This window comes from Antechinus flavipes, chromosome 2 (assembly GCF_016432865.1).
Source record: "Antechinus flavipes isolate AdamAnt ecotype Samford, QLD, Australia chromosome 2, AdamAnt_v2, whole genome shotgun sequence".
NCBI classification, from domain to species: domain Eukaryota; kingdom Metazoa; phylum Chordata; class Mammalia; order Dasyuromorphia; family Dasyuridae; genus Antechinus; species Antechinus flavipes.
In genome coordinates, this window is record NC_067399.1 from 450557517 (window position 1) to 450618058 (window position 60542).

Below are 60542 nucleotides of genomic sequence, written 5' to 3' on the forward strand. Positions count from 1 at the left end.
TCATTCTTTCTGTGTGTGATGTTCAGGCTACCAAGACAGGCCTGGTTTTCCCAGGAGTATGTCATTGCTACCACTCCTACTTATCTGATCACATTCAAACATGATGAATAGGCAAGATCTTTGACCATAATCATATTTCCACTGCCCAGAGTTCCTCCCTCCATCTCCGCACTATCATTAATCAGTTGTTCCATGTGTAAAAGCAAAATGCCCTTTGGCCCTCACCATTGATGATGGGTACATAAGCCTCTTGGAGTAAACTAGTTAAAAATGCTTTCAGCTTTTTCACCTGCAAGAAACAGATATAACAAAATAAAACAGATAAAATAAAATTCCAGAGCAACAAGGGATCTTAGGAATCATTTTTTTATACTCACTCATTTTATATGTAGGGAACCTGGGACTTCCCCCCATTTTTCATTGACTATTCTCCCAAGAAAAGGATAGAGGTATAGTCTGGCTCCCATTCTAGATACCCAATCCCAAAAGTTACCAGAACAGAGACTCTGATTGGATTGATCCCTGGAAGGCAGAAGGTGAAGGCTTTCTGAATACGACAGGATCTGAGATCTTTTGAAGAACTGATGACCAGGGTAAGGACTGACTAGGGTGGGGTACCCTCACAGGAAGTCCCACTCTCACCAATTAGGGCTTACCCTTGTTTGTCTGAGTTTCCATGAGGTTCATAAAAACAACTATTATAGGTTCACACAAAAAGAATCCTTTGGAGGTCATTTTATTCAAATTTCTTGTTTTATAAGTCCAAAAGAATAGCTGTGATCTGCCCGTAGATGGTATGTGCCAGAGCCAGCATTCAAATCCAAATTTGCTCACTGGATGCCAATGTTTTGTCCATTGTACCAAGAGTAGTCATTACTTTGGGTACTGTCATGGCTAAGTATGCTAATGTAAAAGGAATGTCTCACACTCCTCAACCCCAATTAACATAACTAACAAGATAATTGTTTTCTTTGTAATCCTAAATATTTTTTTTAATCCATGTATTTTGTTGATATAAAACTATTGTTGTGAGAAGAGAACCAAAGGCTTCATGAGGCTGCCAAAGGAGCCATGAAATAAAACATGTTAAGGATCCCTGATTCACACCCTGTTTGAAACAGTATGAGATAATGCCCTTTGGCTGAGCATTTTGTTAGTTCTATTCATTGGGGTTGAAGAATGGGAAATAGCTTTCTTATTCTAGCAAGCACAAATTTGGATCTTCCACTCCTGGAAGAGCCAACTCTGCCATCTATGCTGGGGGCAGCATCTCCTATGAACTATTAGACATATAAATATTTCTGAAAAAGCCAGCAAGAAGTAAGAGAATCACAAGTACTTCTGGTTATTACTGTCTCAGTTTGCTAAGCTTCTCATAAGATGAAGGGGAAGGACCTCTTTGTTTAATATCATTTAATAAAATCCCACTATCTTAGGGAAGAAATTGATATTTGTATGGTGACTTGAAACTATTAAGGCTGAAAGAAAGAGAAGGAAAGGAAGTGATTGGGAGAGCCTATTCCTTCTTCCCTGGTAAAATAAGCACTTAATCACTGATTTGGGATGGGATCATCTAGTCTTGGACAGTAGGTCCTAATATGAAGTTCTATTTGCATGCCAGAATGTTCTCCCTTCTCTGCTCTGACTACTGATGTCCCTAGATTCCTTTAAGTCCCAACTAAAATATTATCTTTTATTGCAAGCTTTCCTCAATCCTTCTGATTTCTAGTGACTTTCTTTTGCTAATTATTTCCTATTGTTCCTGTATATGTAGCTTGTTTTGTATATATTTATTTGCATATTGTCTCCCTCATTGGAATGTAAGGTCCTTGTAGGAACAGGGACTGTTTTTTTGCCTCTTTTTGTATTCTCAGCTCTTAGCACAATGCATAGCACATAGAAGGTGCTTAATAAATGCTTATTAATTGATTGGTTAAAAGTTAGAAGTCCCTAAAAATAGTTCTGGATGGATAAAGCCACCAGCAGGTCAGTTGTTAAGACAAGAATAGGCTATGGATTTCTGCCTTTGCCCACAAGGAGAGAGCGTCATCCATGATGACAAAAACTGGTCACTAATGTCATTAGTTCATGAAGCCCAGGTACTCAGTGCTTAGAAATTGCAGCTCCTTCATCTCCCCGCCCACCACTACTTCCTTCCACCAAAGAGAGAAAGAAAAATAACCTCAAGGATGTTGAACACAGAGAAAAATGGAAACTAATGTTGTCATGCAACTGATTTACAACCCAACCAACAGTTCCCCTCCTCATGACATCAAGGAGCCAATAGAGTTCAGCAGCATCTGGTCAGACCTGATCCTGGTGGTCTAATCCGACCACTTGTCTTTTTTGGCACAGTGGGTTATTGTTCTATCAAGCATGCTGGTATAAACCAATGCAAAATGAAATGAGCCAAATTAGGAAAACAGTGACAACAACAAAGTAAATGGAAAGAAAAAATTAAAACCACATGCTATATAATAATAAGGAACAAATTTGACCCTGAAAAGAGATACAAGACTATAATTCTTTTCTTTTTAAAAGTGAGCAACTAGGGGCAGCTAGGTGGCACAGTGGATATAGAGCACCAGCCCTGAAGTCAGGAGGATGTGAGTTCAAATGTGATCTCAGACCCATAACACTTACTAGTTGTGTGACCCTGGGCAAGTCACTTAACCCCAATTGCTTCAGCAAAAAAAAAAAAAAAAAGTGAGCAACTATGGGGTGCAGGATGCCAAACATAGTGGTGAATCAAGTCAACAAGCATTGATTAAGTACCTTCTATATGCCAAAAACTATACTAGGCACTCAGTTGATTCATTGATTAATTTTGAAGAATTGATCTCTCTTTTCTTTCTTTTTTAGTCTGTTATAAGGCATGACTCTCTAGTTGGAAGAGGAAAAGTAAAATGATGAGGAAGCTATGTTAAGGAAAGGAAATTACAGTGATATGAAAACAAAAGAAAATGAAGAATTTCAAAATAAAAACATGTTAGATTTTTTCCATAGTCAGGATATTCCCAGGTCAAAAGAATATAGGAAACTCAGCACTGGGACACTATCCATTATTGAACATTTATACAATACCTTCTGTCTCCTCAGAACCAGCCCAATTGAGTCTGAGTCCCGGGAACTAAGACTCAGACTTGTATCACTAGGAAAATGGGGACATCTCTTAAGGAGACACTCATTCATGAAAAAGAGGGAACTAGAGAACTGTTTACAAAATACTCAGATTAATTGAGTGATTTCAACACTGTTGAAATCCAACTCTAGATTATGCCAAGTTATCTCTTGTCTAAAAGTCACTGTCACCTCCTATTTTTTACTACTTACAGGTAATAAACCAGGAAGAATTAAGGTCCCCAAAAGATTCAGTTCCCAGGCACCTTCTAAACGTGTACCATTGTTTATAAGGGACAAGATATATGTATGATATTGGGTAGGGGGAAGAGAAGGAAGAATATAGATAGCTTCACGAAAACCTGTCCCCACAATTATGTAGTTATTGTTTCTACTTTCAGGACACTTCTTTTCATTAACCACATTAGAAAAAAACTCATCTCTGTGGTTTACTTATGGCTACATGGTATTCAATAATAATAAAAGCTAACTTTGTTGAAGCCTTTATCATTTGCAAAATCCTTTAAGTACATTATATCACTGGAGCCTCACAAGAACACCACAAATTAGATGCTACTGTCAGGATTATTCTTAGTGAAGAGGGAAATTAAGTGATTTATTCATAGCCACCTAAGCTGGTAATAGCAGCAATATTTGAACATTTGAACTCCAAATTCAATATGCTCTCCATCAAACCATGTCACTTCACCTTACCCATATAAAGTAAAATAAATAGAAGTCCTGTGCATTTACCTTAAAAGATCCAATGGAAGAAGACGCCACAGAAAGATCCAGCAATCTGCAGGAAATAAAGAAGTAGGGAAAGGAGATGTGGGCAGCCTGGGAGGCAGAGCTATCTGTTTTAAGGAAAAAAAATAAAAACCTAAAATATGGCAAGAAGTTGTGAAAAGTAATTCCAGGACCTACAGAAGGGTTTAGTTTCAGGCTGAGGAGGGCTTCTGCTAATGAGAAGTTTGAGCTAGAGAAAGATACAAAGGCTGAGAGCTTTCTATTTCAAGTGCTCCTACAACCACACACTATAGCTGTGGACATATGGCCATTTTCCCTTTAGGGACAAGGGATTGTGTCTTTTTTTCCTAAATGTGTCTCCCCACTCCACACACCCCACACACACCCCACGTCAAAGTAGAGTTGGGCAGCTTTGACCTACCCAGGATTCTCAGTGCCAATTCTTTTTGTTAAGGTTTCATTTTCTTTCCTCTTTGAAGAAACACATCTGCATTGTATATCTCAGTGTGACATTATATCTGAGTGTGACATATGTGATCATGAGCTATTATTCACTTCATATATATATTGTGTATATTTCATGTATATGTTGGGTGAGCATATAATATGTTCTACCTCCAAGCTATCATATCATGTGTTCATTTAACATGTGTGTCATATAACATGTGAGTCTGGGCATATATCTATATGCCTACTATGTCAGATAATAGTACATTCCTTGAGTGAGTGCATATTATACATTTCCCAGAAAATGAGTTCTGTGGTTACATCATGGGTGAGTGTCATGTAACTATATTTATCTATGTGCATATTTGGCAAAGAGGATGCTCTTACCCAGAGGGAGTGATCTCCACTTACTTGTCCATGGATGTGACCATTTGCACTTTGTCTTCACTCAATGAATACTGAATATCCAAGCTTAAGTGCTGCCGGTGGCAAAGAACAAGAAGTCAGTCCAAGAGCATGGCACTTTCAAACATAAACTTTTGAGATATGTGTTCAAGCATGCCATCCTCCAGATACTCAACTCCAATACACAGAACCAGCCCTCATGTAAGGAAAAGGGCTTCAGGGTCTACCCCTTCTCAATCTCCAGCAGGAGCAAAGATATGGGGAGGCAATAAGTGGGAAAGAAGGTGACTTCAGTTAGAGGCAACAAAGATCCAAGGCCCATATGTAGCCAATTTGTTCATTTTGTCACACCTTTTTCATAAGTCTCCAATGACCTTACTACCCATTTTTACTACTTCCCATTTTTACTAAGCCACTCTTCTCTAACTGCTCATTCCCTGCAAGATAATCCAAAGTGTTCATTTTATTCAATGAAACAAGGATAAAAATGTTTGAGAGAAGGATGGAAAACATGCAGTGTAGTTTGCCTTGGTCCAGTCAATAAAGATGAATTTAAAACATAAATTTATAGACCATCACAATTAGAAGCGACTTTGGAAACCATCTAACCCGATCAGTTTCTGCTTTTGTCTGTTCAAGTACAAGATCTAATTAGATCATTATCAGTTTCCTCAGTCATCATACCTTCAGCTCCATGATCTCACCAATCAATAATTTCATCTTATTCCAATTCTAAGTAGTCCCTAAATGTTTTTCAAATGATAGAATGGCTTTTATCTCTCCTGAACTCTGTGTCTATATCATAACCAACTCAATCTGGTTGCCCACTTATCAAATCTCCAATACCCTGGACAGGGGCCTCTGAGGACATCTCATCCAATCATCAATATCCCTTTTTCTCTCTTCTCTACAATTTCCCCCCACAAGGGATCATCCACACTCTCCATAAAAACCTCCAATGATTGGGAAGTGGTCACTGCTTCCCAAAAGAACCCTTTCTATTGTTTGACAGACCGAATTTTTAGGAAGTTCTTCCTAATGTCAGGTTAAAATCTGTGTCCTTATAACTTCCACTAACTAATCCTAGTTCTGCCAAATAGAACAAAGTTGACCAAATCTAATCCCTCCCCTCTATGAGAGTCTTTTATATGTCTGAAGGTGCCAATCATGTTATCTCAGATGGAGTCATTAAGACAATGGATCAGATGATATGAGCAGTTGCCCAATAATTGGCCTCTAGTAAGGTGATCAATTGCAAAGATAGGGCCTGTTAATGAGAGGAAAATGGGTTTGAATACTCACAGTTTCTAGGACAAACATGGAGGAGGGACCTGACTTGGGAGAAACAGCAAGCATCTCTATTGTGCCATGGAGGTGCAGCTGGCTCTTGTCTGGTTTCATGCTGACTTTGGGGGGCTTATTGATTCTGATTTGGGTCATCAAAGGCACTGGTTTGCGATAGGCCTTACCAACCTGCAGGAATCCGAGATACTCTATTCAGGACAAGCCCTAGGGCTGCTGACCTCAGTAGAAATAGAGGAAAATTCCTCATCCCTGTTTTTATATTGGACAAGGTAAGTGTACCATTCAAAGGCATCAGGAAATGAAGAAAATGTTTCCTTAACTTTTTCACAATCACATTCTATATGACCCCCTCCAGCCTTTTTTTCCCATATAAGACATAGACAGTAAGTTGCTAATATGACAGTCTGTTCATTTCTGATGACTTCAGAATCCTTGCCTCCTCTTGGACAACAGAAACAACAGAGAGTGCCATTGATCTGTTGGTCTAACACCATCAAGAGTTTGGTGGTAGAATTTGTGGTGTGACTGAATTTGATAAAAATTCAGTGTGCTGGGATGGTATAACTGTTAAATTTTACCTGATTTTTTAAAAATCACGCTCCATTACATATCTCAGAAATTTAAAAGGACTTATATGTTAATATGTTATCAAAAGAATTTTCATCCCACTTCATTTGATTCTATATTGTGGCTACTCTCCTGGCATTTGACTCTAGATATGTCCTTATAGCATTTCAAGTCTAATCTCAGGCATGAAATGTTCTCACTCCCCTTCCCATCTCCTCCATAAGGTTGAGGGGCAAAGGAAGGCACAAAGAAGATAGTGTAGCACAATGGAAGGATGGTTTTTAAGCCAGAAAAGCCAGCTTCAGATCTTAGTTCTGATATTTATTGTGTATAAATCATTTAACCTCTCTGAGTGTCAATTTCCTTATCTGTAAAATAAGAGTTCTGGGTAAGATGTTCTTCTAAAATTCCTTCAAGTTCTCAGTCTATGGTTCACTGACTTCTCTAGGTCTCTGTTTTCTCATTTACAGAAATGGAATGCTAATAATGCCTATAGTACTTAGCACATAGAATTGTAATCAGGAAAGTGCTTTGAAAAACCTGGAAAAAGTGAACTCTGAAAACCTCCCTCATCTAGTTTTGTGGGAAATGGTCTAACATAAGGGGTCAGAACCAGGTAAAATAACTCACCCGAGGCACAAAGCGAGCCACTGTTTTGGTTGTTTGTGGAGGGAGCTTGCCAATCTGTAAAACAAAAACCAAATCTCAACTTGAGAAATCCTTATGACACACTATTATTTACTGCACTCAGAACTGAGGGAAAAAAAAAGATGAAGAAGTCAGGGTCCCAGCCCTCAGTGAACTCAGTCAACCAGGAGAAGAAATTACTATCACTAAAGATGGAGGGAACTCCATTAGGCATGGACCCCAAGATGCAAGACCCTTTAGATTGGATGGAAAGTATCCTCCCATATATAGGGACAGAATGGTGACCAGTAAGTTGAAAGTGACTCACAGTTTTGCCTTTGATGTCCACATCAAAAGATTTCTGTAAAAGGGTGAACTCGGCAGCAAAGAATGCTGCTGAGAGCACTAACTGGGATGAACCATCTGGATAATCTTCCAAGCCTGTGATGGCAGCTCCATCTTCAGGTAGATCAATGGTATCACCATCCTCTCTCTGGACTACAGGCTATACAATTGGGGATGAAAGAGATGGACATTCATTCAGCCTTAAGAATAATTAACTCTTATTTCTCAGCTATACCCACAAATGCTAAGGGCAGCAAGGTAACTTAGTGGATAGAGTACCTGGCCTAGAATTAGGAAGACTCATCTTCCTGAATTCATATCTGACTTCAGACAAAATTTTTAACCCTGCTTGCCTCAGAGAAAAAGGCAAACTACTACAGTATTTTTGCCAAGAAAACCCCAAAATGGCATCATAAAGTGACAGACACAACTGAAATCACTAAACTGATACTAAACAGAAAATCCTTAGGAAGTCTATGAATTCTAAAATGTTAACATTCAAGAGAACTTAGCTTTGCAGAGAGAAGGACCTTTGAGGTCATCTTGCCCAGCCCCCTCATTTCAGTCAAAGAAACCTAAGCCCAAGAAGGCTAAGTGACCTATCCAAGATCATATGATTAATAAAACAGTTATAGATTGTAACAGGAAGAGTCATGATTTAAACGCAAGCCCTGAGACTCTGTACCACTGCTATCTCCCCATCATCCCATTCATCCCATTCAAACTTGTTGTTTCATTGTCCCAAGTTGAGTCAGTGTGACCCAGTCAAGTACATGAGTTCTAGTCCTGGCTATACCACTGATTTACTGGGCAAATCACTTTCTTTCCTTTTCTATTGGTGAAATAAGGAAGTTCACTTAGATGATCTGTAAGGTCTCTCTCAGTTCTAACATTCTATGTTCTATGATGCCTTCCAGATCCAATGTTATCATTTCATAAATATTCCCCAGATCATATGTCTGATGACTAGAAAGAACAAAACATTAATATTAATAGACTATTGGTGTTTTTTCTTTCTTTCTCTTTTTTGAATTGAAGTTGTGATTTCATTTACATGGGGAACTTCCATGAGGAGGTACTCTCTGCAAATACATATCAGCATCTGCTCTGTATCTTATGGTTTTAGAGAGGTGCCTAAAACTCTAAACTTAGATGACTTTCCCAGGATCACACAGCTAGTATATATCAACAGTAGTACTTGAAACCTGTTCTTCTTGACTCCATAGGATTATAGAATCACAAATTATAGGAGAATAGATCAAGGGCTAAAAGAAGCCATCAGGTTTAGGCCAGTAAGATAAGGAAAGAGAGACCTAGGAAATACCTGGCTCAGACTGACCTAGAGTCACACATATAACAAGGTGCAATTCTAACCCAGGTCTTATTTCCAAGTTTGAACTCAACCGTTTCTTATTCAGCTCCAGGGAGAACTGCCACAAAACTGATTGTTATTAAACATAACCTTTCAATCTGTAATCCATAACCTTTTTAAATAGCCACAATTTCAATATAATTTGTTTCCTTTGTGTTTCTGTTTTATTTTATGCATTTAAAAATATCATTCTAAAAAAGGTTCTGTGGGTTTCACCAGACTTCCCTAAGAGCCAAAATAGGAAAAAAGAAAAGATTAAAAATCCTAGTTCTAAAAGGGACCCTGATCATCTCTTTCCCTCCTTCCACAATTCTCATATCATTTCTGAGTCTCACTAAAGTTGGTAAATGACAGGTAGAAGATGTGATCTCATAAAACCAAAAGGTACCAAGCCTAGCTGTGGTTGTGGCTACAGACCACTTACATTGAAATCCACTTCTATGTACTTTGCTGTGGTGGTTGGGGTGCCCGAAAGAATATACTTGATGCTTCCAGCTTCACCCACAGGTCTGGGATCTGTAAAGGAGACACAGAGAACACACAATCAGAGACTCCTGCATAAGTAATGTAGGGATTGACTAGGTTTAAAAGAACTGGCCTTAAGGATGTCCAAATTTCACCAGTTCAAGGATGGAACCATTATGGGGAAAGAGTCTACCTGATCTCAAAGATGGAAACACTTTTTTTCAGGAAACAACCTAGCATAGGGTAAAACCTCATAAGTTAACCATCTACAAAACCTGGTTTCTTCTCCTGACTCTCTTGCTATATGATCTTAAACAAGTCATTTTTGTTCTTCAGATCTCATCATCTTCCTCTGTAAAACTGTAATTTGAATCAATATACCCATGAGGTGAGTCCACTTGTGGTTCACAAACTCCAGGACAGTATCAATTGCAGGACACATCTAGGAAAGAGAAAAGAGCTAAATTGAAAGAACAATCAGAGCCTCTGTCTTGGGCCAAAGGTAGTGGACAGAAAGTCACAAATAAAAGAGTCCAGTCCCAGAAGTCCTGGAACCTGGTGCTCTGTCTGGCTCTATTATTAACATTTTCTGGGATTTGGAATATCTTTTCATTCTTTGGCTTTAAGTTTTCTTCCCTATAAGATGAAGGAATTGTAATAGGTCAATGCTAAGACTCCTTCCAGTTCTGCACCTGTTTTCCACCTCTAGAATAAAAATAAAATTAATATTAATATTGCTACTGAAAAGAGCATGATAACATATTATCTTTTGGCTCCACTCACAATTTGAATGTCTCCCTAAGTCAAAATTTCCTTCCCTGGCCAACACTCCCCTAATAGAAGTGTTTTATTATACTCTTAGACTGCAAACTTCTGTAAGTACAGTGAGTGTTTTACTTTTAAACACAGAATATAATAGTTCCTGGCACATAGTAGGTGCTTCATAAAAGCTGATTAGTTGATTGATTGTTCGGATCCAAGAAAACCCAATGTAATAAGAACTTAAACTTACTTACCAAGCCAGGGAGAACCTTCTGGAGTGTGCTGTCCAGGAACTTATTGACCACTTTAGGAAGCATGCTGAATGGAGGAACAAAGATATCAATGGTTAAGGAAGAGAAAAATGGCCAAAAAGGAAGGAAGATAGAAGAGAAGGAAGACAGAAATGAGCAAAAGAATGAGTGAATAATGAATATGAGCAAAAGAATGAATGGATAAATAAGAGGAAATTAATGGAAAATGTAAATCAAGAAAGTGAGTGAGTAAATAAATGGATGTAGTGAATAGGTGACTGAAATTAGGAATGTCTAAGTGAATGATCCACCATTTTGATGAAATGAAAAAAAATGAAGAGAAAATAAAAATTTTTTAAAAGAGTTTTAGTCTATTATTTCCAATGTGGGGAGAGGGGGGAAGGGAGATTTGGAAATGAGACTTTTGTTTGTTCAGCATATTTTTTCATGCTTTCATTCATATTTTTTATGGAAAGAATTAGAAGTAGAATGGTTTGGTGCTAATCTTAGGCCTCTAGGCAAAGGCAGAAAGTGAGAAGGATGATTTCAGGTTATTCTGCAAAACTCTCACAGGAGGCCCTGGAGAGGACCGACACCTAGGCTTAAAGCCAACACAGCAGACCTTGTTGGACTAAAAAGAGCTCAGGACTCCTGCTAATGTCTATTTTTTTGAGCATATAGAGAGCAAACCAGGGGCCTCTGCACCCAAATCTCTGAATACTTGCTACTTGCTCAATACTCACTTGCTGGGCAGGTTGGTTTTGACGCTGACCAAAATGATCTGACATCCTTCACTGTGGAATACAGGCAGCCCTGTTGCCTCATCCTGTGACAGACGGTTGGTGGCCGTAATGTTCACGACTACAGTGATTTCCATTGTCCCACCTATAAAGCTGAGGAGGGAAAGGATAGATTTCCTAGAATCATCTGCAAAGACCCTGAATCTACACTCAAACAACTAAAATAACAGAAAATCAAATGTGTAAAGGGCCTCCATCTGGTCCAGCCTCTTCATGTTATAAAGGAGGAAACTGAGGTACAGGTACAGACTGGTTAAGGGATTTGCCCAAAGTCATACAGTACGTCAAAACAAAGCCAAGATTAAAACCCAGGTGGGATTCCCAATTCAGAGTTGTTGTTCAGTCTTTTTCAACTGTCTGACTCATGTCCCCATTTGGGGTTTTCTTGGTGAAGATACTAAAGTACTTTGCCATTTTCTTCTCTACTCATTTTACAGATGAGGAAACAGGCAAAAAGAGTAAAGTGACTTGCCCAGGATCACACAGCTAGTGTCTGAGATTATATTTGAATTCATGAAAATGGATCTTCTAGACTTCAAGTCCAGCATATTAACCATTGTGCCACCTAGCTGCCTTTCCAATTCAGGGTACTAGTTACTAACTGTAGGACATTATTTTTACAATAGTTTTAAAAGTCTACTTGAATAATCCAGACACATCTGGAAGAATATAAAGTTTAGGTAGGTAAATTTCTAATGCCCATAAATGTGATGGAAACTACAGAATTGAGGGGAAGGGATGGGATGTAGTAAACATATGGTGTTTTTAGAATCTTGCTCTTAGGCCTTGACTCAGTTCTACCACCCATTTCTTACATGGTTAAGGGCAAATCAACTATAAAACTAGGGTATAAAAATAGAGTCCATATTGAAGGACCTCTAGAAAAAATCTAGTTCAACCCCTTCATTTGACAAGTGAAGTTCATAAAGGGAAAGTGATTTGCTCAGAGGCTACACATTCAATAACCAAATAACAAAGCCAAGATGCAAACCCAGGTCTTTGGGCCCCAGCGCTGGGAGACAACATGGTCTAGTGGATATGGCAATGGACTTGATATCTCACTCCTAACATTCACTAGTAATGTGACCCTGCACACATCACTTAACTTGTATATGCCTCAGTATCCTTATCTGTAAAATAGAATTGCTAGACTCCTAAGGTCACTTCTAGCTCTAAATCTATGGACTATGATTCGTTGTACCATGTTATATAACTGTTATACATGGGCGGGCAAACACACACACACACACACACACACACACACACACACAGGTTCTGGTTTAATTCCTTCCCTAAGACTAAGACTCTCTCCTATCTTCTGCTTATGTTCCACCCTGTAGATCATCCATTCTTGTCTAATGCTTCCATTTCTGCTTACAGGGTTTGCCTCCCACCTCTAAGTGACAGATTCCATAAAACCAATGCAGTTTGAGGGTCTCCAGCCCCTGAGGGAAAGGCCAGTTTGTCAAGGAATATATCCCAACTCCCACCACTCACCTCTTCCCTGTGATGGTGATCTGAGTTGACACACACTGGAAAATCCCCACCTCTGGAAGAAAGTCCAATGTGATGATGGGAGGCCGGACATCTTTCACCTTCATCCTAGGAAGATGAATGAGATAAGCATCAACATAGAAGAAAAAAAAAACCAGACTGAGAAAACCTGGATTCTAGTTCAAGTTCTAACACTGACACACTGTGTGACTTTGAACAGGTCACTGTCCTCTGAATATGTTTCTAGCTCTGTGTAAATGAAGGGAGTGTGTGATATCTAAGATCCTTTTCAGTTTAATGTTCTAAAGTTCTATCTAGCTTTAAATTTCTATCCTCTATACTCTAAAGTCCTTTCCAGTTCTGACATTCTATATTTTCAGCTATCCCTGAACATTTTTGCCTCTTTCAGGACACTGGGAAATGGCCACAGGTCATTTTGATAGACCTCATTCTGCCCCCAAGCTCCTTCCCATTTCTCAGGACATCTCCACCCAAGTCCCACCCTCGTCCCCTTTGCTGTATCCTTGTCCTGACACTCACCCTGTCATGCCCTTAATCGGTTTGACCCCAGAGTTTTTCTGGCCAGCCATGGCTGCCATTTTTTCCAATATCTGGCTCTCATCCATGGCATCCTTCACAGCTAGAAGAAGTCCCAAAGAGACAGCATTTGGTTAGATCATCCTTTTTCCGACCCTGCACCTCCAGTCACCTCAGAATGTCCTTCCCCAGGATTTGTACATAATCAATTCAACCTGTACTTTAAATTTTTACTTAAAATCCTCTTTCTCCAAGGAAGCAAAGGCCATGTTCAACATAAGCAAAAGGTCATGCTTTTTCTGATCACTATACAACAGGCTTAAGGGAATGTCCAGTATTTAGTACCTGCACCAATAATTAGGGGACTTCTCTGTTTTTTAAAGGTATGAGTCTTTCTACATCAGAATGTATGAGTTGTCCCCAGGGTAGAATACCAGGTATCTGTGGTGGAATAGAGAGCATGACTTAGAATCAGGCTGACCTGGATTCAAAATCCTGTTTCAAAAACTTATCAGCTATGTAAATATGGATAAATCAATCAACTTCCCTAACTCTCCAATGGCTTGTTGCAAAGACCAAAGGAGATCATTTTTATGTGAAGCACTTTGCAAAATCAATATAAACATAAGTTATTCTCATTCTTTTCTCTTCTTAATATCACCATAGGGCATCCACAAGATATAACATCCCTCAGTGTTGACCTATAGCTTCATTAAGTGATTGACACATAAAAGAAGAGAAGTAACTATTTTGGGGATCATCAATAAATAAACTTCACCTATCTATCATCTCCTATGAACAGGAGAGCTTAGTTGGCTCTGCTGTCTTTGACATTCTTCCCATTTATCTCCCTTTTTCTTCCCCTACTGCAAAAATACTGCAAATGTGGTCAAGGTCAATACAAGAAAGTTTTCTGAATACTGACTACCTGATCCCTACCAAGATAGACCCCTAAACCTGATCACAAGTCTTGCCTCATAATCCCAGTGTTAGTACTAAATTTAGCTTTTTTCCTAGTGGCATACCAAGTCTTAGCTACATACTGAAGCCTGACCTCAGATCCAGAATATTTTATCCTAATTGGACTCTCACTCTGGCACTAGCCTGAGCCCTAGTCTTGAGCCCTGACTAAACCCCTAACCATAGTCCCAGCCCCAGACTGACCTCAGCTCCTGCCGCTGACTGCGCCCTGATATTGAGCCCAGCCTGAGCCTGGCCCTAACTCTAATCCCAGATCTGTTACAGACTGAATCCTGACTCCAGACCCAACTAACTAGTAACCTTGGTGACAAACTGTAAAAAAGGCTCAAGAATAAATAAAACAAGAATCTAATGATCTAAAGCTATAGCCAAGGCGTGCTTTATATAGATAGAGTGGATGGTTCCCTATTTGGGAGAATGTGAGACATACAAGAAAGGCTCTCCACTCATCCCCACTTCATACATCTCATCCTGACACTTGCCAAAGGTACAAGAAGAAATGACATCATAGAATTCTAGACTAATTCCCTCTAGAAGGAAATCCATCCTGAGCTTTCATCAGTATACCTCAGTACAACTAAGCTTGTGTGAGACTTTTGTTTTTCTTTGAGCTGTGCCTCAGAAGAACAACCTGAGAAGTACCACTCTGGAGATCCCTGCAAAGTCAGGTCCAATTCTTCTCAGCCCTGATAGTCACTCACCTTTGTTCATGAACTCCATTCCCAGCTTCATAAGGGCCCCTGGATCAGCCCTTGAGGGTATTAACAGTGCACAAGAGACTAGGCAAAGAATCCTCAGCATGGTCGGACACCTGCAAATAAGATGATGCTGTTGAAACTAGATGTAGGGTTCTAGAACTGGGCCTATGCTGGCCTAGGAAATGTGGAGCGACATACCCTCAATTCAATATTCTCTCTTCAAACCATTTCCTACAGAATCCCAAGAGTCTTCAGAATTTTGACCGCAATTCACCTCTAAAAGTAGTAAGAGAGTGCCCACTCTGTGGATGCTTTGTGATTAAGGTACCATTGATAGACATAGGGAGGTTGAAAGAAGTCATCTTTTGAAAAAAAGAGTATTGACATCATTGTGTTGCTCACATTATCTTCTTCTGGGACCCACAGCTAAAGGGGATTGAAAGTATTCTTTTCATCTGGGTAACATCAACTAAGGTACTCCAGCTATAATTACTTCACCTAATACTCACCCATCATAGAGGACTCCTTCTTATAGACCATCACCTTTGTGTGACATTCATTGTATTTAGATATAAGCTCTGGATATACACCTGAAATATTTGATTCTACCCCACATCTCAAACCTCATTTCCTAAGGAGATTGTTCCCCTACAAGACTTTTCGTTCTAATCAGGTTGTGCTATATAATATCCCCTTACATAACCCCCAAATGAATTCTCACCTCCAGGCTTTTGTTTATGCTGAAATGACTTCCTTACCTCTATCCTATCCCCTCTGCTTATTTAGTTCCTAGACATCCCTCAACACCTTCTTTTCCTTTGTAAAACTTCTTTGCAGCCCCAGTCTTCAAGAATTACTTCTTGATTATCTCTTTAAAACTCCTATAGTTCTTATCTGAGCACTGAGGATATATTGCCTAGCATTATTAGAAAGCATTTATTATTATATGACTTGAGAAAAATCACTTTCTCTTTCCCCGTTTCAATGGCCTTATATGGAAAGTGAGAAGAATTGAGTGAGAGTGTCAAGTGATTTCTGAGATCCTTCCTGGTTCTGACATGCTATGAGGTCATCCTGATTTCTCCCCAACCTGACTGAACACCCTTCTAGGATAAGAATAGCTGTTCTGTCTCCCACACTGCCAAATCACCAGCAACATAAGCATTTCCACTGAACCCAGACTTTATGATTGTGGAGAATTGAGAAGTTTGGGGGAATCAGAATTGGTGGAGATAGGAACTGTGATTTCCATGATGTGGGGAAATCCTGATGTGAAAATCATTCCACTCAGGAGATAAGCAATTCATCATTAAAACCTTAATAGTTTTAGAGATAACTGGAGATTGAGGGATTTGCCCAGAGTCATAGTGCATCAGAAACGGGATTTAAACCCAGATGTTCTGGATTTCTAGGCTGGTCATCCACTCTGCCATGCTGTTTCTGATTTTGCCTTTAGTTCTAGAAAATGTTAGATGCCTTGATTCCAAATCAATTTGTCATCATTGGGTGAAGATCTGGAGAGTGAGGCCTTCAGTAACTGGAAACTCACTTACCTTGGCATGTCCTTGGAGTATGGAAGTCCTCCACTTAGCCAGCCTGAACCTTCTTGCTCTTTTCCTCCCTGGGGCTGAGGGAGAAGAAGGTTATTTATACTTGAACGTGATTAGCTGTAGGGATAATGAGAGGGTTGATAAGAATGCAGATAATTATCAAAGAAAAACAAGAGACTCAGTTCTGTAGTGGTTTTTTACCCTTTCCAATGTAAATAGAATTCTAGGCTCTCAGTGTTAGGGGAGACCCCTCAGGTCCCTAGAGAAAATTTCTCCCAATATATGAGTCCCTTGGCCAACATGCCTGATGAGTGGTCATCCTGACTTTATTTGAGGACCTCCAGTGACTGGGAGTTTATTGCCTCCTGAGATAGTCCATTCTTCTTTCAGGCAGCACTGATTATTAAGGAGTGTTTCTTTATATTAAGTCATAATTAATTTCCTTGTAACTTCTACCCACTAGTCCTAGCTCAGTCCTGTAAGGCCAGGCAGAACAAATTAATACCTCTTCCATCATAAAGACAGTGGTAATCATGAGAAATGGGGGCCAAGGTAGGGCAATGATGGTGCTAGGGCCATTTGGGAGGGCCCAGAATGGCTTGACAGTTAAACTATTGGATGGCAAAAAAATGGAAGTTCTAAAAGAATCATTTAGGATAGAACAGAAGACGGTGGATCAACATAAGGTTCAGCAGATCCCCAAACATGGGTTAAACAGGATGCATCCCAACATTTAGCCACTTGGTGGCATTTCAAGAAGCTCAAACATAACAGCAGAAAGAGAAGTACATTGGAAGTATTAGAACCTGAAATCTGCCACTAAATTCACCATGTCACCTTGGACAAGTGACCTCTTTTCTCACTTTTTTCACCAATAAAAAAGTAGTTGGACTAATCTCCATGGTCCCTTTCAGCTCTTACATTCTGGGTTGTGTTCTAAGGCCTCTGCCAAATCTACTATGTTGTTTTCTATATTCCAAGAATCTTTCCAATTTAAATATCCCATTGCTCTCTGCAAATGTTATAGACTGGGAAGACTACTCATCTGATCTTGGATAAATAGGAGATAACAGATCTGAAAGGAAAAGTGTCTGTTTCCCTTTCTTCTTCCTAAAAATATCTACTGATGTTGGATGCCTTGTACTGTCTAAATGACAGCAATTAAATTGCCTGCAGGAGGGTGAATGGTGAAAGATGTTCTGCACTGATGGAAAGGAGGTAATCAGAGGAAAGGTTCAAAATAATGTTTCTGATAATAGCTCACCTTTTTAGCACTTTTCAATTTATAAAGTGCTTTCCACAACCAAATCCCTTGATGGCAAGAATTTTTGAGCTGGATAAGTAGATGGATTATTATTCCTATTTTACAGTGGAGAAACTGAGATACAGACAAGTTAAATGACAAGTCACAAAGACTATTTCCCAGAACCAGGTCACAAATTAAAGCCTTGTGCCCTCAAACTCAATGTTATTTCTGCAGCTACTCTCTGCCTTCCAAGAGATTCAAAGTTTTGTAGAGTTTGTTCACTCAGAAAAAAAAAAATTAGGCCTTACAAAGAGAAATGTATCATGATATCCTGGAAGAGGATGAAACTGAAAGGATTATCCAGGACTTAGAGAAAGAGATAATAAAAAATCCCACTCATTGGAGTCTGAATCCATCCTGTGTCTATAGATGGATGGATTATCTTACTATAGACAGTTTGTCCCTACAAAGTCAGTGTCTGAAGCACAACTGTCACTGTTTCCCCACAAGACTGGCTGAGAAAGGGGTTCCTGAACTCTTGGCAAATATGGAGAAGTCCATAGAGCTCTTCTCAGAGGAGTGTTTTTAAATACATAAAATAAAATATACAGAATTACAAAAGAAACTGATTATATTGAAGTTAAAATGTCATTTTTTCCATTCAAGTTCATAGACCCTACAATCTGTCCATACATCAGATTAAGAACTCATGGACTGGAGTGAAGCCCTGGCTCGATGGCTCACTATCAAGGAGAGAATAGGTTAAGAAGGCTTCACAGATCACCTCCTGGTATGATCCTAAGGAATGACAATGAAGGCAGCATATGCAAGAAGGCCTGAAAGAAAGAAGAACAGGGTTTTGGAAAAAAAGATCAAAGTTTAAGTCTGACTTCTGTCATTCACTTAGGTGTATGAGCTCAGGCAAATCTTTGAACTTCACTGTTCTCATCTGTAAAATGGAAACAAAATAATTTGCTTAACCTTCCTTACAGGATTGTCATAAAGACCAATTCAATTCAATAAATATTTATAAAGCACCTACTAAGTGAAAAAAAACTATATTAGGCTCTAGATCTGCAAAATCAAAAACAAAATGAGCCCTGTTCACAAGGAATATATATTCTACTGGTCGAATGAAGTATGTAAATAAAGCATTATAAAACATATATAAAAGCTTTTTAAGTATTTTTGAGAAGATAGAACTCAAATAATGGGTAGGAATCAGGAATGGTCTAGTGTAAGAGATAGCACCTGAGACATACTTCAAACAGGTAAAATAGAAAAGAGAGCATTCCAGATATGGGAGAACAACTGTGGAAAGAAATGGATCCCTATAGGTAAAAGAATAAGAGAAAGTAGGTGAGAATAGAGAGGGATTATTAAAAGTACCAGGCATGAGAGAAGGATGATCGTTAGATCCTCCCCAATTCAACATTTATTAAATGCTTTCTACTAGAAAAGGCACCAAGCTAGATTTACAACACACAAGTATATACATGACAAATAGAGGAAAAAGAAGAGGCAGAGCAAAGAGGGATACAGAGAAAGAAAGGAGGAAACACTAGAAAGGGAGAGAAAGAGAGAGAGAAAACTAGAGAAAAGAGAAGAGACAAGAAAAGAAGACCGAGACAGAGAGAAATAGAGACAGAGAAAGCAAGACAAACAGAGATAGGGACAAGAGAAACAGAGACAGAGACAAAGAGTGGGACAGAGACAGAGACAGGAAGAGAAATGGGGAGAGAGAGAGAGAGAGAGACAGAGAGACAGAGAGACAGAGAGACAGAGAGAAAGAGAGAGAGAGACAGAGAATGACTAAATCTAATGTCTAAAGGAATCTGGAAAGTCTTCCCCAAGAGATGGCACATAATACAAATTTTGAAGGAAACTAGAGGACTCCTAGAGACAAAACTGGAAAGAAAAGGCAGCTCAGTACTGGAAGATGAGCTGTGTAGAAATAAAGAAGCAGTAGACAAAATAAACACATGTTACTAGAACATAAAGTACATAAAGGGGAGTCATGTTCAAAAAGCTTGTAAAACTAGTTGGAAGCCACATCATGAAGAATTCTCTTTTTTATTTTATTAAAGCTTTTTAATTTATAAAACATATGCATGGGTAAATTTTCAACATTGACACTTGCAAAACCTTCTGTTCAAATTTTCCCCTCCCCCTCATTCCCTCCCCTAGATGACAGGAAGTCTAATCCATGTTAAATATGGTAAAATATATGTTAAATCCAATATATATATAGTTTTCTTGCTGCACAAGAAAAATCAGATCAAGAAGGAAAAAATTAAGAAAGAAAATAAAATGCAAGCAAACAACAACAGAAAGAGTGAAAATGCTATGTTATGATCCATACTCAGTTCCCACTGTCCTCTCTCTGGGTGTAGATGGCTTTCTTCATCACTGAACATTTGGAACTGGTTTGAATCAGCTCATTGTTGAAGAGAGTCACGTCCATCAGAATTGATCATTGTATACTCTTGTTGCCGGGTATAATGATCTCCTGGTTCTGCTCTTTTCACTCAACATCAGTTCTTTTAAGTCTCTCCAAGCCTCTCTGTATTCATCCTGCTGATCATTTCTTACAGAACAATAATATTCCATAACATTCATATACTATAACTTATTCAGCCATTCTCCAATTGATGGGCATCCACTCAGTTTCCAGTTTCTGGCCACTACAAAAAGGGCTGCCACAAACATTTTTGCACATACAGATCTCTTTCCCTCTTTTAAGATCTCTTTGGGATATAAGCCCAGTAGTAACACTGCTGGCTCAAATGATATTCACAGTTTGATAACTTTTTGAGCATAGTTTCAAATTGCTCTCTAGAATGGCTGGATGTAATTCACAATTCCACCAACAATGCATCAATGTCGCAGTTTTCCCGCATCCCCTCCAACATTCATCATTATCTTTTCCTGTCATTCTACTCAATCTAACAGGTGTGTAGTGGTATCTCAGAGTTGTCTTAATTTGCATTTTTCTGAAAACTAGTGATTTGGAGCATCTTTTCATATGACTAGAAATAGTTTCAATTTCTTCATCCAAAAATTGTCTGTTCATATCCTTTGACCACTTATCAATTGGAGAATGGCTTGAATTCTCATAAATTTGAGTCAATTCTCTATATATTTTAGAAATGAGGCCTTTATCAGAACCTTGAATGTAAAAATGTTTTCCTAGTTTGCTTCCTTTCTAATCTTATCTGCATTGTTTTGTTTGTACAAAAACTTTTTAACTTAATATAATCAAAATTATCTATTTTGTGATCAATAATGATCTCTAGTTCTTCCTTGGTCACAAATTCATGAAGGATTCTTAGTGAGCTCAAGAGTCTGTATTTTGCCCAAAAGGCAACGGGGAGGTACTGCAGTTTCTTGAATAGGAAAGGGACAACCCCAGACATACTGAGTCCTTAGAGACGAGGTCAGACTTCTGCTTTAGAAAGATTATTCTGACCACTGAGTGAAGGATGTATAGAAGAAAGCAGATACTGAACGCTGGGAGTCCAGCTAAGAGATACTGAGGATCTGTACCAAGGTGGTAATGAAGATGACTAAGATGGAAGATTTGTTGTAGAAAAGAAATAGTTGAAAAGACTTGGCAAATGATTGAGTATAGGATGTGAGAGGAAAGAATGGTTTCAAAAAGAATAGAAGTATTTCAAATCCGTGTGCCTGGAAGAACTTAAAATATATCTCTCTTATAAACACATATTCATATATATATATGAACACACACATACACACACACACACACACATGCACACTGCTGGTATTCAGTCATTTAAGTTTCCATGATGCCATTTGCCATTTCTTGGCAAAGATATTTAAGTAGTTTGTCATTTCTTTGCCCACCTCATTTTACATTTTACATTTACATACATACATTTACAAATTGAGGCAAAGAGGGTTAAGTGATTTGCCAAGAGACACACGGGTGGTATGTCTGAGTCCAAATTTGAATCAAAGGAGTCTTCCTAAATTCAGGTCTAGCATTCTATCCATTGTATCATCTAGTTGCCCTTCACATGCATGTATATAGTACTTAAAATTTTTTTATCATTCATCTTCCTTACATATCAGAACTGGATAGGATCTTAGGATATAAAATGTCCTAGCATCTAGAATGGCAGAATTACAAAGGACCTTAGAATATGGAATGACAGAACTGAAGGAATTTTAGAATACAAAAGGTTAAACTTGGAAAGGCTCTGATTACATGTAGCAACAGAGCTGAAGGGATTCTCAGAGATAATTTAGACCATCATCCAAATCTTACAGAATATATTAGTGGCAGAACTCAGATCCCTGACTTACAGACTATGGCTCTCCTCCATATACCCACATCTAATTGTCTACCAAAACAAGAAAGCATTGACTTTAGACAGCCCACGCTTTGAAAATGATGGAAACACATACACACACATGTTCTTCCACGTGTGCTTTCTTCATGGAGAAGTCTGTCCTTTCCTGTGACAGATGGACCCAAGATGGTAAGACTGAGATGGAGCAGCAAAAATCCCAGACACTCTGTCCAGTTGAAGGCAGGCTCCTAGCTCTTGGACTCAACCTTCTCCAGTCCAAACTCAGTTTGTCTAGCCCCAGACTTCAATTCTGACGCCAGTCAGCAGGAGATAGAATTGCTAGCTTATCCACTTGGCTTCTCTGCCCTGCCATGGTTTACTACTAAACCTCAAAAGCCTCAGAAGTCCTCAAAACCACAACCTTCCAGGAAGCAGCTTCCTAAGTCCCAGACACACTGAGCCAGCTGAGCACCGGCAACTCTATACTTTCCCTTTTAGCATAAGCTATGGAAGAGGGACAAGATGTGGAAGGTCTGGATCATGACACCAATCATCTGTGTGACTTTGAACAAATTACTTCCCCCACTCAACCTGTTTTCCCATCTATAAAAGAAAGTACATTGTGCTGCCTTTTCTGAATGCCCCTTCCAGACTTGAAATTGTTTTCCATCTCTACCAGTGATTTTTGATGCTCTGTCTGTACAAACTGCCTTCTCTGTTGCAATGTAAGGGAAGTATCTTGCTTTTGAATCTTGTCTTTGAATCTTAGCATCTAACACACTATCAGGCACATACTAGATTCTTAACAAGAGTTTAAAGGATTGATGAAAAGTCCTTTCCTGTTCTGATATTCAATGAGTCCTTCCATATCATCAAAAATAGTCAAGCATTTATTCAGGGCTTGCTTTGTGCCAGACACTATGCTAAATTCTGGGGATGCAAAGAAAGGCAAAAGAGGATGCCTGATCTCAAGGAGCTCACATCCCAATGGGGGAAATGACATGCAAAGCATTATAGATATGAGATACATGTAGTGTGTGTAGTAGGTAATCTCAGAGAGAATTGAGTAGCAGAGGAAGGCAGGAAGATTAAGGATGAGAAATGGGAAAGGTCTCTGAAGAAGACAAGATTTGAGCCAAATTTTGAAAGAAGCTAGAAGCAGAAGTAAGGAGAGAGAGCATTTCAGATGAGGACAGCCAGTAAAAAGATGAAGTTGGGAAAAGCATCATGAAGCATCATATTCAACAAGAAGATCTGTATTGTTTCACTGAAAAGAATATGGAGGAGAGGAGAGCATAAAAAGATTGAAAAGGTAGAAAGGGATCAAATTGTAAAGAGCTTTAAAAGTCAAAGAAAGGATTTTATATTCAAGCCTGGGGTTAATAGAGAGCCCTATTGGGATTTATTGAGTAAGGGAATAACAAGATCATCTTAGAAAAAATCACTCTGGCAGCAGGGAGATTAACCAAAATATTATTGCAATAATACAAACAAGAGATGATGAGGACCTGTATCAGGGTAGTGGTTGTGTGGATGGAAAGAAGGAAACCTATATGGAAAATGGTGGTGGAAAAGATAAAAACAAGACTTGGTTAGAGACTGAACATGTAGAGTGAATATGAGAGAGGAATAGAGGGAAACAATGAATTTATGAGCCTTAGAAGTTGGTGTTCTCAACAATAATGAGAAGAGGGACAGTTTGGGTTAAGGTGGGGAAGAGAATGAATGTTGTTTTAGATACCTTGAGTTGGAGATGTCTAAAGGGCAATGGGTGGTGTAAGACAGGTAGCTTGGGAAAGAGACTAAGAGCTCTGGGAATTATCTGTGTAGAGATAATTGGACCCCAGGGAGCTGGTGAGGTACCAATTGAGTAAGTATAGAGCAAAGGTGCTTAACCAGAAATTTAGGAACTTTTTATAATATTTTGATAATATTGCATAAAATATTTGGTATACTATTTTGGTATTTTAATATAACTTTCCTCTGTAGTCTTTTTGTTTAATGAACTTAAAAACATTATTCTGAGAATTTAATTAAGTCAAACCTGACAATAACTTTACCAGGGGAGGTCAAGAATTCTCACTATTCACAACATCCCAAATGCATGGCATAATGAGAGTCAGTATATCTGGTAGCATCATTAACCAGTGGCAAAGCAACAAGCCTGAGCAAAAATAATCAGTTCAACAGCACTGACACTAAGGTAAAAAGGAAATGAGGCTGCCCAAACTGCACCGTAATCAGAGACTTCAGAGGCTCCTGTAACGTACTCTCCATCTCTCATAAAAAAGGTGCCATCAGTACACAAGATCAAATCTGAATTGTCTAGAGGTAAATCAATAAGGTCACTAGAGACTTCTCAGCTTAAGTCAACAACAGAAGCACAGTCATGCAAAGGCTCAGCTGAGATAGGAGATCAGAGAGCAATGTTGCAGAATTAAGGACAGAGTACCTCCTGATGGTGACATTTTCCCTTCTAAGTGGGGTCATATATCTAAAACATAATCAGAAAAAGCTTGAGGACAAGTGACAACAGCACAGCCAGCCTCAATTTTATGAGGGCACTGAATGGTTAATGGATTTCCCAATACCAGGTCAGAAGCCTTCTCCAAAAGAGCAGTGGCTGTAATATCCTGCAGGAAGGATGTTGCACCGGCAGCTACCTTATCCAGTTAATCTGAATAATAAGCCACAGATCACATTATAGGTCTCAATGATTGTGTGAAGACACCCAAAGCCACTTTGTTTTGTTCATGTACAAAAAGAGTGAAGGGCTTACTGTATCCGGGAGCCCTAGAACCAGAGCAGACATCAGTGCTACTTTAAGAGAGAGCAGCAAGATGCTCAAGTTCAAGATGAAGAAGTTCAGGAATTTGTTAACCAAAGCAATAAGAGGTTTAGTAATTTCACCAAGTGATGGAATCCACTGATGGCATTATCTGCACTCCTAAAATGGTACACACTTGCTTCTGAGTCTTGGGCACTGACAGGTACTGAACTGCCGGTATGCATTCTGAGAAATAGAAAGCATGCCGTACCTTTGATCTGGCTTTGTGTCCACAGCGTTAGAGCTGGAGGAGAAGAAATGACTGTCATTCTGGCAGATGTCAGTAATAGGTGAGGCTAGTGGGAAATCATCAATACATGGGACTAAAACTGAATCTGTGAAGACAATAGAGGCCATATCTTGTGGTAAAATATGAGAGAATAAAGGAGGAGACTCAACAAAGCTCTGAGACAAATGCCCATTGCTGTGGGTTTGGGACTTATGGGGGACTTATAGGAACACTAAAAGAAAATGCAGCACACAGATCCATAACCACAAAATAGGGGGCTTCATGAGGAATAGAAGAAACAATTGTGGCAGGGTTGGGTACTTGGTGCAATATATGTGTTAATTTTGAACAAACCAGTAAACAAATTTATTATCAGGGCCTTGTTTAGATTTCTTAACAAGTAGTATAGGAATACTACAGGGAGACCTGCATGGAACCATGAGAGAAGCAATGTCTTCCCTTGTCGAAGGACACTGAGGGACTGATGGTGGTGGCCCCCCTTTTGGAGCAATGGTGATTGAGACTGCTGACTTTAAAAGGCCCACATCGGTGGAAGAAGTGGCCCACAAAGAACCCAGAATAACATGAAGAATACTAGGGCCACTGTTACAATCATCCAGAGTTGGTGCCACAGAAAAAAAAAGTGAAAGAAGCTCATCATTAGAAAAATTATCTGACAGCTGTAGAGTTAGAATATAGTGGAAGGCATAAAATAGGATATTAAATTTACATGAATCTCCTCCCAACAAATTAGTAGATGTATTAGATACCCATAAGAAGCAATGAAAAACAGGCAAGGAGCTCACCATCACCTCTTATGGGGTTACCTCCTGTGGTGTTCCTTCAGTTCCCAATCTTTTTATAGACTGAATAGTGGTATAATCAGAGTTTGGTTTTTAAAATTAGAACTGAATGAATAGTTCCAGTATCAATAAGGCAAACAATTTTTTTTCTGCCTCTCCCTTGTCCCTTGTTCTTGGACTTTCATTCCCATTGTTCCCTTCTATTTGACTCAAGGACTACCTAAATCAGTTTCTCCCTTTGTAGGGCATAATTTTGTCTCGGAAGCCAATTTAGGTCTTGTCTTTGGGTTTTAGGAAACCAAGGGGGTCCTTTTGGTCCCACCTTTTCATTTTGCAGTCCCTAGCAAAGTGCCCTCTTTTTCCACAACAAAAATATCCTTGTGACCTTTATTGGGATACTGAATTAGTCAATATGGAAAAGGAGTATTACATGGCTGCAAAGAAAGGTTTAGAGTGAGCCTGGAATTCCTTTATGTATTTTTCACACCAGTCTGGGGAAAAAAAGCCTCCATGAAAAAGTAATCCTTGATTTTAGGCAATGATAACATTAAATCTTGCATTAATAATTTTTGCGTTCTATTGGTTTAGGGAACCTAATCTAGTCTTTCCACTCTACATAATCTATCATCAAATCTCATGGGATTTTCACCCTTCTCCTTAATGACTTCCTGAAATTTACTAAAATTATCTGGTCTCTCTATAAAACATTCCAAACTTCTAAGTAAGACATCCCCAGTCTGTTGCCACTGGGCAAACTCAGCAAATTGGTTAGGATCCCAATGGAGATATTGTTTACCTGAACTCCTGGACCTACAACCTGCCTATCTGTAATTTCAATAATACCTGCTCATTCTCCTAGAGAATCATTCTCCATGTTGATTTATAGCCACAAAAGATTTGACCAATAACTGCAACCAGATCTTCACCAAATCTAGATGTATCTTTCTTCCAATTAGAGAGAGATCTGAAAGGCCATCATATATATAATATGATAACTTATATACAATATACAATATTACATACAGGATCTTCCTCCTGTTGCTTGGAACAATTTATCTACAAGAGGAAAATAGCAGCAAGATACTTTGTTTCTTGAATTTTCAGTAATGAAGGATGTTTTTCAGAAGAAAGAGCATAAACATGAGGGGCAGAGGAAGAAGAATGAAAAATTACATTTGGAACTAATAGCCTGGGAATGGTTCTGTCCAATATGTGGAATTTTTGACTACTCTACTCTTAAAGAGTTATACATCTCCCCAAACTAGTTTAGAACAGATGGAATTATTCATATTGCTGGGAGGTGCTGTCTAAAGACAATCAGCCCTCATCTTTCTAGCAAGATTTACTACACCTTTGCCATTCCTCTTCTCCAAAAAAAGACAGCAGTAATGTCTGCTTGTTCCAAAAGGATTTCTGCAAATTTTTTTTAACTTGTCATGTTCTCTAAGAATAAATACTCTTCAGTAATGAACTGAACCAGCTACACTCAGCGAAAGAACTCTGGGAGATGACTATGAACCACTACATAGAATTCCCAATCCCTCTTTTTATGTCCACCTGTATTTTTGATTTCCTTCACAGGCTAATTGTACATCATTTCAAAGTCCGATTCTTTTTTACAGCAAAATAACTGTTTGAACATGTATACATATATTATATTTAACTTATACTTTAACATATTTAACATGTTTTGGTCAACCTGCCATCTGGGGGAAGGGGTGGGAGGAAGAAGGGGGAAAAAATTGCAAAAGGTTTTGCAATTGTCAGTGCTGAAGAATCACCCATGCATATATCTTGTAAATAAAAAGCTATATTTTTTTTAAAAAAAGAAAGTAAAAAAAAATAAAGACTTAGAAAGAGAGAAGTGAAAAAAAAAATAAATGTTATTTCTACATTTTCACAAGGCAGTATTCATCTTCCTCTAGCACATTAGGAGAGTAAAAAGCTTTCTCCTTCATTAATATTGTAGGGATTTTTGTTAAAAAGTATTTTCTAAACATGTTAAAGTCCATTTTATAGTTCCAAATGTAACACTGAGAATAGTATTGCAACAATATTAATTGCTTTTGACATATTATTTCCACTCAATTTTGATAACAGTATGCCATTTAGCTTCAACATATTCAATTACAGATTTCTCCTTGATAGCTTTGTGCTTGATGAATCTTTTCTGAAAAAAAACAAGGCATCTGCAAATATTGCCTTCACCCATGTATTCAATGTGTGCTCCAGATTTAAGGTCAAAACCTTCAGTCTCTTTTTTGACCCTGTGTACATTAAGAATTTTACATGTATTGAGTCCAAACACTTTATTACTGTTACTAAAGTAATTTTTATTATTAATGAATAGATTAATGAATTATTTAATGCATGAATAAGTGACATCATTTGAAATAAGTTCAACATCCCATACCACTGCTACATCTTCTGTCTATCTTCACCCTTAATATCATAGAATTTCAGAAATGGAAAAAACTCAGATATTAACCTATCCTTGAGCAGAAATCTCCTCTGCAATTTCCGTGATGACCAGTCATCCAACTTATACTTCAAGGCTTCTCAAGGATGTTCATCCTCCTTTTGGATAGCTCTAATCATGAAGAAGTTTCCTCTCAAAGTTAATCAAAAATTTCTGCCAGTTCTATCCAACTATCCTTAGTTCTGCTTCCTAGGGATGAGCAGAACAAGATTTCCATATGATAGCTCTTCAAATCTTTGATGGATTTTATGAACCCCCAAATCTTTCCTTTTGCTATATGATCCCAATTCCTTCAATTTTTCATTCTATGGCTTGATCTCAAGGTCATTTCTCACCCTGGTTACTCTCCTCTAGAAACTCTCTATTTTATTAATGTCCTTTCTAAAATGTGACATCCAAAATGACTTTAGGTCAGACTCCAACTGACCAGAACAGAGGGCAGTCAAGCTCACATCTTAGATATTCTCATTGCAGCAGGGAGCATCTTTCACTGTTGACAGGCTTTCTAATACTTGAAGGCTTTAATCATGTCATTCATACTTTCCGTAGGCTCTTCTTCTCCAGACTAAGTTCTTTTTTTAAAGTCTCTAATACAATTTTCTCCTAGGCAGAAGGAGATTTGATGACAATCATCACCAATTTCCCATTTTTGCCAAGGAACTAGCCAGCTTTTAAGGAAGGGGTCTTTGGTTTTCTGTTTCTTTTATAATAATAATGTGTTTAAGATGGTTCTACGTATACTAAGGTTGATTAAAAGACAGTCCTGCTATTTTATGACTCAATCAAAGAGGCAAGGAAGAACTGGTCAATGTGATCCCAGAAAGAGAAATGTCTATAGCAATTGATCCCAAAACATAAAGATCTCAGCAATTGGTACACTAAAGGAAGTATTTAATATGAGTTGGGAAAGAGATAGGAATCTTTGTACAGTCCATCTAGCAGTATGTTCCTCCTTTAGATGAGATTGGGATGTGAGGGAGGGATAAGAGAGAAAGAAAAATTCCAGGCAAGTACAGCAGTATTAAACCCACAATCACATAGCTAACAAAAACAAAAACAAAAATAGGCTTTAGAGCATTAAAGAAATTTTGGATTTGATATTCATTCAATGTATAAAATGGCCAAACAAGAGAGGTCCAGTTAAACACAGCCTGCTCTGTCCAGAAGTCTTCTTCTTGCTCAGCTCTGGAAATGAAGTCCACAGGACACCACAATATAACCCTGGCAGGTAGAGAAAACAAGTTTACTTTATGGGAAACCAGGAGAAGTTTTGGAGTTACCCATGTAAGTGGGTCAAAGTTTCATAGAAATTAGGAAACAACAACTAGTCCTAGACCTTCTATTAACTTGCTATAAAGCTAGACACGTCTCTTAACTTCTCTGAGCCATATAACCACAGATGAGAGGCTGCACATGGCATTAAGAATTCATCCTGTACAACCTCTTCATTTTTCAGAGGAGGAAACTGAGGCTCATGAGGGAAGTTTTCTGCATTGTTTTGAGACTGGGTCTCCCTATCTTAACCAATGGTCACTAATGGACTCATACTTCTACTAATAAACACAAAAGCATTGGCCAGCTCTGTTTTCCACACAGGCTTGATTCCTCCTCATTAGGCAGCCTGCTGGTCCTATTCTCTTAAGGGCTCAACATACTGGTTCCATAGGTAGTGTGGACACCTGACCTTTAGCCCTGCTACAATTCAGAACTCCTAAGTTCTCAGCTTCCCTAACATTGTCAATGCCCCATCCAAAGGAGAATTTTTTTTTGCCTAAAAGCATTAAATAATGTGAGAAACAGTATTGGATTTGGTATTAGAAGACCTTGGTTGAAATCCCTCTGTTGTTTATTTCCTGGATGACCTAGGATAAGTCAGCCAACTCATCCTGGCTTCTGTTTTCTCAACTGAAAAATGAGGAAATTGGCCCAGACAATCTCTAAGTCCCCTTTTAGGATAAAGCCTATGCTCCTAGTAAAGGGCATGTGAAGGATCGTAACTCAGGTCTTCTGATTCCAAATCCATTGTTTATTGTGTGTCGACACATGGCCTGAGTTTTTAAATCTGCCACATAGACATAACAGTTTTTCTACCTCATACAAGTAATTGATACAGGAAATTCTTGAAAAGCTGTATATGTAACCTAACATGAGAGTTGTGTTACAAATACAGCCAAAGATGGTGTCATGGAAAGAGCACAGAACTGGGATGGGTGGGGAGGGAGGGTGAAAAGATAAGTTTTTGCTCAAGCTCTGATCCTTACATACTATCATTTCCCCTAATTTTCAGTTTCCCCCTTCTATAAAGTAAGGAGGTTGAATTAGTAACAGCAGTTTCCAAGCTTTGTGATATCAGTATGCCTTTTCCTTCTTAAAAATTATCCTCCCAAAGAGCTTTTGTTTAGTTTATGTAGGTTTATTTGTTGATATTTATTTTATGAGAAATTAAATATCATAGTATTATTATCAAAATTGTTTTGACTTCCTGATTCAAAAAAGGTCTCAGGAATCCCCCTTTTGGATCTCCACTTTACTTTGAAAATCGCTGCATTGGATGATCTCAAAGGTCCCTTCTAAGTCTGAATCCTATGTTAAATGCTATCTTAAACATATGAAAACTTGTAAAATATTATCTTCATTTTACAAATGAGGAAACACAGCTAATTAGTAGCATAGCAAGAACTAAATCTCAGACATGCTAACTTCAGTCCTAACACTTCTTTGAATAAGCCATGTTTGAACTATTTTTAATTTCAAGAGGGGAGAGCATTGGCTATGGGGTTGGAGTATTTTGATTTAAATCTCATCTCATCCACTTATTACCTGGACACGTTATTTAATTTCTATTGGTCTCAGTTTCCTCATCTGTATACTGTGGGAATAGGCCCAGATGATCTCTTCCAAGCTCTAAACCTATAATCCTATCAGCCTCTGGACCAACCCATGGTTCCAAGGTCATTAATTTACTTTCCTTCCCAGAACCTGGGTCTGCATTTCCTAGTTAACCAGGCTCCTCTAAGCTGGAACTATTCTTCCCGAGATGTCTGCACATGTAAGTAGCAGAGACTGGACTCCATGCAAGCTAATGTATTAAGACAAAAAGAACACTAAATCTAGAATCTGAGAAATGGGGTTCACCTCTGGCACTCAGCTATATAAACCCATCATATTCTCCAAGCTTTAGCTTCCTCCCCTGCAGAATGAAAGGGTTGGGCTCTAGTTCTTTCTAGTTCTAAATCCTGTCAGCTTATAACATTTCCTAACTGTTTGTGTCTCCATCCTACCAATATTAGCACCAATTCCTGACCAAGATTCATGAGGACACACAGCTGGACCTCAATAGGAGATGCTAAAACCTAATTTGGTCATTCTTACCTCATGCACAAAGATCTCAGGGGTGATGTAGCTCAGTTTAGCAATATTGGGAAGCATGGCTCCCAGGCCAAAGAGTGCTGTGAAGGAAAAAAAAAAGATAATTAGGTTGATCCCTCCCCCGAAAGGCCACAATGACCTCCTCCCACACCAAAAACAATATTTTATGCAATGCACAGACCCCTATGTGCTGCTCCACATGACCATTCCCTTACATCCCAAAATTGAAATTCAGATATCATCAGCCAAGGAGGAAAGATACGAGGAGTCAGCCCATAATTTCCATTTTAACTCAGAATCCACTACTGCCAGCTCAGCCGTGTTCCCCAGCGAGAGCGCCCGATAGAAAGAGGGTAGGGCTTATTTCATAGACATGCTCTGAGACGTACCACCTAAAGAACCTTGTCTCCCACAGCTACACACGTTTCTCCCGATAGCCGAGGTTCTTACCATTCAGATGATCCAACAGAGGATTCTTAAAGGCAGATGTTATTAAAGGCTTCACCATCTCCAGCTGGTGTCAGACAGCAGAAAGGCGCGTTCCCAGAGTCAGGGAGCCATAAATCAGCATCAGTGAGGTGAGGGTGGGCAAAGGAGAGACATAGAAAAGACAGACTGAGGAGACTGAAACGTGGGTTTCTCCTCTCCTCACACACCGTCCGTGGCTCTCCTTAGCCTGTATGATGCCACTGAAACTTTCTAGCCTGACATCCAGAGTTCAGCTCCCAGTTCTGCTATTTGTTTCCTCGCTGTTTAACCCGGTCTACATCCCTTCCTCTTTCTAGACAGTCAATTTCTTCACTCTTTCATCCCAGAATCATAGATTTGGGTCTGGAAGAGACCTCAGAGGAGCTCTACTACACATCCTCATTTTACAGGTGGAGAAACTGAGCCTCAACAAGATTAAATAACTTGCCCAAAACCACACGGGTCTTAAAAGGCAAGGCCAGGATCCAATCAAAATTCTCCAATTATAGAGTCTATGGATTAAACTAAAGTTCTAAATCCGGTGATTCTATGATCCACATTCAAGCCCTAGTTGACCTCTCCAACTTTATCTTCCTCTAATACCAACTATAGCTAAATGGTGCAGTGGTTAGATCTCAGGAAGATCTGAGTTCAAATTTAACCTCAGATACTAGCTGTATAATCCTGAGCAAGTCACTTAATCTCCATCTACCTCAGTTTTCACAACTGTAAAATGAGTATGATAATAATAATATCTACCTCCCAGCATTGTTGTAATGATAAAATGAGATGTTTGTAAAGAATTTTGCAAACTTTAAAACTACATTAATGTTATGTTATGCTATGCATAGCAACAACACTGGATAATAATTATTAACATTTACTTAGCAATCTATAGAGCTCTTTGCAAATATTATCTCATATTATCTTCACAACAACCCTAGATGGGAGCCTTTATTATTAATCTCATTTGACAGATGGGGAAACTGAGTCAGAAGATAAGTGACTTGCCCAATTTCATAGCTAACCAGCGACTGGGACTGAATTTGAACTCCATCTTCCTGACTCCAAATTCAATGCTCAATGTCACCAAGCTCCCATTCCTTGAATATGTTCTCTCTTTCCTTCACACCTTTGCTTATACTATTTTTTACTTTCTTCATGAAATCAACATCTGTTAAAATTCTACCTATCCTTCAGAGTTCAGCATGTTTACTGCTACACTAACGTGGTTTTTTTTTAATACTTACATCAAAAGCACCCATATTGGAGGCATTCACTTTGAGCTCGATATCCCTAGAAAACAATCACCCAAAAAAGATGAAACGATTGCTCCCTTTATTAATTCAACATCAATCAGTCAACAAGTTCTTATTGAGTACCCACGGTATACCAGACACTGTTCTAAAAACTGATCTTAACATCAGAGCTGCTTTCCTTTCTTCATACCCTTTCCCACCTCATTCTTCATAGACATAACTCCTTCCAATCCACAGATGACCTGATTCAGAAAAGAAACTTTAAAAAAAGTAATCGTGCTATGAGGAAAATTGTCCCTGGTCCAAAAATTTGGAGGCCTGGATTATGGTCCTAAATTTGTCACTAAACTTCTTTAGAAAATTTCTCTCCTTCTCAGACCTCAGTTTCTTCCTTTGGAAAAAAAAATCAGGAGGTTGAACTAAATCTCTAAGGTCCCAAGTAGAAAAATTCCTAAATATTGATAATAGATAAGTAGGTAGGTAGATAGATAGATAGATGCTAATTGCCCTGAAAATAAGTCCAAAAGATCGCTCTTTTTAGGGGGCTACAAAAGTCTATATATAATTTTTATTAATTGTGTTCTCTAATAATGATAATAATAATACTTCCTTATGTTCCCTATGGTTATTCACAGTTTACAAAAGACTTCCATTCTTTTGTGTGTATTCAATCCTTGCTATAGCTTTGGAGGAGGCAGAGCAGAGATTATCAAGACCATTTTACAGATGGAGAAGTGAAATTCATAGGAGCATAAGACTTAAACCTAAGAAAACACTGGGTTTGAGCAGTCAAAAAGGTGTTGATAGTACCTAACTCTTCTATTTGCTTTGAGTCAACACAATTTAATTAAACATGGACCACATCCTTTGACTTTTCATTGTACCATATTATGTAATTTCAAAACTCCAAGGAGGAACCTTGGAAATGATCTAATGCAATACTCTCATTTTGCAAACAAGGAAAATAAAATCTAAAATTTGACTTTCCCAAGAACATCCAAGTCAACAATATGGATGATATTTGAATTCAAGACTCTGAATTCCCAATTTAGAACTCCTTTCAATGATATACATCATGAGATTTAGAGGTGGAAGGGACTTTAGAGAACATAGAATTCAATCCCCTTCTTTTTTACAAGTGAGGAAACTGAGGATCCAAGTGTTTAAATGATTTGCCCAGAGTTACCCAGGTAGTGAGTAGCAGAGGCAAGATTTGAAGCCAGCTTCTTTTACTCCAAATCCTGTATCCTTTCTATGAACACATAAATTCTGGGCTCTCCTGGCTACTCTTTGCCTTCCACCCCTCAAGCTGCAGAAATTGTTCCTTACTTGAGGAATGATACAGAACCCTGCAACTTCACTCCAGACACAAACATGCTGAGTTTCAGTTCCACAATCTATAATGAAAAGGAAAAGGAAAGTCAAGGAAGGGAGTTGCAAAATTATGATATGTTATCAATAAATGTTTAATTTGTGTGCCTATTTTATATATCTATAAACCTAGGGTCACATAAAAATTTCTTGGGCAAAAAAGAGTCACAATATACAATGGCTACAACAATTTAAAGCAAACAACACTCCAAAAAGGCCAAATTACAATTTTAATGATCACTCTCAGTCCAGAAACTATATAATGGAATATATTGTCTTTCTCCTAGGAGGAAACTAGGGAATATAGGGGCTGAACATTACATATACTGTCATATTCACTATCTCAGTTGTTTTTGCTTAAGTTTTTTCCTTGCTTTGTTCTAAGCAAGAGTTCAATACTAGATATTAGGCAAAGGAGATGAAGGTGAGTAATACCCAGAAATGACTGAGGTATAACAAACAAAAATATTAATTGTTTTACTTAGAAGAATTCATTGGGCTTGTTTCATTTTCTATTATTAGAATTGCATTTTTGAAAGATTCTCATCCTTCCCAGGGATGACTGGAATCAGGAGAAAATGAGTTCAAATCCCACCAGAAACAGTAACTGTGTGATCCCAGACAGCTCACTTAACCTTTCTGCTGAATGCCTCAGTTTCCTCACCTGTAAATTGGGGATAAGTAACAGTAACTACTTCCTAGTATTGTTGGAATCAAATGAAATAATGATAGTTAAGTGTTTAGCATAGTGCCTGGCACACAAGTAATCAATAAAAATATTAACTAGTAGTAGTAGTAGTAGTAGTAGTAGTAATAGTACTATAGTAGTAGTAGTAGTATATAGTAATAGTGTAGTAGTAGTATAGTAGTAGTAGTAGTAGTATAGTAATAGTAGTAGTGTAGTAGTAGTATAGTAGTAGTAGTAGTGTATAATAATAGTGTAGTAGTAGTATAGTAGTAGTAGTATAATAGTAGTAGTGTAATAGTAGTATAGTAGTAGTAGTAGTAGTGTATAGTAATAGTGTAGTAGTAGTAGTATAGTATTAATAGTAGTGTAGTAGTAGTATAGTGGTAGTAATAATAGTAGTAGTAATTAGACTAATCCTGAGTATTTTGTTCCATTCTGCATATCATATTTTAGAAAGGACAGAACACATGTAAAAGATGGCAGCCAGAATACTGACAGAACGGGGATATTTGTCTAGTAGGATTAATTAAAGGAAGTGCTTTTATTCAGCCAAGAGAAGAGAAGACTCTGTGGGGAATATACTAGTTGCCTTTTAGTATTTACAGAGTTGCCACTTGGAAAAAGGCCTGCTTAGAATCTGGTTATTCTTTCTGCTTGGTCTCCAGGAACTAGAATGAGAAATAATGGGGAAAATTTCAGAAGTGGCATCATTTGGCACTATGTAAGGAAAACAACGCTCATATAACGAGACAAGTCCAAGAGCAGATCACTAAAACTGTCTCAGGAATTAATAGATTCTTCCTCCCTGAGGAGTTTTAAAGTTGAAACTGGATGTTGTAAGAGTGACGGAAAAGGGATTCTTAGCCAATTCTAAGTTGGACTAGTTGACTAGTGGGATCTTTTCCAATTTTAAGAGTCAATGATCTGGAAAGTTTCTTAGAACATGAAATATTAGAGCTAAAAGGACCTTTAAACACAGGATATCAAAACTAGAAGCTACATGAGAAACAGAATGTTACAAGAGGAAATTACTTAAGTACATAGCAGTTCAGGGATGGGAAGGATGAAATTTAGAGATGAAAGGGGGCTTCACAGTATAAACTTTCAGAAATAATTGACCTTAGGAATACATTTGGAAGTGAACTTATAAAATAGAATATTAGAGCTGGAAAGAGCCTCAAGACATGCTTTTTAATAGTATAAAGATCCTGAGAACAAAAGTTTGAGAACTCTCCTGTTCCAAAGTCTTCAACTTCAGTCTCTCCATCCATCCACCTGCCTGTTAAAATCCACTGTGTTCTTTCATGTTCCTACATATATATAGCACTGAATCTCAGAACCCTGATCTGTAGAATGATCTGCCTCTACCTCACATGCCTCTGGCAAAGATCATTGAGCCCCCAGCCAGTTCCCAACTGTGCAGTATGCTTTGGAGGGCTGACCAGGTTGGACAGAGTGGGCAGAACATAGTCAGCTACACCATTCTGATCCTTACCACATCCAGAGAGAAGAGGGACTTGAAGGCTGAGTTAGAGGAGACCGCCAAGACCTCCAAATAGTAAGGGAGCTTTAAAGACACTTCATCCCCAAGGATGGTAGAGGTTGGTGCAGAACTGATCCGAGCCTTCATCATTATGGGCATGGACATGGGGAACTGACGGCGGACCTGTGGAGGGCAAAGAGAAACGAGACTCTTCAGGCTCCCTGCTGGATCCTGGGAATAGAGCCATGCTCTCTACAGTACAGGATGCCCCAAAGACCATCAGCTTTCTATCTTTGAGGCAGAATAGAAAGAAAAAAAGGGGCCCAGAGGTGCTCATCCATAGCTCCCAATCTTAGACTTCAATTACTAAGTCTATGGTCAGCCCTGACCCACTAGGAACAAGCAACAAGTCTGAAGATGGTGCAGTAGATAGAGCACTGGGATTGGAATTAGACAGACTCATCCTTATGCACTTAAATACCTTCTCAGACACGGTCTAGCTATGTGACTCTGGGCAAGTCACTTAACCCTGCTTGCTTCAATCTCCTCATCTGTAAAATGGATCGGAGAAGGAAATGGCAAATGTCTCCAATATCCTTGCCAAGAAAATCCCAAGTGGAGTCACAAGGAGTCTGAAATGACTCCATAATAACAATAAATTTATGACTCCTAAGCCCAGAATCACACACACAAACACACACAACCTTGCCTGGCAAATAAGGATCACCATCCCTATCCCTTGCCACCAACAACAGATATCCCAGAAACAAACCTCAGGAATCAGAAGCCCCAGCACCGATGTGGTCAGCTGATTGTTTACAGAGTTCTGAAAGTAACAAAAATAATAATAATGAATAGTAAATCACTAATGAATAATAATGAATCATTAGTGAAAAGCCATATAGCATACTGAAAAGAGCATTGAATTGAGTCAAGAAACCTAGGTTCTGATCCCAGCTTTGCCACTGACTCAGTGGGTAGCCTTGGACAAAGTCATTCCCCCTCTCTCCTAACCTCAGTTTATTCTTTAGAAATGTGCCAATTCAAGGCAACAAGAATTTTTTAAGCAAACTAAATGCAAAGTCAATAATCCTTGCATTGTCCTCTTTATAAACATAATATGAAGAACAAATGGCAGAATGGAAGTAAAATGCATTTGTATAAAGACTCCCCAGTAGATGACTATGGAAAAAACTGGAAACAAGCAGTTTTCAAAGAAAGAAACATGAATTGTCAACAGACATGTGAAGAATGGGCCAAATCACTAACAACACAATAAATGCAAATTAAACCACTCTGAAATTTTTGCTGGCTACTTGTGTGATTCACAAAGGTAACAAAAGATAAAAAATAGCAGACCAGAACACAAATATACTGTTGATAGATAAGTTAATCAGTCCAACCAATCTGGAAATCAATTCAGAATCCTTTTTCCTTTTTTGAATCTTCCTGTACAAAATGACTAAAATGGAAATGTTTTACATCAGTAGTTCTCTAAGTGTGGTCCAGATAATCCTGGGGATCTCTGAGACCCTTTCAGAAGGTCTACAAATTCAAAAGTAGTTTTTATTTCTAATATAGTAGATAGCAATAAATATAACCCACATAAAGAAAATTATTTGGATTGCTCCTCAGTCATTTTTTTTATTGTTGTTGCTGAAGCTCTCAAAAAGATCTTAAAGGAGGGAAAGGACCCCACACATGCAAAAATGTTTGTAGCAGCCCTTTTTGTAGTGGTAAGAAACTGGAAAGTGAGGGGATGCCCATCAATTGAGGAATGGCTGAATAAATTATGGTATATGAATGTTATGGAACATTGTTGTTCTGTAAGAAATGATCAGGAAGATGATTTAAGAGAGGCCTGAAGAGATTTACATGAACTGATGCTAAGGGAAATGAGCAGAACCAGGAGATCATTATACTCAGCAAAAACAAGACTATTTGATGATCAATTCTGATAAACCTGGCTTTCAACAATGAGATGATTCAAACCAGTTCCACCTGCTCAGTGATGAAGAGAGCCATCTACACCCAGAGAGAGAATTGTGGAACTGAGTGTGGATCACAACATAGCATTCTCACTCTCTCTGTTATTGTTTGCTTGTATTTTGTTTTCTTTTGCAGGTTTTTTCTTTCTTCTTGATCTGATTTTCCTTGTACAGAAAGATAACTATAAATATGTATACATATATTGGATTTAACATGTATTTTAACATATTTAATGTATTGGACTACCTGCCATCTAGGGGAAGGGATGAGGGAAAGGAGGGGAAAATTTGGAACAGAAAGTTTTGCAAAGGTTGAAAAATTACCCACTCATATGTTTGTAAATAAAAAGCTTTAATAAATAAATAGATAAGCAAATAAATGAATGAATGAATAAATTCTATTCCTGCAGTGGAGGGGGGGAAGGGGGAAGAAAGTGAATGCCTATCAGGCAGACATGATCTGAAAAAATTGGGATATATGAATGGAGGGGAATATTACTGCACCACAGAAAATAACAAATATAAAGAATTCAGAAAAACTTGGGAAGACTTTAATGAATTGATACAGAACAAAATAAGGAAAAGCAGGAGGAAAATGTGCATAGCCACTACAGTCATGTAAAAGAAAATAGCATTGAAAGACTTGGGAACTCTCATTAAAGCAATGATTATTTTAGCTTCAGATGGCTTGATCCTGAAAGCCACCTTCTTCCTCTCAGAAATGAGGAATGAGATATACATTTTCAAAAAATGGACAATGTGTTGATTTGTTTAGTTTGACAATACTTATTTGTTGTGAGAGAGCTGGTAATGTTTTTGAAGGGGATGAGAAAAGTAATAAGTGTTTTAAAAGCTTCAAAAACATTTAAAAAGTAGAAAAAATAAATTATCTGGTAATTTAGAATAATATTTTAAAAGCTTCAAAAACATTTAAAAAGTGGAAAAATAAATTAATTGTTAATTTAGAAATGTCAGTTAATATTATCATTATCATTGTTGTTAAATATATCTTTTATCATCCATAAGGCCTGCATCCTATAACTAATCAAAGGATAATATGGTAGGGGCCTTGGATTCATGAAGACCACTCTAAAAGAGAAGAAGGAGCACAAATTCAAGAAACTGAAATAGCTTTACATCCCTGGCCCTTTGCTAGCCCACTACCCAAAAACTAACTTATCCAAAAAAATTTTTTTTAATTTTTAAATAATATCTTTTTATTTTCAAAATACATGCAAAGATAGTTTTCAACATTTACCCTTGAAAAACTTCATTTCCCCCCCTTCCCTAGATGGCAAGTAATCCAATATATGTTAAACATGTGCGATTCTTCTATACATATTTCCACAATTATCATGCACAAGAAAAATCAGATCAAAAAGGGAAAAAATGAGAAAGAAAACAAAAAACAAGCAAACAACAACAAAAAAGGTAAAAATACTATGTTGCGATCCATATTCAGTCCCACAATCCTCTTTCTGGATGTAGATGGCTCTCTCCATCACAAATCTATTGAAATTGGCCTTAATCACCTCATTGCTGAAAAAAGCCAGGTCCATCACAGTTGATCATAACATAATCTTGTTATTGCTATGTACAATGTTGTCTTGGTTCTACTCACTTCACTTCATCATAAGTTCTTGTAAGTCTCTCCAGGTCTCTGAAAGCATCCTGCTGGTCGTTTCTTACAGAACAAAAACATTCCATAAGATTCATATTACTATAACTTATTCAGCCATTCTCCAAGTGATGGGCATCCACTCAGTTTCCAGTTCCTTGCCACTACAAAAAGGGCTGCCACAAACATTTTTGCACATATGAGTCCTTTTCCATTTTTTAAGATCTCTTTGGGATACAAGACCAATAGAGACACTGCTAGAAGTTTGATAGCTCTTTGGGCATAGTTCCAAAGTGCTCTCCAGAATAATTGAATCAGTTCACAATTCCACCAACAATGTATTAGTGTCCCAGTTTTCCCACATCTCCTCCAGCATTTATCATTATTTTTTTCCTGTCACCTTAGCCAATCTGAGAGATATGTAATGGTACCTCAGTGTTGTCTTAATTTGCATTTCTCTGATTAATAGTGAGTTAAGGAATTTTTTTCATATGACTAGAAATTAACTTATTTAAATTTAAGGAGAATCTTCACCAAGAATAATTCATAAAAGATTGAATTTTCTGGTCAAAGCAAACCACCACCAAGAGGAAATATCTGACTAACCAGTAGAAGTATCTATGCAGATTAAATTGAGGACCCAACAATAAATCTTTCTGTGGGCTTATTTCCAGGGAAGGAAAAATGTGTTTGCACAGATAAAAAAAACATATTCCAGGAAGCAGAGTCAAATTGCCTTCCTTGGTGCTGTCATTGACTCCATTCAAGAATGTTCTTGAAAGCTTCTACTTCCTCTACTTCCTTCCAAAGAAATCTGTTTTATTTTACCTTTAAATTTTTCATTCCATGTTTTACTCCAAGTCTCTTAAGAGTTTCATATACAATCATCTTTTCTATTGTATTGTATTATGGAAATACTTATTTTATTCCATAAACTTGAAATAAAAATTTTAAAAAGTTTAAAGTTACAGCAAAAATGCTATATACATTTTAACACAATAACACATATACCACACTATACTTTTTTAAAGTGGTTTTATATCCATTATTTTATATGCAAGATCAGATACTAGTTATTGTTCTTACTTTGTAGATAAGGAATTCCTTTAAAAATATCAAAGATGAATGATAAGAAGAATGTGAAAAGAAACATGTGAGGAAAAAATACTAAAAAAGAAAAGAACTGTCTTCTTTCTTTATGTAATCACGGTAACCCACAGGAAATCTGCCTCCACTTACCAACTGGCCTGTGATGTCTAGATTAATGGACCCAGACTTCTGCATGAGGAAGTAAATTGAGTCAAACAGCTCCTTTGGGAGTACAAAGTTAACCATGGCATTCTTAGAGCCCACTTGATGAGGCAGGGAGAAGGAGGACACAGGTGGAGGGAGAACAATCGGCTTGCCCAGCAAGTACAACGTGGTCTAGGCAGAGAATTTGAAGGAGAAAAACAGAGTCTTAATACAGACATCTCTGACATCAATATTATTCTCAAAGGCCAAAAGATTTTACTGGGTAATGCAAGGAATCAGAGCAAGATCAGACTATTAGTATCAGGGTGTTCCTGTAATTGAGTTTGATCAGCAAGATCATTTCATGAAGAGGGGCACCAGCTCCTGAAGACATACCTCAAGTGCACATTTGCAACAGCAAATCGTTTTATATGGAGCCCTTTGAGTCCAAGTTCTCTAGTCCCAAAATCTTAGGCAATTAACATCTTGGACCTACTTCTAACAGTATCCAACTGTACAACTCAAGTGCCTCTTCCTCCAGAAAACTTGTCCTTACTACCCTCACATATGGTAGACTCACTTTCTCAAGGTTTCTGCAGTAACTAGATTCTGAATGGAATCTATTCCTTGATCAAATCCCATGATGTATTCTTCACTCATTATATGTATTATTTTCCCCAGATAGGCTTTGAGCCCCACAGAAGGCACAGGGCCACTTTCTCCTATCTATATCATAATTTAGCTCAGGCAGGTACTCAGGGAATCCTGGGCTGTTTGGGCTATTAGGGAAGGAAGACCTTTGTTATTACCCAAACTAAAAGGTAGAAAATGTGGCAGGTGATAGGAAACTACTTAGTAAACTCAACACTTACACTGATATTCAAGAACATATGTTCTTCAGTGATGGTGGGTGGGTGGGTCAAAGAGTAGCTAATCTGGGATTCGGGACCAAGAGGGTAGAGACCTGGAATTATAAAAGAACAGAATCTTCACACTAGAATCACCATTAGATATTATCTAGTGTAATAAAGACCACTAGGAGCAGTGGATAGAATACCAGACCTGGAGTTAGGAAGACCTGAGTTCAATACTAGGCTCAGACTTTAGCTTTGTGACCCTATACAAATTACCCAACTTCTGTCTGCCTCAGTTTCCCCATCTATACTCATAGCACCTGCCTCCCAAGGTTGTGAGCATAAAATGAGGTAATAAGTACTATTCCATAGTAGATACTCTTTTTAAAAAATCATATTTCTTTCCTTCCAATTCTATCATTTTATAAAGAGAGAAAATAAAACCAATAAAGTGGAAGGGCAGCTGCCTAAAGTCATGTAAAGAGTTTGTATCAGAACTTTTCTAATAGTCTATGTTCTAAGGACCCTTCCAAATCTGCATTCTGTGTTCTATGCTCATGAGACTTTCTAACTCTGAGATTCTGTAATTCTTGTCATAGGCATCAGTGAAAAGATCACTAGGTTTGGAATTAAACAAGCAGAGTTTAATCATTTTCAATAAAGTAAGTACATGAATCATTTATCATGCTGAACCTCAATTTCCTTGTCTATAAGATAAGAATTATAGGGTAGCAACATAGTATAGTGGAGAAAATATTCAGTTGGCAATGGAAGGACCAGAGTTCAGATCCTTAACCTTGACTCAAACTGACTTGTAAGACTTCCTTAGGCAAGTCCTTGTAAGACCTTTGGGCTTTAGTTTCCTTGTGGGTAAAAGAATGAGAGTTGAAGCAGAGGATCTCAAAAGTCACTCAGAATTTCCATATCCTATATTCTATGAACCATACTATCTAGTTTGCAAGTTATCTAGATTGTAAGCTGGAAGGTTACATTTAAAAGTGTTGCTTCCTCATTTAACCTAAAACACAAGCTTGAACACAGAACAGGTGACCATATTGGAGATTCATTGAGGGTTGATAGCTTCTATTGATCTTATAATCCCAGATACTGGTTAAGTAACAATACTCACTCTTCTCCTGACTTATAATTGATGATCCCTAAATCTGAAGGGTGTCTGTGATGCCCCATAAATCTGGGCCCAGACAAAGGGTGAGCAGCCAAGTCAAGTCAGACCACAACACTTACCAGTCATTGTACCCATATAAACATTCAGTTCTTCAGCCATGAAATGGAGCTTCGAACATAGCTGTACCAACCAGAAAAAAGACAAACACTTTATTAATTCTACCTTTCCCAATGAGCCTATAATGGCTTCAGTTGGGATAAAGACATTTTTCACATGGAAGACTAGACTGAAAATGTCAGTTAGTTTGAGAGAGGTAATACAGGAACAGATAGAAATTCATGGAAGCAGGAGAAAAGTCAATGTGCTACAGGTCTTAGAGTCTCTCTTGGAGATAAGAGGAAAGTGGAGGAAAACAAAGATCTTGAAAAAAGAGATAGTATTAGGGAGAACAGAAATAGTACTGAAAAGCAAAGCTGGAGACACCAAAAAGAAACCTGACCCACTTCAAAGTCTTGCTACCCCTAGGTCAGTCCTGGGAACTATTATTCCCTCCCTTCAGGACTTTTCTATGAACACAAAAATAATTTGAAACTATAAAGGGCTATGGAAAAAATTAATCATTGTTAAAGAGTTGATATTAAGTCATATCCTTTTTATAGGAACCCACAATGGATTCCTATTACTGTAGGAATTTCATTCCAGGAAATAATGTGTTTATCTGTTGACAAATTCCTCTTTTTCAAACCTCAGAAAAATGTAAATTCTGTAATCCAGAACATTTCCCTTTTTTCTGTAGGACCCAGGAAATTTAGAATCACATTTCCTGACCCATAGTTTTAAGCAATTCATCCAGATTCTACATAGCAGCAATACCCACTGCTTGCTGCCAAAGGCAACTCCTCTATTTGAATCTATTGTGAAATAAGTGAGGGAAATGACCATCAGCATCTTTTAAAATAGCACTAACAATCCTTCACAATGTATATACTACACTTTGAGAATTTCAAACTGTTTCTCCGTGTATCATCTCCTTTGAACTTTGGAACTTCCTTACAAAGTCAATAAGAAACGGACTTTCCCCATTTACAAATGGCAAATCTGTCCAAGGAAATTCAAAGAACGAGGAGAGAAGAATGTTGGATAGGATGTGAATAAACGATGCAGGAGGATATAAGGAAAATCTCATCTCCAGTCTCTGCAGTCACCCCATAAAGTCCAGAGGTGCCACAAGAAAAGAATGATTGTAGCCTACAATCACTCTTTCAGCTTTCCAGGGACTATGATTTTCCATTCCCACAGGCCCAAACAAACTCAAGCCTAGATAGAGATCCCTCCAGCTGGAAACTAGTTTGGCTCCTCCAACTCAGTTGGCAAGACAGATAGTATAACATGGTATTTTTCACAGAAGACAAAAAATTCCTTACCCCAAAATTCCTTCCCACTGATGCTTAAAATGCTATTTTTATCAGAGTTGCTAATTTCTCTAGCATTTGAGTTAACATTCCAAAGAGTTGAAGCCAAAGGATTCTTTACCTTGTCAGGTAAGATAATCCTAATATATTCCCGCAGAGGATTCCATAGTTCTTTTAACCTAGAAAGATCAAGTAAAACATGCCTATGAGACAGAATGAATGCACATCCCTACAGCTCCACAATTAGGTCACTAATGGCCCTTACTTTAAAAGCCACAATTTCACATGATCTTGGGAGTAGGAGTCAGAAGGTCTAGATTCTGGCCCCTAATCCACCAGTGAGCTGATGTATGGCATATCATCAGTATTATAAATCATAGGTTATCATAACAGGAAGGAATCTTTTATACAATTTTTTTTTGCTTTTCAGAGGAGAAATTTGAGGATCAGATTTAAGGGAATAATCTTAAGCCCAAGATCACACAGCAAATGAGAATCGGAGCCATATAAGACATATATGACCCTGGCTGCCTTCTTTGTCCAGAACTTTTTTGATGACACCATGCTAAGAGGAAGTCTTAATTTGTTCATTGGTTAATAAACAGAAAGTAGGAAATTAATAGAGGATCACGGGTGGGTTTAGCGATACTTTACATCAATTTTTCTGGGATTCTATCTGAAGTATTTGGGTTGCCTGAGATTTCAGGTGTCACCAAAACAAGTCATCTCCCACACTGTTGTCTCTGCTTCTGCTTTTTTCTATATCTAGAATTACTCTTCTCTCTTGTTTACCCATTAATTTCCTACCATTCTCAAATTTCAATTCATTCAGAAAAGTATCTTTGATTTTTCCCAGAATGATTTTTTTTTAATATCTTTCAGACTTCAAATAGCATTTTGACTTCTCTAATGTAATATTGTGAATTTTAGTTATTTATGTGGGCAGAGATGGTGACATATAAATTTGCATTTCCTACAAGGAAATTATTCACTATATGTTTATTAAATTAATGAAAGAATGAAAATCTAGAATCCCTAATGAAATTGAAGACTCCAAAGAATTCTGTCATTTAACCCATTCCCATCATTTGACCTGTACAGGTATAAACTATATCCGTAACCCTACTGATGTGACACACATGAGATAAAGAGATATTCAGATCACATACTCATCTTCTTTGTAAGTAACATTGATATCCTCAATGGTAGAGTTGCAGAGAGAAACATCCGCAAGTAGTGATCCTATGGTGGCTTGAGAAATGACTATGTCTGCCAAGATATTAACACCCGCTTTTAGTTTCAGGAGATTTTTCTTTCTGTACAAAAAGAACCCATAATTGACTTTTTAACTTTTTTTATTTCATTTTAACACATTTTATCATTTTATCAAATCACCGGTTTCTGTTTGATGCAACCTAATTATCAAGGAGTTTGTTGCTTGGCTAAGATTTTTAACTCTTACATCAACCCATTAATTTCCCTCCCAATTCTTTCTTCTACAGTTCCTATTTCTTTTCCAGTTTTTTTCTCTAGAATTTTTATTTTATTAACAAAAAATTCTTTAACTCTTTAAAAAAAAACTTGCTTCATTTCATCAAAAATTCTAGTTGAATTTGTGCCTATACTGGGTTGTTCTTTGAGATTTTTGCCTGTAGATATTTTAAAATCATTCTCTTTTTCTGGGTTGTTGTCTTAGTTATCCTTGTCACCATAATAAGAAATCTTGCTCTGTTCCTGCCTGGCTTAAGTCACATTCCTGCTGCTCACTACAGATACACAATCTTGATACACAGTCCAGAGCTTAGAAGTGCTGGGGGTTCTGGGGATGCCAGTTGGCACATGGCATCATCAAGGTGCCCCAGTCTGGGTCTGGGGATGCCTCAGTACAAGCCAGGGATTATTACATGTCAATGGACTCACTCTCTCCCTATGCTGGAGTGTTCCACACTCCTGGTCCAACCCCCAACTTCCCTGCCCAGAGATCTCTCTACCTATGTCTTTATGTTGATAAGGACCAGAAAAATGACACTGTGACTTTTCCTTAGATTTCCCCATCAGGATTTGTACATTATCTGGGGAAGTTTGGGGGTGAGGAGAGCAGAGCTCCCTTCTTGCTCCTCTTCCATCCTAACTCCAATAACCTTTCCCCAATCCCCATCCTTGACTTCTCTTCAGCCTCTGATACTATCAATCACTCTCTTCTTCTTTTCTCCCTTGGTTTCCACGATACTGCTCTTACCTATTCTCTCCCTACCCATCTATTTCATCTCAGTCTCCTTTCCTGGATTATTCATGCCATTAAAAGCAGGTGTCCCCCAAAGTTCTGTTCTGGGTCCTCTTCTCCTCCATCCACACTATCTTGCTTGATAATCTCATCAGTTCTTATGGATACAATAATTCAGTCTAGATTGTTGATTCCTAGATTGATTAATCTAGCCTAGGGCAGCTGTTAGCACCAGCTCTGGACTCAAGGCGACCTGGATTCAAATCTTACTCAGACAACTTGACACTTCCTAGCTATGTGACCCCGGGCAATTCACTTAACCCTGATTGCCTCAGCAAAAAGAAAAAATCAGGCCTTAGCCTCTTTCCAAATCTCCAGTTTTGTATCGTCCAATTGCTCATTGGACACCTCAGACTGAATGTTCCATAAATATCTTTAATCCATATCTAACTAATTTTACGTCGCCAAAGCTTTATTTCTTCTTAATTTCTTATTACTGTTGAAGGAACTACTATTCTCCCACTCACTCAGCCTCACTACTTAGGTGTCATCCTCAACCCAGTTTTGGTTTCTTCAGCTACTTAACCCCAACCCTTCCTACTAATCCAAATGAGATAAAATGTGGGAGTGGTGCTTTAAGGAGGAGAAAGTGTTGTGACGTGAAGTATAGAAAGGATTCCTGGGCAGCTGTCCTTGACCAAAATGGGGCCTAGAAAAGAAGCTGTTTGAAATCTTTATTGAGTCATTTTTGTTTCCTGGGAGTTAATAGAAGTCAGAATTTAAATGCATTCCCTTAATTCCCTTAATAGCTCAACCTGTCCCCTAAGAACTCCCTACCCCCAAACCATTCCATCTCCCTGGGCCAAGAGTGCATACTCACAAAAAAACCTTCATATTGACATGGCCAGCAGCAGAAAGACGAACACCGTAATTAGGGATAAATTTCAGAATGAATTGGGGAATACTGTTGTCAAACATAAAGACCCTGAGGGAGAGAAAATTGGCATTAGTAAATGGTTTCCACTGAGTCTGCCTTCCAGCTTGGTCAGTGGCAGCGGAAAGTAAATAGCTAGAGCTGTGGCCCAGAGAGAAGAGTGAAAACACAGGTGGCTGGATGTCTCAGAGACAACTCAAACCCAACATTTTAAAATAGAACTTCCCTCCCAAACTCACTTCTCTTCCAAACTTCCCAATTTCTGTCCTCAATGGTTTCCAAGTATTCAACCTCAGGGTTATTCATGATACCTAATTCTCCCTTGCCTCACAAATCCGATCAACTGCCAAATTTTGTCGTTTCTAAAAGATAAATCCCTAAAGCATCTCTCAAAGTTAACCCCTGTCCTCCATTCACACATTCACTGCCTTTGTCCAGGCCCTCATCACCTTTGACTGGACCACTGCAAGAGACTCCTAATTATTCTCTGCCTTAGCTTTCTCTGCTCTTCAATTCATACTTCATTTCACACGGCAGCCCAAGTAATGTTCCTTAAGCACAGACGTAAACATGTCATTACCCTCCCCACAACCCTTCACCACTCAATTACTTCCAGTACTTGTTTTTAAATTTTAGGATCAAATAAAAATTCTGTTATTTGGCATTTAAAGATCTCCACAACCTGGCCCCTTCCTAGCTTTCCAGTCTCATACACATTATTATTCTCTTTGCACTCTATGATCCAGCCAGAAGTATGAAGTGTGGCATTCCCATCTTTGGGGGAAAAAGCTTTTGCACTGCACACCCCCATACTTACAAGGCACTCCCTTTTAGAATCCTTTATAATTCAGCTAATGCTCCACATACTTAAAAGTTTTTCTTTATCTCCTCTCCTTCCTCCCCACTGTAACTCCTAGCAAAACAGTGATCTTGTACCAAATATAATGCATATGTATATGTGGGTGGACGGGGTGTGTGTGTGTGTGTGTGTGTGTGTGTGTGTGTGTGTTCATGCATATATATTGAGTATATATTTATTCTATGTTCTTTATGCCTTGTCCAAATTAATATAAGGACCTTGAAAGCCAGAACAGTTTCAGTATAGTGCCAGGAACATAATAGGCACATAATAAGTACTTAATAAATTTTTGCTGATTGCTTGACAGCTAGCAAAGTGACATGTTGAGAAATTGTATATGTTGATAGGTCATTCCCTTCTCTTTTTCTTAATTTACTCATTTTTAATGAACAGGTTTGAGCTTCTGACTCAAAATTATATGACCTTAAGACCCTTCCCACTTTCCTTTTATTGTATAATTTTTGTTTTTGTAGAGTGGGAAAACTGAAGTCAATTTTAATTCTTTTGAGGATAATTCTCCAGAAATGGACCGGGAGACAACAAGTGACAACAGTAAAACAACTTGCATATAGTTTTGGAAGTTGTTTATAACACTGTGATTGATTTTTTTAAATCAAATAACAAATGCAATGTAACTACAATTTGTACTTGGAACTTTATGTTTTGGCAATTGAATAAAACAAAGATATTAATGGGAAAAAAAATGGTCCTTCTCTTCTGGTCAAGGACCATGCTAGAGAGATTTGGACTCAATAGCACCAAAAATGAAAGTTAAGTTCCTCATTGTAACCAGACCATGTAGGTAAAACAACTTCCTGGTCCTATTACATAGACATGACTGTGGGTGGTACAATCCATATGATTTGAGTTTCCATTTTCCCTTCCAGAGAATTTTCTGAATGAATGAACAAAAGAAATAAAAAATATTTATTAAGCTCTTACTGTTTGCCAAGAACCATGTTAAACTCTGGAGAATATAAATAGAAATGCAAAGACAATCCCTCTTCTTAAAAAGTTCACATTCTACTGGGAGACAGAATACATACAGATTTCAATGCCAAGTGAGGGAGGAAAACTCCATCATGATGGCAATGCAGCAAAGCCTTCTTCCAGAGGATTCAGACTTCCTCTCTCATCTCCGTGCCCATGTCACACTAGCTTAGGACTCACCACCCCCCATGTTTAGCAGTGTAACTTCCTAACCAAGGTCTGCAAGGAATCTGGTAGGGCCAATGGAGGGAGCCCAGAGGTTTCCCACACACACAATCCTCTCCTAGAACAAAACTCTCCTGGAACATGGAGTCCTGCAGAGAGAGCCCATACAAGGGAGGGAACCCCTAACTCAGCCCTGAAAGAACACATCACAAATCTAAAGCTAAAAAGCATCTGGGTAGGGCAATGGATAGAGCTCTGGACCTGGAGTCAGGAAAACCTGAATTCAAATCCAGTCTCATACACTAACTGTATAATATGCAAGTTATTTATATTTTGTTTGCCTTAGTTTCCTCATCTGTAAGATGGGGCCAATAACAGTACCTATCTGCCACGGTTATTGTAAGGATCAAATGAGATAATATTCGTACCTGGCTCAAAGTAGACACTATGTAATTTTTACTATGATCTTCAAAGAATCAAGTCCAGCCCCACCTTTTTATAGAGGAATAAATAGAAATACTATTTCTTGCCTTAGAATCTTAGAACCAAAGTACTCCAGAGTTTAAATGATCTACAAATGGCACTTACTCCATCCAACCCCTAGAGAAACGGGAATACTCCCTATAACAAGCCCACAAGTACTTGTGCAATCTTTGCATACCTCTACCAATGGGGAGCCAAGTTCTTTTCATTGCACTACCCTAGAGAAAGGGAGAGGGATGAAGTTCGAAGGAGACTCCATCTTTTGGCAAGGTCACAACACAGCCACCAAACCATCTCCCTTAGAAAGCCTTGTGTGAATAAGTACTTGTGCTCAGATGTGGAGAATAAGATAAAATCAGGGACACGACCATTTATAGCTATTTGACTTGGGTAGAATAAGAACCATGTGGAAAGGAATAGCAGTAGCTTCTGAAAAAACTCAGGGGGCCACTGGCCTAGTGGGGAACTTACGGGCTACGCTGCATGTCACCCTCCTCCTCTTGGTCAGAGAAATCAGGGAGCTGAATGCTCAGGAGCTTCTGGAACAAAGAGCGCTGGGTCTCTGCCACTGAACAAAAGAGGCAGCGTGTCAGGTGTCATAGAGCATCGGGCTGTGATGAGCGTTAGAGTCCGTCCAATCTACCTCCCTCCTTGTGTGAGACTTGTCAGAGGGAATGCAGCAGAGCAGAGTCAGAACCCAAATCTCCCGGAATCCCAGCTTCCCCCTAGAAGACATCATAGTCAGATTCCCCCAGATTTGGGGCCAGAGAGGAAGTTCCGTGCCAGACTTTGAGGGAATAAAGGAGGAAACGATAGCTTATGTTTGTAAACAGTGTATCTATTAGCTCTATTAACCCTCCAAGTATCCTGCGGGGCTGCTAGAGTAAATATCATCCAGCATTTGGCACACAATTGGTAGTTAATAGATGTTTACTGATTGACCAACAGACTATTTGAAAAGGAGTAAATGCTTTATGGAAGGAAAGTAAATTATTCAAGGCCATACAATTAATAAGTGGTCAAGACAGGACAAGAAACCCAAATTTTCAGATTCAAAGTTCAGAGAGATTAGAATCAAAGTACCCCCGAGCTTAAATGAAGCATCTGGTCCATCCAACTCATAGCAGAGCAGGACAGCCCTCTATAACATGCCCATAAGTGCTCATGCAATCATTGCAGACTTCTTTTTTCTCAATAGTACTTTATTTTTCCAAATATACGTAAAGATAGTTTTCACAGTACATTATATTCCAAATTTTTCTCCCTCCTTACTTCCCCTCCCTTCCCTTTCCCCAAAACAGCAAGCATTCTGATATAGATTAAATATGTTCAATCCTTTTAAAAATATTTCCACATTTATCATGTTATGCAAAGAAAATCAGACCAAAAGGGAGAAAAATCATACACAAAAAAGCAAACAAAAAAAGTGAAAATAGTATGCTCTGATTTACATTCAGTCTCCATAGTTCTCTCTCTGGATGTGGATGGCATTTTCCATCCCAAGTCTATTGGAATTGTCTTGAATCACTGCATTACTGGGGAGCTCACTACCTCCTGAGCTCTTTTCACTATACTATACTAAAAGAAAAGAAGAGGCAGTTTGAAGGAGAGTCCACCTTTCAGCTCCTTTTTGGGGAGAAAGGAGGAAGAATAGGAGGATCCTGGGCCTCCAGAGTCCAGCATCCTGGAGATGTGACTAACCCTGAGGGAAGGTGTGCCTTCTGAATTCCTGAATCAATTGCCTGATTTCCCCTTGAAATCAATAAAGGTAAATGCAGCTCTTGTGGAACAAAAGAAAGTCAAACAGAGTCTAGCAACAGAACCAGGAAAAGACTCGGCCTCTCAGATCTAGTTATTCAAAAGCAATCAGCCATTTCCTTTGTGTATCTGTCACACAACCCACCATGGATCACTGACATCCTTTATCCTCTGCCAGCAGGAGGAATCCATTGGCTCTTCTGGCGCAAACATGACCCAGGACGGGAAGTAGCAAAGGCTACTACAAATTTCTAGGTAATTCTGCTGGGCACATCTTAGGAAGGATATTGACAAACCAAAACACGTATCCAGAGGATACTAGGATGGATGAGAGGTCTAAAGGCTGGGATAAGAACTAGAGATGTTTAACCTAGAGACTTTGCTAACACTTCGATTATTGGAAAGGTAGTTATGTGGGGAAAGAATTAATCTCAAAGGGCAGGCCCAGAACAATGGGTAGAAGTTTTCCATTCAATATTGGATGGAATAATTGAACAGTTAGACTTGAAAAACATGGGCAATTAATTTAATACATCATGAATTCTACCACCATCATTCATTTCAAAGTTATGAAGTTTGAATCCTGCCTTGGACACTTTCTGGCTGTGTGACCCAAGCAGGTATCAACTACTCAACTTCAGTTTCCTCTTCTGTGAAAATAGAGACATCACCTACCTCTCAGGGTTGTTGTGAGAATCAAATAAGATAATGTACATGAAGTGCTTTGCAAATCTTAAGCTTTGTGTATAATTATTATTATTATTGTCTATTCTTATGAAAGGTAGCACCCACAGCTGATTACAGAGCAGTAACTACAGCAAGATTCTTGGGCCAAAGTTTAGAGGGTAAAAAAATTTTAGCACGTGCACTGCTAAAGCAACAGAAACAATGGGTTTGTTAACCAATTAACTAACGTGACTAGTTAACTAATATGAATAATTGATTAAAATTGGAAAAAAAATTAGTTTTTACAAGATGCTACCAGAGGATGCTGTTCATAATACTTGTCTATAAGTCATTATTTCATAAATTATAAAGTTAATTTGAGGGCACCTCTCATACTTCTTAACCAGGATTTGCTACTTGTTCCAGCTCTGTAATAGCTAACTACTATTCTCATTAATAAGATCATCCGGGCCTTTACTTACCATAGTTCAGGGCTGCCTGGTTAATCCTGATCACTGTAGTTGGTGAGAAACTTTCACAGCATGGGACCAACATCCCAAGGAGGAATCCCATGGTACAGAACAGAAACATGGCTGATCCTGATAATGAGTTGTTGATCTTGGACCTTGTGAAAACAGAATAGCTGATACCTCATCAAAAAAAATTTGGGGATTAAAATGGAACTAATTCTGTCAAAACTGATCCACACAACAAGCTACACAATTTTCTCATTTAACTGGTTCCCTTTTCTCCTTTCAGGAAATATGATAAAAGGGAAAATATAATCAAATCAAGAACTGGGAACCTGGGAATTAGAACCCAGTGGTTCTACCCCTGACATCAATTATGACCTTGGACATTTCTCTTCCTAAGCCTCCATTTTACAATCTATTAAATAGATGTGATTACTGCTACTTTACCCACTTCAAAGGAGCCAATGAATGGAAAAATGGGAAAATGCTTATTGTTCAAGATCTTGTTAGAGCCACTCCATTTTGGGTGGAGATATTACTTGTCTTTTCATAATTAAGGGAGTTACAGAAGAAAGGAGAAGAAATATTTTCAAACCAAAGCATTTGGGATGCTCCCAAAGAAACATACACTAACTATCTAGCTTGGTCCCCATCCTGGATCCAACCTGTTCTAGTAGAAAAGCTTGGGGGCTGGGAAACTCAGTCTTATACCCATATCTTAGAACTATTGGTGTTCAAGAAACATGCAGAGACCTCGGGAATATTGGAGAATATAATTAATGTCACACAAAGACTAGTCTTATCAGATAGGCATTTCCCAGACTCATATTTTTATGTCTGTCAAATGCTAGTCTGTTCTGTGATATAAAAATATAATTAATTAACAAAGATGACAATCTAGACCATCTAGATTTCTTATATCAAGATTTAAATCCAACAAAAGACTTGCTGAAGGTCTCTTTAATCCTCTGCACACAAGAATTAGTTGACAGAAGTGAGGATATTTTGTCTGGAGTAGAAAAGACTTCCATGAAGGGCTGTGGTATAGACAAAGGGCTAACTTCAATTTTCCTTAAAAACTATTGGTAAAAATTAGAGAGACAGATGTTTCTGCTCACTCATGACTCACCTCATTTTTCCAGACTGTTCACATCATTAGCCACCTTTTCAAACCTGTTGAAACTTCCCACTGGTCCACTTTCCTGACTGGCAATCCCTGGTGCTGACCCCCACTTCTTGATGGATTTGAATGATACTTCACTCCTAATTCAACTCACTTTCCTGACGTTTCCATTTCCTTTGCAGCTGCTTTGTTCTGCTTAGGTACCCTTCCCACCCTTCTACTTTTTAATTCTCCTTTACTTAGTATCTTCCTCCACTGGGCAAAAAATTATTTTATTAGATTATATTTATATCACTGGGGTTATGCCTGACATAGCAAGTGCTTAATAAATGCTTCATGTCTAACCACCTCTAAATGTTGACAGCTAGGTGGCACAGTGGATAGTGCACTGGGCATAGAATCAGGAAGATTCAGTTTCACAAGTTCAAATCTAGCCTCAGATACCTGCTAGCTGTGTGATCTTGGGCAAGTCACTTAGTCCTGTTTGCCTCAGTTTCTAATCTGAAAAAATGAGTTGGAGAAGAAAATGGCAAACTACTCTAGGATCTTTACTAAGAAAACTCCTATGATATCATCAAGAGTCAGACAAGACTGAAATGACTGAACAACCCTCAATATAAGGAAAAGTTTCCTAATACTTGCTTGTCCCAAAATGGAACAGACTGCCCCAGTTTAGGGGGTTCCCTGGAGTTCTTCAGTCAAAAGTTGACCATGTTGTTGTATAAGATGTTACAACTCGAAAAGTCTATAAGGTCATTACTTCCAGATTTTTCTAAGTTCTTTCCTTTCCCCAGATTTATTATTTCACCAGTTCTTCAGAGAACAGCTCCTTAGTTGGAGTAGGGCAAGGATTATCAGTCTTCTTGGTGGAGAAAAAATGAAGCCCAGAAAAACTAAGGTCACCTAGAGAATTAGCATTTACATCTAGCATTTACATCTCATAACCATTAAGCTGATATTACTTTCCACCATATTAAGGTTCAAATCACCAGGGTACTTGGACAAATTTAAGTACTTGCTAAAAGAGTTAGACAGAATCCTATAAGACTCTTTAAGAACAATGCTCCAAGATCATCACTAATCCTATGAACAGAAATTCAATGTCAAGACCATTAAATATTAAAATTTAATATTTAGAGTGTTAGAGCTGAAAAAACATGAAAACAAAATAGCAGAGCTGGGAGGGACTTTCCAAAATAGGAGCTTAGAACATAGAACATCAGAATATTGGATATAGAATGTGAGAACTCAAAAAGACCATAGAAAATCAAATGTAGGTGTTGGAATGTACTCTCAGAAGCTAGAACAAGGAATGGCAGACCTGCAATAAACCTTAGGACTTAAAGGGGCAGAGCTGAAAAGAACCTTAAAGATGATCTAGTCCTGATGTTCTTAATATTTGTGCCACTGACCCACTCCCAGATCTGACAATCTGGGGAATTCTGTATCATTTCTTCTCAGAGTACTTTTAATAAGATACATAAGAATGCAAAGGAAATCAGTTACTGTTATCCAAAATACTATTATCAAAAAAAAAAAAACATTTTTAATCAGTTCACAGATTCCTTTTATATAGTCTGATACCCTTGTTTTATAGTTGAGGGAACAGATTCAATTGAATATGGGACGTGATTTGTCCAATATCACATAGCTAGTAAATGGTTGGTTCAAAAACCCAGGTTTCCTCATGAGATTTTTTGATTCCTTATTACCTTATGATTCCTTCATTCCCCTCCCCCCAAAACCCCCAACTTTCCCATTCATACCTTAATCTGTTCCTTGTAAAAGATGGATCAACAGTGATCCAAGCTTGGGGTCCTCCTTCTCCTGGGTCAGGGACTGCTTTATAAACCTCCCAAGGAGGATGACACTTTTTGTGCTCAGGGAGGAGCCTGTTTACTTTTGATAGCCACTGTTTTCTCTGCAAATAAGGCCTTGTGCCAATTGTACTCATCCCTAACAAGGTATGGGAATGCCACGTTGCTGGGCATAGTTGCCAAAGGACCCATCAATGGGTTGACATCTTCACCTTTTACCAATGGTAACCAGAGGATTCCCAGGAGGAGATGCTTCAAAGTTACAGTAATCAAGGACAAAGAAAAGGTGGGACAAAAATTGCTAGGAAAGAGGAGGGACTAAATCATCCTCTTATACAAGTCAGAAACTTCTGGAAGCTAGGGTATGAGCGAGATAATCTTCAGAACTGTTGTAAAGAAAGCAATTTGTAATCTTTGAAGAGGTTAAGCTAGACCTATAATTAATATGAGCTCTCAGGGATATACAACAGCATTCAGAAAGGCACCATTTACTGAAAGCAAAAATCAAGAATGGTGTAATGGAAATTAATTGACAAGCATTTATTAATACTTACTGTATGTCAGGAAAAGAGAACTGGATTTGGAGTCAGTTCACAATTTTGGCTCTGCTACTAATTCTCTAGGTGATCTTGGGTAAGAAACTTCCCTTTCCTAGTCTTCAGCTTTGCTCAGTACAAAAATAGATAGGTTGGAGTAGATTTTTCCCTAAATGCCCATAGCTTGAAATGTTATAATCCTATGATCAATATTCAGCAAGACACAAATGGTAGTTTGAGACCAATTTATCCCATCCTAAGAATGGTTCCACAGCAGCGGACTGAACTTAGTTTCTTTAACCTGAAACTTGATGCCAGGCCAAGGCTGAACCTAATGCTGGTCCAAGATTGAACCCTTCTTTGGCCCCCATGCAGAAGTCTAACCCCAGACTTACACTAAGCTCTAACTCTAGCTGATTGGATCTCTTTGGAGGAATTCTCTGGCTACAACTTGCAGAAGATGAAGATGTCAACTTTAGATGGCTGACACATGCACTATAGCTCCTCAAAGGTCCAAAGAAAAGTGGGGTTGGGTTGGTACAAAATATCCCCAAGGAAAATTAAACCACTAATGCACTCTTAGTGAAGTGCTATACTGATTCAACCACTCTGTAAAATAATTTGGAACTATGCCTAAAAGGATACAAAACTATGTACATCTTTTGACCAAACAATACCACTACTAGGTCTATATCCCAAAAAGATAGATGAAAATCAAAGGAAAAGGACCTATATGTATGAAAATATTTATAGCAGCTATTTTAGTAGTGTCAAAAAATTGGAAGTTGATGTGATATCTATTGATTGTAATGGAATACCATTGTGCTTTAAGAAATGACGGTCAGGATGCTCTTAGAAAGACCTGGAAAGACTTGCATGAACTGATGCAAAGTGAAATGAGGAGAATCAAGACAACACTGTATATAGTTACAGCAATATTATGTGATGATCTACTATAATAGACTTAGTTCTCCTCAGCAATATAATGATTCAAGATAATTCTGAAGGCTCTACGATGAAAAATGATATCATCTCCAGATTAAGAACTGATGGTGTCTTAATGTAGACTGAAGAAGACTTTTTCTTTACTTTTTTATTTGGGGGGAGAGGGGGTGTCTGTATTTTCTTTTACATCATGACTAACATGACTAAAATAGAAATGTGTTTTTCATGACTGCACATATATAATATACATCAAATTGCTTGCCTTATCAGTGAAAGGGGAAGGGAGAAAGGAAAGGAAAGAATTTAGAACTCAAAAAATTTAATGCTAAAAAATGTTTTTAATTGTCAAAAAATTAAATATTATGTTTTTCAAAGAAAAAAAAATCCCCATCACTGAAGAGAACTACAGAACTATACAAAATGCAAGTTGAATTGAGATTCGAAGTTTTGAAGCTTTGAAAGCTTCATCTTTCTGTGTAAATAGTTTATTAATTGCTCTGAATTCAACTATCTCTGCCACAGGAAATGCACTTACAAGGTGTACTGTCCTCAATTTCTTCATCCCTAAAAAGAAAAGAATGCACTAAATGGTCACCAGGATCTTTCTGCTTTTTTTTCTTCATTAAAGTGTTTTTTTTTTTCAAAACATATGCATGGATAATTCTGCAACATTAGCCCTTGCAAAACCTTGTGTTCCAATTTCTCCCCTCTTCTCCCACCCCCTTCCCTAGATGGCAAATAGTCCAATATATGTTAAATACAATATATGCATACATATTTATACTATTATCTTGCTGTACAAAAAAAATCAAATCAAACCAGGAAAAAAAAAGATAAAGAAAATAAAATGTAAGCAAACAACAACAAAAAGAATGAAGATTCTATATTGTGAACCACACTCAGTTCCACGTTCTCTCTCTGGCTGTAGATGGCTCTCTTTATCACAGGACTATCGGAACTGGTCTGAATCATCTCATTGTTGGAAAGAGTCACATCCATCAGAATTGATCATCATATACTCTTGTTTGTTGCCGTATACAATGAAATACTACTTTTCCTCATTTCACTTAGCATCAGTTCATGTAAATCTCTCCAGGCCTCTCCAAAATCATCCTGCTTATCATTTCTTATAGAACAATAATATTCCATTGCATTTATATACCATAACTTATTCAGCCATTCTCCAACTGATGGGCTTCCATTCAGTTTCCAGTTTCTAGCTAATACAAAAAGAGCTACCACAGACATTTTTGCACCTATGGGTCCCTTTCCCTCCTTTAAAATCTCTTTGGGATATAAGCTCAGTAGAAACACTGCTGGATCAAAGGGTATGTATAGTTTGATAACTCTTTGGGCATAGTTCCAAATTGCCCTCCAGAATGATTGGATCATTCATAATTCCACCAACCATGTATTGGTGTCCCAATTTTCCCACATCCCCCCTAACATTCATCATTATTTTTTCTTTATTTCATCATTATCTTAGCCAATCTGAGAGGTGTGGAGTGGTATCTTAGAGTTATCTTAATTTGCATTTCTCTGATCAATAATAATTTAGAGCACCTTTTCACATGACTAGAGATGGTTTCAATTTCTTCATTGGAAAATTGTCTGTTCATATCCTTTGATCATTTATCAATTGGAGAATGGCTTGAATTCTTATAAATTTGGATCAATTCTCTATATATTTTAGAAATGAAGCTTTTATCAGAACCCTTGAATGTAAAAATGTTTTCCCAGTTTATTGCTTCCTTTCTAATCTTGTCTGCATTAGTTTTGTTTGTACAAAAACTTTTTAACTTAATATAAGCAAAATTATATATTTTGTGATCAATAATGATCTCTAGTTCTTCTTTGATCACAAATTCCTTCCTAACATATTCCGCTCATCAACCACTCTTTCTTAGCCAGTACCAAATGGTTTTGATAACCATTTCTTTATAATATAGTTTTAGATCTGGTACAACTAGGCCCCCTTCTTTTGCTTTTTTTTTTTCATTAATTCCCTTGAAATTCTTGACCTTTCTTTCTTCCAGATGAATTTTGTTATTATTTTTTCTAGGTCTGTAAAATAATTTTTTGGGAGTTTGATTGGTATAGCACTAAATAAATAGATTAATTTAGATAGTTTTATCATCTTTATTATATTTGCTCGACTATCCAAGAGCACTTGATATTTTTCCACTTGTTTAGATCTGACTTTATTTGTGTGAAAAGTGTTTTGTAGTTGTGTTCATATAGTTCCTGACTTTCCCTTGGTAGTCTCTTTCTGCTTAAATCTATGATTCTATGACTTGCATCCCTGGCTCTTTCCAGCGGACCAT

General features: G+C 38.1%; 2 protein-coding genes and 1 long non-coding RNA gene across 3 annotated transcripts in view; all 3 read right to left on the reverse strand.

Annotated features, from left to right (window-relative positions):
* BPIFB6 (BPI fold containing family B member 6) overlaps positions 1–15029 on the reverse strand; it is a 16980-nt gene extending 1951 nt beyond the window's left edge. Inside the window, exons 1-13 of the mRNA XM_051973721.1 lie at positions 14930–15029; positions 13251–13350; positions 12714–12818; positions 11160–11309; positions 10420–10483; positions 9785–9845; positions 9363–9454; positions 7550–7726; positions 7225–7278; positions 6025–6195; positions 4729–4796; positions 3874–3919; positions 226–289 (exon numbers count right to left, since the gene is read on the reverse strand). Of these exons, the coding sequence (XP_051829681.1) occupies positions 226–289; positions 3874–3919; positions 4729–4796; positions 6025–6195; positions 7225–7278; positions 7550–7726; positions 9363–9454; positions 9785–9845; positions 10420–10483; positions 11160–11309; positions 12714–12818; positions 13251–13350; positions 14930–15029 (1252 nt within the window). The remainder of the gene's footprint in view (positions 1–225; positions 290–3873; positions 3920–4728; positions 4797–6024; positions 6196–7224; positions 7279–7549; positions 7727–9362; positions 9455–9784; positions 9846–10419; positions 10484–11159; positions 11310–12713; positions 12819–13250; positions 13351–14929) is intronic.
* A 14217-nt stretch (positions 15030–29246) lies between these two features.
* On the reverse strand, positions 29247–33509 carry LOC127547015 (uncharacterized). The gene is made up of 4 exons (XR_007950055.1): positions 33464–33509; positions 32196–32259; positions 31749–31825; positions 29247–29597 (listed from the first exon to the last, which is right to left on the reverse strand). It is a non-coding gene; the product is annotated as an uncharacterized LOC127547015 (long non-coding RNA).
* A 1288-nt stretch (positions 33510–34797) lies between these two features.
* Positions 34798–44030, reverse strand: BPIFB2 (BPI fold containing family B member 2). Its single transcript, XM_051973722.1, has 6 exons — positions 43953–44030; positions 42726–42817; positions 41860–42045; positions 37787–37840; positions 37027–37197; positions 34798–34869 (listed from the first exon to the last, which is right to left on the reverse strand). The coding sequence occupies exons 1-6, from the start codon at positions 43990–43992 to the stop codon at positions 34798–34800; spliced, it is 615 nt and encodes a 204-aa protein (XP_051829682.1). The 5' UTR covers positions 43993–44030.
* Between the last annotated feature and the right edge of the window lie 16512 nt (positions 44031–60542).

Excerpts from the sequence above, each read along its gene's own strand:
- BPIFB2 (XM_051973722.1), bottom strand. The coding sequence starts at position 43,992 with ATGGCTGAAGAACTGAATGTTTATATGGGTACAATGACTG. Across the intron at positions 42,046-42,725 it reads ATATGTTCTTGAATATCAGT|ACCACGTTGTACTTGCTGGG; the intron begins GTAAGTGTTGAG and ends TTCTCTGCCTAG. Across the intron at positions 37,841-41,859 it reads TAGACATCACAGGCCAGTTG|AACTCTGTAAACAATCAGCT; the intron begins GTAAGTGGAGGC and ends TGTTACTTTCAG.